The following is a 63,754-nucleotide window of genomic DNA, read 5'->3' as shown; positions in this document are numbered from 1 at the left end:
TCCTGCCCTTCTGAGATGGGGCTCCACTCAGAGTGGGGAAGAGGGGCGAGCCGTGTGTGTGTCCCCAGAGGCACGGCAGGAAAAAGGCAGCCTTGTCCTCCTCACCAGGAGCAGAGAAGGTCTTACGGATGTCCGGAGTGCAACTGCTCGAAGTGTCATGCCGTGACCAGGGGTGGATCCAGATTATGGGGCTTCAGTGTGGGCATTCAAAAGGCCAATCCGCGTATACCTAAGGCACATGTGGCCTGTCGGTGGCTTGACTTTAGGGGGATTATATGTGTGAGAGTGTATTCATTTTGGCTGAGGCATGACCTGTAAGATCGCCTCTGTCAGCTAATGTATTTCTGAAGATGAGGCTCAGTGACCCAGAGGATTCGCTGGTTATATAAGAAACAGAGATTCCTGGTTCACGGGCCGATTTGGGGACTCTGGAGTAGACAGCTCCTGCCACCCATTCACCACAGCCTGTGGGCTGCAGCTCGGGCATACTGGAAGGTCGGAACTGTGGCTGGTTACCTTCCTATGGGTGCAGGGCTTCCCAGCATCTCTCGGGAGACCTGTCACTCTTAACACTTTCTGGGGTCTGAGCTGCTTCCACAGGTACCATCGGCTCTAGTGAGCCTTGCCACCCTTCTCTCCCTGGGCTATTTGTGTTTGTAAGTTTATCATCTTCAGCTGAGACCAAATTAATCCTTGATGCACAAAATGAGCTTAAAACGTGCCGTTATTTAACAAGCTACCCCGTCCGGGATGTGACGCTTGTAGTCAGGATCTGATTTGCCTCTCCTTTTCAGAATCATCTTTTAGCATTATTAGGACTGTCAGTGGGGTCATGCTGGCATTTATGATCATGTCTCTCATGAGCTACGTTGGTTTTGGGTAGAATCATGTAATTTATTGTCCAAACTGAGACTTTTCAGAGTGAAAGCAGGTCCTGTTAATAATCATGCCAGATCAACAGGTGTAAGCTGGAACGGTCTCAGGCGAACCAGCATGAATGGTTACCCTGGTGATGGGTAACCTGAATGGAGGTGGTTTGTAATTGTGCAGACTGACTGCATATATGTTTCCATGTGTCTGTGTGTGGGTGCTTGTTAAGTGGGGCTCATATTACTGGATAAGAGGCCCAAGGGAAGTGTGGCTTGCTCGTCTGTTACGTTAACATGCTTTTCTAAAACTGCTTCACCTGTTAATTCATTTACTCCTTCATACATTGACTGTTTTTGTTCCTTTCCATTCACTTTGTACTCTTTTTTTTTTCCCCATTAAATTTTGCATTTATTTTGAGTTTTTGTGGTGTCTTTTTTGGGCAGTAGCTTTTCTGATTTAACATGTTTTCTAGCCTATTAATCTGCTACGACTGTGGTAAAACACAGCTTGTCTTTTCTGTGAACTTTGTGGGGTTGGCCAGCTTCTATAGGAGTTGTGTTTCAATAGTGACTCCTGCTGTGGGCATCTGTGAAAAGCTCTGGAATGGGTGTGGGATGGAGGAAAGAGTCATAGTTAGGAGAGAGCCTATGGTCCATCAATCTTCAGCATGCGTGAATGGGTGCAGGCCACCAGAGAAGGGAAGGGCTGCCTTTTAAGAGTTTACATCCTTGTGGAAGAGGCTTGACATGGGACAACTAACATCTGAGTTCTTATGGTGTGTCAGGCATTGTTCTGAATTGCATTACGTGCATTAATTCCTCTAATATTCATAATAATTCCAAGATCAGGTACTATTTCTCCCCCCCCCCATTTTATAGGTAAGACAGAGAGGTAAAGTAATTACCCAGAGTCACACAGCTAGTAACTGGTGGAGTTGAGATTTGATTATTGGTAGCCTGTACCCTTGATTCCTGAGCTACAGTTGCTACTTGGCAACCCAGTGGGATGATGGACTTATAGTGAAAATGTAGCCACAATTGAAGTGTGCAGTTTGACACACAAAAGTGTGGGTTGGTGGACCTGAGATGGTTTGGTAGAGGTGGGATGCCCTGGTAGGTGGATATTTGGCTGAGAAAGGGCAGACCAGTGCTGGAGGGAAGCGATGACAAGCTTGTGGATTCATTTGCAGAGGAGCTTTCTCTACTGGGCACTAGGTTCATCACTGGGAAGACTAAAACAAGGAGAGGGGGACTCAGGTCAGAGAGGTGACAGCACACCGGGGAGACTTGTGTGCAGACACCCCTAATGAACGTTCAGCTCAGCTCTCCCTGTGGGGAGTCAGCTAGCAGGGAAGCAAAGTCTTCACTGAGCTTTGAAGGGCAAAGACCCTCCAGGAAACCAGAGGAGACAAAGGTGACATTGGTAGAGGGAACAGCATTGTACAGCTCGCTCACCCATCTGGGGGAAGTAATATTTGGACAAGTATTAAAAAGGCCCAGGATGCTCCCCTACTCTGTTCTCAGCCCATCTGCCCGTGTCTTCTCTCCTCTCCATTTTCTGCAGCTACAGTCCTTCACCAATCCCTCCCCTTCTGTAGACAGGGACAAAAGCAAGACAAATCGTGTCCATACTTCTCCCACCACAACAATCCCAATCTCTGATCTGAGGTGGGATAGGAGTTGCTTAAAAAGAGAGGGGGAGGGAGAGGGAGAGGGAGAGAGAGAGAGAGAGGAAGATGGGACCTGGAATCCCAAGGTGAGCCTCAACAGCCTAAAAACTTTTCTCAAACTCCCAAGTGGTACTTGGCAACGCAGAAGTTTGCTTTCTCAAAGAGCAATACTGTTTACTAAAGCAGGGCTGTCCCTTTTCTCAGTACAGGGTTCACACACAGGTCCACCTTCTCCTTTCTCTGAGAGATTAGCGTTGAGGACCCAGCTTCCACTCAGAGCTCCCTAGTTAAGAGGTCAAGACTTCCCTGCAGTTCTCCAAAGTCAGAGAGAGCCAGAGCTGGGGTGGGTGCTCAGCATGAACCCGTACTCCCTGCTCCCCCTGCCCCCAGTCCTCACTCCCAGCGCAAGGAAGGGGGCAGGGGGCAGCTGTGGCCCTGGGAGGGGTTGCCGTGAGCAGCAGGCTGTGCTTCAGCCTCTCCATTGGTGCTGGACTACAGACAGCTGTTGCTGGGACCCAGGAGGTGGTATTCTAAGTGTATGTGACTATCAAGTCTAAATGCTGGATATCCAATACATTTAAAATAAGATTCTGATGAGGTTGAAAGGAGTTAAACTTTATTTTTACAGAAGCTCCACCAGGCAAATTTGTGTGGACAATAGGTAGAGATTCATACGCGCACTGTTATAGTCTACCTGGTCTGTGACCTCTCTGCATCTAGCAGCAGGTCGTATTCCTCACAGCTTAGCCTGTTTACAAAAAACTGCTCAGGGTGGCAAGACTTCAGAAATCACTGTGAAGTGTGTGGTTCTGTCATTCGTATTCCCGACGCTGCTTACACAGCTCCAGGGGGCAGCTCTGCCTGCTGGACTCTCCTGCCCAGACAATGGCTCTGTAGTGTCCTGCTGTCCGAGAGACATCTGGCTTCTCCCTCACGGCTGTGCCAGTCATCTCCTTCTAGCAGTGCCATGTTGGGAGCAGCCTCAGCCTCAGAACCTGCTCATCTCGACCTAAAGCTCTCAGAGCTGTGTTTCCTCATCAGGGGTCAGCTGCTGAGATCATTCGTAAACATAAAATTCCTCTAAGGTAGTAAACTACTTTGCTTAAGAGTAACAAAGGACAAACATGTGTGAAGCTTGACCAAGTTACTGTACATTGAACAAAGCATACTTTATGATCCAGGTCTTATGAAGAGAAGACCTAAGTCATGGCCAAGTCAGGGGACATTCATTTGGAGAAATGGTCCCATTTTTTGCCATGATGGGCAAGGTCATTGGCACTTGAAGTGCTACACTTCCCAGAAGTCTGGGAAGCTGACAGAACCTGGCCAGCTCTGTAGGTGGAGCAGCACAAGCTGGTCAGTCAGAACCAGCCCGGCCCTTCGGTCCTGAGCAAGGCCCACTGCTGGCCTGACTCCAGTTCCCTTACGGGCCACTACCAGTCCATGCTGAAGGAGAAGGGAAAACCAAGGTGCAGTATGACCATTCATTCATTCATGCTGGTCTCGGACCCATGGGAGAGAAGAGAGCAGGGTCTTGATCTGTCAGACCACCCTTCCCAAAAGGGACCCCCGACCTGCCTTTTTTCTCCTTACTGCCTTCTCAAGACTCGGGAGCTTTTTCTCAGTTGCCTTCCAGTGCCTTCTTCCTTTATTGTTACAGGATCCATAAAGCCTAGAATTTAGAGGCGTCCCAGCAAGAAGGGGTTGCCATGAAGCTCTAAAGAGTACTAGGGTAGGGGCACAGAGGCTGGGAAGTGAAACAAAGTTGTCTGAGCAGGAAAAGGACTACAAACTTCTCAGGTGCTGCTTTACAAGTTCCTTGCAGTGGCTCAACTGCTCACTACTGACCTGTAATTAAAATAGAGTCATCCTTGAAACAGAACCATTTTACATTCCAAATAAAATAGTGAGCGCTTAAATGTTAGCACAGAGTAATTTCAGGAAGGTCCAACTGTTTGGCTCAAGAGCATTAACCCCACCATCTCAGGGACATCCACCTCCAACCTCAGTAAAACTGTCATTCATCTAACTATGCATTTCCATCTTACCCTGTCCGTACTCAGAGATTCCGATCCTTCAGTGCCTCCCTCATGGTACCCCAGTACCCGGTACCATACAGTCAGATAAAAGGTGAGGGGTCTGAGATTTACACGCTGCAATATTAAGCTCAGGGGTGCTTCCTCCTGAGCCGGGCACATGCCCCGGACTTCACCCCATCCTCTTGACAACAAGGGCTGCCACTGAGATAAAGCTCTTTTCACTGTCAAGAAACCCACCCAATTGGTCCAGTGAAGGGAACATGTACCCCATACTCATCCAGAGGGTATGCCAAGTGTACAAAGCCTAGGCCTTAGGTAGACTCTTCACAGAGTCATTGTGGCCAGAACATCTGGAGCCCACAGGGGCCAAGAAGGGCGATGCGTACCATTTTGGGGGCAGAGTGCATCAGCTCAAGGGGCAAAACTGAGACCCTGGTCCGGGGCAAAGTTGATGTCTACCTGTGCTTTCTTTAGCAGATCAGATATAGGAGTACACCAGTCGGGCATGAGCCTCTCCAACTCTAAGGTGATGATGACCAAGGCCAGTGTGGAGCCCTTGAACTGCAGCAGCTGGTGGCCCGCCATACAGTGCTGCAGCTGCCTGGTCAGGGACGCGACGTGGAGGGAAGGATTCCTCTGAGGCAGCAGCTCCACCACGTGGGGCCAGCCCAGGACCACCAGGGCATGGAACTAGAGACCGTGGTTTTTAATGTTAGAACAGAAAACCCCATACCTTTCATATATCAATGACCAAAAGTGCAAACAAGTTAAATTTCCATCAGGGAGCATCCGATGTTGCCCAACCCCTTCCATTCCCATCCATGGCCCCATAAGGGACTTGAAGCTTAATACTCATTCTGTGGCCAAGCTGAGCTTCAACCTTGGAGAGAAAAGACAATCTGCTTCCTGGGATGGTCATTAAGAGCTCAAAGTACCTAGATGACAATGTTTCAGTTCTGAAAAACAGAAGCATACTATTCAAGATTAAGATAGCAGAAAAGTTACTTGTATCTGTATACTGCAACTTGGCAACAATGGCCAGTTTTCAGAATGAAACAGCCCTTAGTGATTTAATCTTCATGCTTCCTAACCGACCAAAACCCCATACATTTCCCATTGCATAATTTTGCCTTACTAACGGAATCATTCCTTAAGAATGACCATCATTCCCCAACTCAAAAAATACCAACTAATACAATATTTTTTAAGTGCCAGATCAATATGGTCTAAAGCCTCAATAAGGATCGTGTGTAGGTGAATAAAGACAGCTAAGTGAATGTGTGTAAAGTGTAGCACAGGCAGACAGCTTTTTATGTACAGTATTCATAGAATGGAAAGTTAAATATTTTTGCAGTGTGTATTTAAAGAGAAACTCACCACAACAGTGCCGTCAAAAAAATCTTTATAATCTATTGTCTTTTAGAAGCGGGGGTCTGGTGGAACTGTGTTGGATTTAAGATCTCCATTTTCCCTCTTACGTGTGTCATGAGCCCTGTGGGTCACCTCACTGTGGTATGTATAAGGACGTGTGCACGCCTGTGCTTTGCCATCCTATGTTGTGAACAGCTGTTCCAAAGGCGCACACGAGTCTAGGGCAGACTCTGCAAACTCCTCATATTTACTATGGTCAAGAAGTCCAGCGGTATCCCAATATAGAGGTCCCAGTGCAGTCTGTCCAAAATAGCCAGCTCCACCCTCAGCAGCTCGCCCGGGGTACAGCCAGAGCCGTAGTGCTTTATGAAGTCTTTTATGCGTGGAATTAACTGTAAAAAGAAAATAAAGAGGCCAAAGCCCTGTATCATGTCATGGTAACTTGTTTTCTTATCCATGGGAACTGGGCATCCGTGACCCTAGGAGAGTTGTCTTCTCGTGACATGCCACAGAAAATGCTTCTGACAGAAACACCAAGTCAAATTTTGGCCATGTGTCAAGTCCCAGGTAGTTATGACAACATGTAGTGAATGGCACATGGTCACCCTCTGCAAACAAGTTTTTGTTTTAACTGCAGTGTAGTTAACATACGGTGTGAGGTCAATTTTAGGTGTACAATATGGTGTTTCAGTGCAAACAGGCCTCAATCCACAAACGCACTCCAGCTCATGCCCAAAGGTGCTTTGGAGGGTGGGGCTGTGCCGCATCTCCCCCATTCAGCTGCAAGAACTCACCCACGGTTTTTATCCTTATCATTCCTGTTCCCGGCCCCCACGGTGATTACTTGTCATAGAGAGCAAAAGTAGGTCTTTGAACTTCCCGGTCTGCACTAGACAGGCTCACTCACAAAATCTCCCGTGGTTTTGGCAACACCATAGCTGCAACCACGTTTCCTTCAGCCTTGATTTAAGGCAGTTCAGTTCTGGAAAAACAAGGACTTTTTCCCAGAGGGACTTATAAGACTTATTCAAGTACCAGGTGCTGCACAGACCAGTCTACTTTTTTAGGTAAGCCAACTACTATTATAACCTCCACAAACACTTATTTTAAGGGTCATTTACTTGATTTTTAGTTGAAAAAAAAAAGCAACTTTGTTGGAGGGGAGCACACATTATATTGTAATGGACAGGAGTTAAAAGCATTTTTACTGAATGTTTGGAACTGGACACACAAGCGATATTTTCTGACCCTTCAGACCCTGAACTGAGCCAAGGGGAACCCTGTGGCAATGACAGGCTTTACTATCCCTAAAGGGGGAAAGTTTGTGGAGATGGAAGGAGGGGGGTCTGGAAAGGATATTGGGAGAGAATCTTCTGAACAGAAACTACAGTGAAACTGCCAAGTTCAAGCAAGCCTGAAGCACTTGTGGGGGCATCTCCTCGACCCCTGGCACATGGCCCTCCTGCCTCTCAAGAGAAGGGTCCCAAAGTCCCTGAAGAGCAGCTTCAGTGACACAGACAAGTCCTTAAGTCTCAACAGATTTCTAGGGGGGGACATTACGGCACATGGTTTGGGGAGGCCTTTTTCCTAGCTCAACAGCCAATGTTTCTGTTCAGTGGGAGGTGGCATCAGACATCGACCAATAAAGATATATCTGCCAGGAGATCAGGCCTCTGGGTTTGCTGGACCAGGAGAATTCAGCTGTTCTGAGTGCCCATTATGGGGTCGTGAGGTCCAACAAGGCTAAAGGCAGCACAGCAGAGATCCTGGGGAGTTAATGAATTTTCTAAAAAGCCCACCATTCCTAAGGACACACCTTTCTGGGAGTCTGAATGTTCCAGTATAACACTCCTATACTTCAAAAGCAGCCCAGAGTGGACTCCCAGGGATGCCTACCTCCTCTTCTTCGTTAAATGTGGCAGCAAGTCTCAAGCAAGTAATCATGACACAATGGAGTAATCTCTCTCTTATCTGAAGTATGGAACAAACACATTTGACCAGAATATGAATGCCAGGAACAAATAGTCAAGCACCGGTGGGTTTCTTTGGGAAATTAAGTTTTTTCCTTTCTTCAAAAAGAGATGTATCGTATTCCTCCACCAGTTAGTGCCATGTTTTACATTTGACCCGTGATTATGCCCCTGATTTCAGAAGCACCAGTGGCTAGTCAGTAGTCCTTGTTAGGGGGATGAACGAGGGTGGGAAATACAGCACCATTTCGGGGAACACATCATGACCACAGGCTGCAATGGCGAGATCCAGACAAACACACCCCACATGATCACACAGTAAGTCCTTTCCCAGCTAGGTCCCTTCAGAGGGACAGCCACACAACATTGAGCCAGACAGGCTGGGTAGTGGGATGTAACCCTTAGTTTATGAGCCTCTAAGCAGCTGGGATAGTGCACCTCTCAGGCAGCAAAGACAGAGGTCAGTTTCTTCTCCCACCCTCTATTACCACCCCCAGAGCCCCTACCTTTACTGAAACCAGTAGGTGGCTGAAGGTAGTGAGAGCCAGGTTAAAAGTAATTTGGGAGAAGTTAAAAATGTTCTTAAGCCCCAGGAGCGACAACACGATTTCCTGGACCTTGTGGCACATCTCAACCTGTTGGAAAGAAGGGGTAGGGGAGGGCAGGGAAGGTCGTTGGTGGCCAGTGTAGGTTCGCTTGTGTGGACACAAGCCTGCTGAAGGTCACCATAGGGGATGTGAGACGTCCCTGCACCTTAACCGCGATGGGACTGAGTGTTGCCCAGCGGTTCACGGATTGAGATGGTCCTCGCGCCCGTTTTGGTCCTAAGCAGAGTTTCCCAACTCAAGACCTCTTCCGAAGCACCTACCAGAAAGGCGTCCTCTCTGCGAGAGGGGCTAGCGACCGCCGCCTCGTACCTCGTGCATGGCACGCACCTGGTGAAGGTCCCCGCCTCCAGGGTGCTGCTCACCTGGGCGCGGGCGCAGGTGGAACCCGGCCGCGTCCCGTGGGCGCAAGGGGAAGGGGGTGAGCGTGCTCCCGGAAGGCTCCGGCCGCGGCGCCCGCTATCTCGGGTTGACCGCCACGCCACGGGCGCGCCTCGCGGCCCAGGGCCAGTTGCGGGTGGGCGGCCAGTCGGCGCTCATCCAGAGGGCGTCCCCATTCGCACGGCACCCGCGGGGTTGAGGCCTGGAGGGGTGGCCGCGGGAGCTGCGGACCTGGCGCGGCACCGAGAGCGGGACAGGCAGCTCGGGGTCCTCTCGGTGACGGCGCGGAGAGCTACGGGTTCCACCAAGGCCGCGGGAGAAGAATGCCGCGGGCCGCTTCGCCCAAATGCGGCTCTGATCTTCCCCCTGGGGCCGAAGGTTGCGAGGGGAGCCGCCTGCCGGAGGCCATGGCGAGCGCCGGCTACTGGGTCTGGGTCCCGCCATAGCCGGCCTTTTATAACCCGGCGCGGGGGACTTGCAGCTGGGGCCGCGCCAGGGCGGGGAGGGTTTGGCGGGCTCACCCCCAGCCCGGGCGCGCAGCAGCTCCTGGAACTCCCAACCCGCCGGGCTTTGACACTTGCTCACGGCTTGTGGCGCGTGGAGTGCTTGCGGGTGGGTGAAGGATTCCGTCTTCTTTCACTCCCCGCCCCCACCTCCCGCTGAGCGCTTCTTCCCCACCCGACGCCCGAAGCCCCAGGACCAGAGTCCCGAACCCGGAATGCGTCACCTGGTGAGCACTTCGGCCCTGGAGAAGTTCACCGGGCCGCAGACCCTGCGTCTTATTTCACAGTAGGGCTTTGCGGCACACAAGACCAGGTAGAGAAGCGTCCAGAGCGCTCCTCAGTCAGACACCCTTGAGATGGAATTCTGACTCTGTGTGATCTCGTTTATGGGACTTGAGCTCTCAGTCCTGTTTACTTCAACTCTTAAAAAAAGGCAAAATCTGCCTCACAAAGTAGTTCCTTCATGCATATATTTTTCCGATCAGCAGTTAATCAGTGAAGGCCTACAATGTTAGGACATAACAGTGAATAACACAGACATGGAGTTTACATTCTAGCCAGGAGAGACAGATAATAAACATGAACAGAATATATAGAAATCCCAGCGATTTCACTTTTAAGTATATGCTCAACGGAAATTCATATATGTGCATCAAAAAGACACCTACGCAATGTTGTCATAGCCCCAAATGTCCGTCAGCAATTGAATGCAATAAACAAATTTTTGTATGTTCGCACTATGGAATACTACACCACATTGAAAAAGAATGGACTAATGCTCCACCCAACAAGAAAAAAATCTCACAAACATAATACTGAATGTTGAGGGACAGAGACAAAAGACGTCATACTGTATAATTCCATTAACATAAAGTATAAGAACAAGAAAAACGAAATCTGTAACGTTAAGAGTTAAGATAGTGGTTACCGTTAGAGGGCCGTGGATAGTGACTGGGAAGGAACACAAGGAGCTTCCAGGGCTGGAAATGTTCTGTTTCTTGATTTGGATGCTGATTACACACGTGTTCGCCTTGCGAAAACTGATCAAGCGGTGCATTTTTGATTTGTGCACTTTTATTTACGTGAGATATATTTCATTAAGATTTACATTACATTAAATTTACATTAAAATATATGCGAATGTCAGAAGGAGAAGAAAGAAAAGGGAATAGAAGAAATATTTGGAGTGATGATGACTGAGAATTTCCTCAGGTAATATGAGACACCAAACCACAGAACGAGGAATCTCAAAGAACACCAGGTGGGATAAATGCCCCCCAAGTATACCTAGGCATATCATTCAAACTACAGAGAATCAAAGATAAAGTTTTGAAAGAAGCTGGAGGTGGGGAGGGGAAGAAACTTCCCTATAGAAGAGCAAAGATAAGAATTACATTTCAGTTCTCTTCAGAGATCATGCAAGCAAGATGTGGGCCGAGATATTTAAAGTGTTGAGAGAAAAACGCTACCAACCTCGAATTGTGTATCTAATGAAATTATCTTTCAGATGAAGAAATAAAGATCTTGTATATAGAAGATCCTAAGGAATCTGCTAAAAAACTATTAGAAGTAATAAGTTCATGGAAGTTCAGAGTACAAGGTCAATATACTAGAAAAAAATCAATTTTTTATACACTATCAATGAGCAATCTGAAAATGAAATTAAGAAAATAATTCCAGGGATGCCTGGGTGGCTCAGTCGGTTAAGCATCCAACTCTTGATTTTGGCTCAGGACTTGATCTCATGGTTGGTGGGATCGAGCCCCACAGTGGGCTCTGTGCTGACAGTGTGGAGCCTGCTTGAGATTCTCCCTCTTTCTCTACCCCTCCCCTGCTCACACTCTCTGTCACTCTCAAAATAAATAAACTTAAAAAAAAGAAAGAAAATAATTCCATTTTCAATAGCATACAAAAGACTAAAATCTTCAAGAATACAACCAAAAACTGCATTATTTATATATTGAAAATGACAAAACATCACTGAGAGAAATTAAAGAAGACATAAATAAATGGAAAGGCATTCCATGTTCATAGATTAAAAGACTTGCATTGTTAAAATGGCAATACTTACCAAATTGATCTATAGATTCAATGTAATCCCTGTTAAGTTTCCAGATGGCTTTTTGCAGAAATTTACAAGGTGTTTCTAAAGTTTCCATGGAAATGCAAAGGATTCACAATAGCCAAAACAATCTTGAAAAAAGAGAACAAAGATGGAGGTCTCATAATATATGACTTCAAAACCTACTACAAACCTATAGCAATCAAGGTGTACTGGCATTTGGTTAGCCATTTAGATCAATGGAATTGAATTGAGAGTTTGGAAATCAACAGTCACATTCATGATCAACTGATTTTTGGCAAGGGTGCTACAAGTGGTTCAGTGGAGGGAATAGTTTTTTCAGCAAATGGTGATAGGACAGCTGGATATTCATATGCAAACAATGAGGCTGGATCCCTGTACCACACCATTATGTAAACATAATTCAAAATACATCATAGATCTAAATGTATGAGCTAAAACTATAAAATTCTTAGAAGAATAAGTCTGCATGACCTTGGGTTAGGAAATGGTTTGTTAGATATGTACCAAAAGCACAACGAAAGAAACAGCAAAAGAAAAAATATATATAAATTGTATTTGATCTAAATCAAAAAACTTTTGCGCTTCAAAGAATGCTCTCCAGAAATTAAAAACACAACCCACAGAGAAAAATGTATGCATACTGTGTATCCCGAAAGGGACTTGTATTTAGCATACAGAAGGAACTCTTACAACTTAATAATGAAAAGACAAATAAAATGGGCAACGGATTTGCACAGATGCTTCTCTAAAGAAGACGTCCAAATGGCCAATAAGCAGGTGAAAGCAAATGCATCATTAGTTATCAAGAAATTGTAAATCAAAACTGTAATAGGATCCTATTTTACACCAGTAGTATGACTATAAAAACAAAACACGAAACAAAACAAGAAAGTAGCAAGTGTTGCTGAGGATGTGGTGGAATTGTAAACCTCATAACGTTGCTGGTGAGAATGAAAAATTGCTGGTGGTGTGGCCATTGTAGAGAAAAGTTCAGTAGTTCCTCAAAATGTTAAACATTACAGTTACTGAATGACTCAGCAATTCCACTTGTAGGCATATTAGATGTAAGAGAAATGAAACATGTTCACACAGAAACTTGTAGTGGCAATATTCATAATGGCCAAAAAGTAGAAATAACCCAAATGTCCATCAAGTGACAAATGTATAAAAATGTGGTATATCCACATAACGGAATATTACTCCGCCTTATAAGTACAGAATTACTGATATATTCCACAACAGGGCTGAAGCTTGAAAACATTACTCTAAGTGATCGAAGTCATTCACAAAAGGCCACATATTATATAATTCAATTTATATGAAATGTTCCAAATAGGCAAATCTATGAGACATAAAGTAGATTGGTGATTGCCTAGGGCTAGGATGTTGGCGAGGAGCGGGTGGGATGAGTGGGAGTCACTATAATGAATATAGAGTCCCTTTTTGGGGTGATGAAAATGTTTAAAATTGATTGTGGTTATAGTCTGTGTATATAATAAAAGCCATTTATGTTTACAATTTAAATTGGTGACTTGTATGATGTCTGATTATATCTCAAGAAAGCTATGTATATGTGTTTACATAATATATATATACAGTATATTAGATGGTGATAAATACTATGGAGAAATATAAAATAGGGAGAAGATATAAGAAGATGGGTGATGAAAGCTGAAATTTTAAGTGGAGAGGTCATGGTAGGACTCATTGAGAAGGTGATGTGTGAACAAAGACATTCTGAAAGAGGTGGGGGAGTCATCGGGATATTTAGAGGGAGAGCTTTCCAGGGCTTAAGTTTGGATCTGAGCTTTGTCACTGCCCCTGTGTCTGACCTTGGACGGTTACTTAATGGCTCTGTATGTGAGTTTGTTTATCTGTAAAATACTTGTTCTTATTTTCTAGTAAAATGACTAACAGTACCTATTTCAAAAGGTTTTTATATGGATTAAATAATAAAAAAAGAAAGTAAAGCACTTAGAATAGTACACTGGCACTAAGTAAAATGCTTTATAGATGTTTTTATTATTTCCTACTGCAAGTGCAAAAGCTCTTTCGTTCTAAGATGGAACCATGCCCGGAAGGTCCGTTGAAGGAGGCCAAGTGGGGCTGGTGCAAAATAATGAGCAAGAGGGAAGATTGTAGGAAGTGGGGAAAGGGCCTGTGACTTTCAGTTTGTGAGATAGGAAATCATCGGCAGGTTTTGAATAGAGAAAAGACACTATCTGATTCATGTTTAAACACCATCTTTCTGGCTCCTGTGTTGAAAACATCTAAAAGAGGACAAGGGTGCACTCAAGGAAACCAATTTTGAGCTGTTGTAGTAATACAGATAACAGGTGATTGTGGTAGTGAGAAAGGGTTAGATTCTGGTTCTAGTTTGAAGATAGAAACAACAAGCTCTGCTTAAAGATTGATTATTGGGTATGAGAAAAAGAGACTGGTTTGACCTGAGCAATGGTCAGGATTCAGCTTAGATTTATTATGCTGAGGCAAGTCTGAGAGGGCACCTTTTTTTTTTTTTTTTTTAACGTTTCGCCAGGGGTTTGGGGTGGGGATGGGCAGTAGTAGTGTGTGTGTGGGCGGGGGCGGGAATCAACCTTTCAATTTTTGACAAGGATGATCTTGAAAAGCCTATTGCACATCCAAGCCCAGTAGTTGGTGTTCAGAGCGAGCTTCAGACAGGAAAGAAGATGGATCAAGATCATTCGTTCTTTCACAAATATTTATTGAAAACCTACTCTGTGCTAGGTCCTATTTTAAGTCCTATTTTAGGCTCTGGAGATACTTGTGAAAACACCTACAAAGCTCCGTATGACCTTATCTGTAAGAGAGGTCATAAACAAGTCAGCAATCAGGCTGAGTCTTTAACTCTCCGCATGGACGCAGTGTACAACTGCTTTTTAAATTTTTTCCTATGGGTTTTTTTTTTTTTTTTAACGTTTACTCATTTTCGAGAGAAGAGAGAGAGCATGAGCGGGGAAGGGGCAGAGAGAGGGAGACAAAGAATCTGAAACAGGCTCCAGGCTCTGAGCTGTCAGCACAGAGCCCGACGCGGGGCTCAAAGTCACGGACTATGAGATCATGACCTGAGTTTAAGTCGGACGCTCAAGCGACTGAGCCACCCAGGTGCCCCCCTATGGTTGTTTTTTATACTGGGAATATTGCCAGAGCCAGAAAGGTAGTCGCGGGATTTAGGAGCGCCTCCCCCTGCCTACCGGTGGCAGCCAGGTATCCCCGCCCCAATGCGGGCCAGAGTTCTAGCGCAGTCAAATGGCAGCATTGCGCAGGCGCAGCCTTAGTCTGGCGTCCTAGGAGACGGACTCGGAAAGCTTCCGCGCAGGCGTAATTCAGAAGGCCGAGAGAGCCTGAGGCCTGGGGACGGGGCGGGGCGAGCTCGCAGTGCGCTTGCGCACAGCCTGCTCTCGCCCGAGGAGCCGCAGTCTCGAGAGCGCCAAGGCGGTATTTCGGTAATCTCTGACAAACCTCTCCTGCGAACCCGGCGCCGTTGGACTGCGCCCAGGGCGGGGACGTCAGCGGGGCACAGGAGGGAGCCACGATGCCGGTGAGGAGAGTCGCTCAGCTGCTGGGATTCCTCATCCCAGCGGCCTGGCTCGGGGGCGCGGCTGTTGCCATGGAGGCGCGGAACAGGCAGGCGTCTGGGGTGGGGCGGGGCAGGGTCAGCTCTGCTGGCCCCAGCGGTTGGGGAGCCCGGCGGGTGGGCTCGAGCCCGCGAGGATCCTGCCGGTCCTGGGAGGGGCCCCGGGCAGGCCCTGCTGTCTTCGCCGGTGCTGCATCCCGCAGGGCCTGTGCTGCTTGACATAAAGGCACAGCGCCTGAGGATGCGCTCTCGCTCCCAGCCCTGCTAGCTGAGTGGGGCGCCTGGGAGCGGCCGCGGGGGGTCGGCTTTGGATGCTCCGCACCTGGTGGGGTCTGTACGCCAAGGAGCCCAGCTCCGGAAAGGAGCGAAACGAGAGCTGCCTGTTCTTTCTCCAGCCCTGGACTCGAGCTGTCATTCCTTTCGTGGTGCTTTCGCTTACAGTGCAGAATGTAACCCGTAGGTGTCTTTGTGTGTGAGGCCGGGGGTTGGGTGGTATGTTTGTCTTGTAGGATTTCACAGGACATTATCGTACAGTTAATAGGGGGCGTCCTAAGTCCATTATAGGGTCATGGAGAACACATAGGGCTTTGGTTGTTTTTCTTCTGGTCCGAGGCCTCGGACAATTATTTAATCTTTCTGGGTCTTTAATTCCCACGTAATTAAACTTTTCCTCATGGGGTTTTATCAGGATGAAATAAGGTAACGCACAACGGAATTGAAGGACAGTACTTGACATTTAGCATTAAATGCCAGTATTCCGTGATCTTGCTTTCAAGTTATTTATCAGTTCACTCAGCAAATACTGGGAATCAATCACAAGTTAGGCACTGGAGGTAAAATATTGAGCAAAACCAGACAGGTTCTTGAACTTGGGAAGATAGAAGCTTGCCTTAATGGGCAGAGGTGAAAATCATGTTGGTAGAGACAAGACCCTTAACATTAACGAAGTGAATGGGTGGCATATAATAGAAAGTAGCTTCTGGTGAGTTGTAAGGTGTTTCTATGTAGGAACGCTGGCTTATACATGTCAGATCATCTTTTTTTTCTTAAAAAATTTTTTTTAATGTTTATTTTTGAGAGAGAGAGAGGGAGACACAGAATCTGAAGCAGGCTCCATGCTCTGAGCTGTCAGCACAGAGCTGGTCATGGGGCTCAAACCCATGAACCACGAGATGGTGACCTGAGCCAAAGTCAGACACTTAACCAACTGAGCCACCCAAATCATCGTTTTTTTCCAAGAGAATCTAGAAATTGTTATTTTTATGAAATTTCTCCATTTTTGAATTTTAGCAACTAATTAAAAAATATTTTTAAATTCTATGAGCCAAACAAAAAGTATTTGCGGGCTGAATTCAGTCCCTTGAATACCAGTTCGCAACCTCTAGTGTAGACAGATAGGACAGACCATCAAATAAGAAGCAAAGTAGAATTGAAACCGTTGTAGAGGAAGGAGAGAGTAGGGTGCTCTCAGGGCCTATACCAGGATTTGACCTAGTTAGGGAAGTCTTTCCAAGTGAAGTGGCTGTTTTGGTGAGATCTGAGACTAAGTGAAGGTGAGAGTGAGGAATGTTCTAGGCAGAAGGAACAGCACATGGAGAGGCTTGTGGTAAGAAGGAGCATGGTGAACAGAAAAGGCTTAAAAAAAACCAAACAAACCCGTGTGGCTGTGGCTAAGAAAGCCAAGCAGGGAAACTTGTGAAATAAGGCTAGACAAGTAGACATGGGCCAGAGCCAGGTCTTAAAGGCCGCCTTAAGGACTGTGATTTTCATACACAGTCCTTATGTCAGTGATGTCAGCGGGAAGCCTTTGCGGAGTTGTAACTAAGGGAGCGTCATGATTAAATTTGTGTTGAAGCTGACTGCTATGTAGGGAACAGACTGTAGGAGAACCTAACTAGATGCAGGTGTCCCATTAAGGAGCCTTACAATGCAGGGTGGGAGAATGGGGACTAGACTAACGTGGTGAAAGTAGAGAAGGGGAGAGGTATCTTGTGTTGGTACTGTTCAACTAAACGATTGACCTTTACTTCAGTAACCGGATTGAATTTTTCTAATTGAAGTATAATTGACCTATAATAATTTCACCTGTACCACGTGATTTAGTATTTGTATTCCTCGTGAAATAATCCCCACAGTAAGTCTAGTTACCATCCATTGCCAGAGTTAATTTTTTTTTTCTTATGAGAAATTTCAATATACAGTCTTTCAGCAACTTCCAAATATGTATTTTCAAATATGTATTATTGACTGTAGCCACCATGCCATATATTATTTATACATGACTCATGTATTTTATAACTGGAAATTTGTACATTTTGATCCCTTTCACCCATTTTGTCTACCTCCATACCCAGCTCCCCTCTGGCAACCACTAATCTGTTCTTTGTATCTACAAGTTTTGTTTTGTTTGTTCATTTGTTTTTTTTAGATTCCACGTATAAGTGAAATTGTACAGTATTTGTCTTTGTTAAGGATTATATTTTAACATAGAGTCTTAATCATAAAATTTCAAAAATTGAAACTTTACATGTATAGATGTTCATAAGGTTAGAGGCATACTAAAACATTTATGTCTGCTATTGGGCTTTCTTTTCTGTGTTTTATTTAATGTTGTCTTTTATAGAGAAGATAGACTACATACAGTTACGTGATTAAAAAAACATTTGACTAATGCATTGTAGAAAATAAAAGTCTCGGGAACACAGAACCTACTACTATATTCTTGATTAAAGTTGTTAACCATGTTCACGTGTGTTTTCCTATAGGCAGGAAACACAGAGGAAGTCAGGGACTTTTATGCAGAAAGGCAGTCTATAATATACTGGTTCATTTTCTGCTTGAATAGCACTTATTTACTATAAATGTAAATTAGATTTTCTCTCCCCTCATTTGTATTATAAAAAAAAACTATTTGCCTTTTCATATCTTTTAATAAGCCTTTTCTATATATCTGTAAGATCTTTAATTGCATGTAACAAATATTCATGGAGTATTTAATATGTGCAAGGTACTAGGATGGCAAAGTAGCCTTTTTCAAATTTGAAATTTAATTTGCTGAAGGTAAAAGTAAATATTCTTTTCATTATTTGTGAATATTTTCTCCACCAGATCAATAAATCAGAGAAGCCTGAAAGCTGTGATAATGTGAAGGTGGTTGTTAGGTGCCGGCCCCTCAACGAGAGAGAGAAATCAATGTGCTATAAACAAGCTGTCAGTGTGGATGAGATGAGGGGAACTATTACTGTACATAAGACTGATTCTTCCAATGAACCTCCAAAGACATTTACTTTTGATACTGTGTTTGGACCAGAGAGTAAACAACTTGATGTTTATAACTTAACTGCAAGACCTATTATTGATTCTGTTCTTGAAGGCTACAATGGTGAGTATAAAGTCCACTTTTAAAAAAAATAACTTTATTGAGGTATTAATACCCTATAATTTCACCCATTGTAATCATACAGTTTGATGAGTTACAGTAAATACATATAGTTTTGAAACTATCACCACAATCCAGTTTTATGACCCCTGAAATTTCTTTATGTGCCTTTGCATTCCCATCTCCAGGCTGCCGTTGACTGCTTTTGTCTATAGTTCTGTCTTTCCTTGAAATTCCATGTAAACCAAAGCATACTCTATCTCATCTTTATTATCTGTTTTCTTTCACTTGTATAATGTTGTTGAGGGTCACCCATGTTGTTGTGTATATCAGTTCTTTGTTCCTTTTTAATGCTGAATTCCATTTTATGAATATACCTCCTTTAGTGATCTTTGATGGAAATTTGGATTGTTCCAGTTTTTTGCCTATTATAAATAGTCCTGCTGTGAACATTCTTTTATAAGTCTTTATGCAACTAAATTTTAAAATTTCTCTTGGGTAGATACCTAGAAGTGGAATTTCTGGGTCATATGGTTAAGGTATATTTGTTTTTGAAGAAATTGCCAAACTGCTTTTGAGAGTGGTGACTATTAATTTGTTTTCCTCATGAGCATGGTATGAGGGTTCTAGTTTCCTCACATTCTCACCAACATTTAGATTATCAGTCTTTTTAATTATAGCTGTTGTAGAGGCTCTGTGGTGGTATTTCATTGTTTTAACTTGTATTTCTCTGTAACTAGTAATGTTGAGCAGCTATTCATATACTTATTTTCTAAATGTTTGTTTATTTTTGAGGTGGGGGAGCAGAGAGAGAGGGAGAGAGGGAATCCCAAGCAGGCTCCACACCATCAGTGCAGGGCTGGATCTTGTGAATCGTGAGATCATGACCTGAGCTGAAATCAAGAGTCAGATGCTTAACTGACTGAGCCACCAGGGAACCCTGTGGGAAGGTTTTTAACTAAAGATTCAATTTCTTTAATAATATAGCGATGTTCAAGTTACCTATTTTTCTTTTAGTAAGCTCCGGTAGTTTATCTTTCATGGAATTTGTCGAATTTATTGGCAACAAGTTGTTTATGTCAGTCCTCTATCATTCTTATGTTAGAATGTGGTGTGATCTTTTTCAGTAAGATATTGGTACGTGATACATGATAGGTCGTAATTTGTGTCTTCTCTTTTTCTTGTGATTAGTCTGGCAGGAGGTTTAACAATTTTACTGATTTTGTCAAAAAACTGGCTTTTGGTTTTAATAATTTTCCTTTATTATTTTTTACATTTTCTATTTTGTGAATTTCTGCTTTGATCTTTATTTTTCCCTCCTACTTTATTCCTCTTTTTCTTTGTTATGGTGGAAGCTGAGGTCATTGTTTTGAGACCTATATTCCTTTCTAATATAGAGGTTTAATGCTATGAATTAACCCCTAACTACTGCGTTAGTAGCATTGTATGGATTTTGACACACTGTGTTTTCATTTTCATGCAGTGCAAGAACTTTCTTCCTTCCCTTTTGATTTCTTCTTTGATCCTTGGGTTATTTAGAAATGTGTTAAGGGGTGCCTGGGTGGCTCAGTCAGTTAAGTGTCTGACTTTGGCTCAGGTCATGATCTCACAGTTAGTGGATTCAAGCCCCGTGTGGGCCTCTGTGCTGTCAGCTCGGAGCCTGGAGCCTTCTTCAAATCCTGTGTCTCCCTCTTTCTCTTCCTGTACCCTGCTCGTGCTATGTTGCGTGTGCTCTCTCTCTCAAAAATAAATAAGTATTAAAAAAATACTTTAAAAAAATAAAAAAGTGTTCATTTCCAGATATTTTGGGATTTTCCAGAGATCTGTTACTGATGTCTAGTTTAATTCCATTTTAGTCAGAGAAATACTATGTAAAACTTGAATCTTTTGAAATTAGAGATGTGTTGTATAATCTAGAATGAAGTTTATTATTAAATGTTTGTATATTCTTTAAAAAAAATTTTTTTTAATGTTTGTTTATTTTTTGAGAGAGAGAGAGAGTGAGACAGAGTGTGAGTGGGGGAGGGCTAGAGAGAGGGAGACAGAATCAGAAGCAGGCTCCAGGCTCTGAGCTGTCAGCACAGAGCCTGACGCAGGGCTCAAACCCATGAACCGTGAGATCATGACCTGAGCTGAAGTCGGACACCCAACCGACTGAGCCACCCAGGCTCCCCTAAATGTTTGTATATTCTTTTTTTTTTTTTTTTTTTTTAATTTTTTTTTTTTCAACGTTTATTTATTTTTGGGACAGAGAGAGACAGAGCATGAACAGGGGAGGGGCAGAGAGAGAGGGAGACACAGAATCGGAAACAGGCTCCAGGCTCTGAGCCATCAGCCCAGAGCCCGACGCGGGGCTCGAACTCACGGACCGCAAGATCGTGACCTGGCTGAAGTCGGACGCTTAACCGACTGCGCCACCCAGGCGCCCCAATGTTTGTATATTCTTGAAAAGAATGTGTATTTTGCTGTTGTTGGGTGGAGTGTTCTATAAATGTTCATTTCATTACATCAATTTGTTCAATAGTGTCGTTCAGATTTTCTTTATACTTAATTATTTTCTACTTGGTGTGTCAATTACTGAGAGAGGGGTTTCGAATTCTCTGACTTCGTTTTTGTATTTGCTTTTTCCTTTCAGTTCTATCACTTTTTACTTAATGAATTTTGAAACCCTCTGAGTAGGTGCATAAATGCTTAGGCGTTTTAAATCCTTGTGGTGAGTTAATCTCTTTTTCATGATGAAATTACTCTCTTTATCCCTGGTAATATTCCTTACTCTGAAACCTACTTTGTCTGATATTGATATAGACATTCTAATTTTCTTTTGATGCTATGTTAACATAGTATATCTTCTTTCATCCTTCTACTTTGAACCTACTTGTGTTTTTATATTGAAAGTGCATTTCTAGTAGGTAGCTATACTGGAAGTCACTAAGATTACCACATTTGCAGATTGCTAGGAGAAGTCAAGGGAGTCAGTCTGTAGTTGTACTTACAGCTTTGGCTTATTAGAGCAAAAAAGACACACATGCATAGCCAAAAGAAAGAAGGAAAGGAAGGAAGAAAGAAAAGAAATGAAAAAAGGAAGAAAGAAAACAAAAAACAGCAAAGGGTAAAGGTGCCTGGGGTGAAGTGTGGAGGAAACCAGGTACAGACTTCCAAGAGTCCTCTCCTACTAGTAGGCACACAAGATGTGCTTAATTGTTCTACCATTGACTATGATAGTACTTGTTAAATGTTGTTTGTCAGAGAAGCTCTGTAAGAGACCCAGTGTCCAAACTTTTTATTGGAGCCTGCTCATATGGGCACCCTCAGCCTAACACTTGCCAAGATCCCAGGCTCTCAGGAGAAGGAAAGCAGGTGTTTAGCACAAACCACCTTGTTTATATAAACAAGTTAGGCATAGTGAGCTACTCTTACCAGTTAGGGAGTGATGAGAACCCTTCTTAAATCCAAATTCCCAGGTGCTAGTCAAAAGCCACCTTTGAAAGCAGGCCTCTCAAAGAATAGCAGTCCCAGATCTGTTGTTAGCTCTTTTTGGCACAGCACTGTATAGTTGGTAGTATTTTGAGTGTGTGTGTGTGTGTTTTTTTAAACTCAGTCTTGCTAACTCTGCTTCTTCACTGCGGGTATTGAGACAATTTATGTCTTGCTTTTTGTTTTCTCTTTGTACTCTTTTCCTCTTTTTATGCCTTCTTTTGTATTATTTTTATTATTCCATTCTTCTCTGTTGGCATATATAGCAATACATCTTTGTTTTATTTTAGTGGTTGCATTAAAGTTTATAGTATAAATCTTTAATGTATCCCACTTTACCTTCAGGTGATACTATGCTACTTAAAAAAATTTTGTAGTGCTGTACTTCCAGTGGTTGTCTCCTCAGTATTGTGCTGTTGTTTACTTCTACATGTTATGTACTCCAAACCACATTGTTAATATTTTTGTTTAAACCATCAGTTATCTTTTTTTTTTTTTTTAAACATTTTTTATTTATTTTTGGGACAGAGCGAGACAGAGCATGAACGGGGGAGGGGCAGAGAGAGAGGGAGACACAGAATCGGAAACAGGCTCCAGGCTCTGGGCCATCAGCCCAGAGCCCGACGCGGGGCTCGAACCCATGGACCGTGAGATCGTGACCTGGCTGAAGTCGGACGCCCAACCGACTGCGCCACCCAGGCGCCCCATCAGTTATCTTTTAAAGAGATTTAAATAAAAGGAAAAAACATATTACTTATAACTACTTATGTAGTTAACATTTTTGGTACTCTCTATTCCTTTATGTAGATCTATATTTCCATCTAGTAACATTCCTTCTGGTTTGAAAAACTTCCTTAAATATTTCTCAAGTGCAAGTCTACTGGTGATGAATTCTTTCAGAGTTTGTAGTCTAAAAAGTATTTATTTTGCCTTTGTTTTTGAAAGAAATTTTCACTAGGTATGGGATTCTAGGTTGATAGCTTTTTTTAATACTTGAAGAATATACCTCTCCTGTCTTCTCATTTGCATTTTTTCCTCCTGGAATTCTGCTTTTCTTCTTATCTTGGTTCTTCTTTCTTTGGGTGCTTTTAAGACATATCTTTCTTTGGGTGCTTTTAAGATCTTCTCTGTCACTGGTTTTGAGCAATTTGATTATGATGTGCCACGTATTTTTCTTTATGTTTCTGTGCTTACTATTCATTAAGCTTTTTGGATCTGTGAGTTTGTAGTTTTCATCAGATTTGGAAAAATTTCAGGCATTGTCTCTTCAAATATTTTTCCTGTCCCCACCCTTTTTTTGGGGGTCTGCAGTAACATGTATATCAGGCTGCTTGAAATTGTCCCACAGCTCATTGATGCTGTTTTTCTTTTTTCTGTTTTTTTCCTCTGTTACATTTTTTACTGTTTCTACTGATATATATTCAAGTTGACTGATCTTCTATTCTGCAGTGTTGAATCTGCCATTTACCTTAGCTATTGTATTTTTCATCCCACATGTAATTTTTATCTTTAGAAGTTTGATTTGGGTCTTTGTTGTATCTTCTGTCCAAGTTCTTTCAAATACCCATCCAAAGTTTCCACCTAACTTTTTAACATGTAGAATATAGTTTTTATAACTGTTTTAATGTCCCTATCTGCTAATTCTAACATTTGTGTCCATTCTGAATTGGTTTTGACTGATTGATGGATTTTTTCATTAAGAGTCATATCTTTTTTGCAAGTTTGGCAAATTTTGGTTGGGTGCCAGGACACTGTGAGTTTCACCTTGGCTCTTGAATTTTTTTATTTCTATAAATATTGATGAACTTTGTTCTGAGTTGCAGTTACTTGAAAATGGTTTGATTCTTTTAGATCTTTTAAGATCTTTAGTTAGGAGTGGAACAGTGTTCAGTCTGAGGTTATTTCCCTAAGAATGAGGCAAGACCTTTTTGTACCTAATGTCCTGTGAATCATGAGGTTTTCCAGTCTGACTGGTATAAATAGATACTGTTTCTGGCCTGTTTGAGTGCCGGGGACTCTTCCTTCCAAACGATTCCCGCCCCCACCCCACCCCCCCCCCCCCATTTAGATAGTTTCCTCACACTCTTGAGATGCTTAGTACTCAGCTGAGTACTTGAGGAAGACCATCTGTAGATGTCTGGAATCTGGAGTTTTGTGTGCACTGTTGTCCTCTCTACTGCTGTGCCCTACAGCATATAGCTGCGTTGGGCTCTCTGGACTGTGGCTCCTTCTTGACTCAGGGAATCCACCCAGCACTCCTTGGGTTCCCCATCCTGGTCCGTGGCTCTGATTATCTCACAAGCCAGGAAGCTGGGCTGTCATAGGGCCTACCTCACCTATTTGCCAGTTTTCAGGGGTCACGGCCTTTTGTTGACTGGAGTCCATGGTCTTGAAAACTGTTGCTTCGTATTTGTTTCAGTCAGGAGGGTGAATCTGGTCCTTGTTACTCTATCTTTGTTGGAAGCTGAAGTGTCACAAGTTTAATTTTGAAATAATAGAACTGTGTATTTTAAAAAATGTTGTATGAATTAGTATGTAAATGTCAAGGGACTTTTCACCTATTTTGCACCTATTATGCTGAAAATTGTTGATAGTAACATAGAAAAACATTTGGAAAAAGCACCAAAATCAGGACTGCTGTAACATAGAATGTTACATTATTTAAATGTATTATTCAAATGTGGAAAGACAAATACATAATCCTTCTACCATTTAAAACTTTTTAAAAAAGTTAGTGAACTTCGTTTTTTAGAACAGTTTTAGTTTAAAGCAAAATTGAAAAAAGTACAGAGAGGGGCGCCTGGGTGACTCAGTCGGTTGAGTGTCCGACTTCAGCTCAGGTCATGATCTTGCAGTTCGTGAGTTTGAGTCCTGCGTCAGGCTCTGTGCTGACAGCTCAAAGCCTGGAGTCTGCTTCAGATTCTGTGTCTCCTTCTCTCTTTGCCCCTACCCCACCTGTACTCTGTCTCTCTCTCAAAGATAAGCAAACATTAAAAAATATTAAAAAAAGAAAGAAAAAAGCACAGAGATTTCCCATATATCCTTTGTCCCCAAACGTATACAAAGTTCCCCACTCTCAACATCCTCCACTACAGTGGTATATTTGTTACAACTGATGAACATACACTGACATGTCATTTTCATCCAAAGTCCATAGTTCACATTAGGGTTCACTCTTGTACATTCTGTGGGCTTTGACAAAAAATATAATGACATGTGTCTACTGTTGTAATATCATAAATAATAGTTTCATTCTGTGCACTGCTTGTTTATCTTTCCTTCCCCTACTAAGCCTGGCAACCACTAATGCTTTTACTGTCTCCATAGTTTCACCTTTTCTAGAATATCATATAGTATGTAAACTTTCAGTTTGGCTTCTTCCACTTAGTTAATAGGCCCTGAAGTTTTCCCCGTGTCTTTTCATGGCTTGATAGCTTATATCTTGATTTATGCTGATAATGGATAATACTCTATTATTTGGCTGTACCACAGTTTATTTATTCACCTACCTACTGAGGGACATCTTGGTTGCATCCAAGTTTTGGCAGTTAGAATTATGCACTGAAATAAAAATCCACGTGCAGATTTTTTGTAGGCCTTCCACCATTTTAAAGATGTAGTTAGGAAATAGGGAGATGTGGTAAGATTTCAGGTCGTTTTTAGTTTTTAAAAAGTAGAGTTTTAAGAGAAGTTCATATGAAGGAAATTCTGGCATTAGATTTGTTAAACTGGACGTAAAAAACTAGGAATTTGGAATTTCCTCTCTGAAAATGAGATGAGATTCTTTTGTTTTCAGGCATTCCTGATCCTTCTTTCTCAGCTCTAAAATTAGAGATTAATAACCTTTTTAAATTAGTAATCTTCATGTATTTAATGCATTCATAGAAGTTGCATTAGGAATTAATTTTGAATTCAAAAAATTTCTGGCCGTTACATACTTTTTAAAAGTATGAGCTCTGGACCCAAATGGACTGTGTGCAGACCTTCTTTCTACCACTTAACTATGACATTGAACAAGTAATCCAACCTCTGTAAGCCTTCGATTCCTCAACTAAAGCATGGAAATATAAATAGTGCCCAGCTTTTAGGATTGGGGTGAAAATTCAGTAAGGATGCATGTAAAGTACATGCCTAGCTCATAGCAGATGATCTGTAAATGATAGCTGTTGTGTCAGTTATAAAGTGCAGTCTGTGAGTTCATAATATTTTTAGCTCTTTTGAATGCAATAATGCATTTTTTTATGGCAGAGTTTGCCATATTCAGTGAGTTAGAAAAAAATTAAGACTTTTTTATTCCCATGTGTAAAAAATGGCTTCTGTTGTGATTAATTATTGTGCCTATTGTCACAGAAAGTCTAGAAATGATGATGACATAAGAGGTTAACTGCATAGAGTGATAGTTGAAAAGCCTTTGTCATTTGGGCTGTCACTTCCTGTGCTGTGTTCTTAAACTGAGCTGTGTCCCGTGGAAATCACATGCACTCGTAGGGCTTCACTGAGCAAATACATTTCATCCCTCCACCTGCCTGCTTGATGCATGTATTTATTTGGTTGTGTCACGGGCACTTAAAGCTCAGTGTGCCCTGCACTGAATTCATGGTCTTTCTTTTCAAACTGTCATTTTTTCTAGTGGTGTTCACCATCTCAGTATACAGCAGTATACAGCATAGCCATACATCCCTTTGTTCAAGCCGGAAATTTGAAAGTCGTCCTGGATTCCTCCCCTGGCTAGTTATTTCCAGGTGCTGTTGATTCTGTTACATGTCTCTGAAATCCTTCCACCTTTCTCACTCCCTTCTGTTGTCAGCTCCAGCTCTTTGACTGGTTTCTTCACAAATCTCCCTTTGCTTTCTTCCAATTCTATGTACACAGTATAGCTGTAGCGATTCTGATTCACTCCTAACTGCAGAATCATTCTTTGGCTTCGCTTTGCTTTTATGATACCTTCTTAAAACCTTAGTATGGTCTTCGTGGCCCTGTGTGATTAGGCTCCTGCTGGTGTCTTTAGCTCTGTCTACATCCATCTTCATTTTCCATCTCTGTTTCCTTCATTCTGATCTCATTTCATTTCCTCAAAATCTCTCTTTTTTCTCTCTTGCCTCTTGCTGTCCACTCTGTTACTATCTCTTACTCATATTTCAGATTGCATCTTAAATTTTAGCTTTTCTGGAATGCCTTTCCTGATCCCCCCCCCACCCCCGTATTTCCTCTTGCATCAGTTCTCCTGCCTACACTATGTCCCTTTATTGTCATCTAGAATTCTGTTTCTCAGTCCCAGGACTCATCCTCCTATAAATATTTGACCAATACCTCCTTTCCAAGATTACACACACTGTAAGATTAAGGACTATGTTTGTCTTGTTTGTCACTGTGTCCCCTGCTGCCTAGCACAATACCATACTCAGGTGTGTGGTGAGTAGTTGTTGAATGAATGAATTTAGTTGTTTAGAAAGTTTAAATTCTATCTGTAATTACCTGTAATGATTGTATTGTCACCTTTTTTGACTCCCCTATTCCTTACTGCTTTTACTTCAAAAATACGTATTTTTTAAGTAATGAATTTATTTTAGGATAAAGAAGAAAGAAAATACCATTTACTTTTACTCTACCAGGCATCATGATGGTCGCTTGGATTAAATTGTTTCATTTGGTTCTTACTATTAATGTCGGGTACTTATTCTTATCCTTGTTTTACCACTGAGGAGACAGTCTCTGGGTAGATTCTTGTGTCAGGTCATATGGCTCACCACTGGCAGATAGGTCACACTGAGGTCTTTCCATTCTAGAACTTGTCTTCTTTTGCTCCTGCAATTGTACTACCTTCTCCAACGTAATGTTTACACTAAGTAATTAGCATACACATTATAATGAATTTCTTATGCTTAGCCATGGTGTAAGACTTTACATTTACGGTTTGGGATACTTTTTATTAATAATTAGGAATATATCATTGATTTTAGGGCTTTAACAGTGCTTGGCTTACCTGGCACAGAGTACATGTTGTAATTGTTGATAATAGAAGTGAAATTTGTACTTGAGTAAGTTTTAAATCCAAGGAAGAAGTTGCATCACAGTGTCAAAGGAATTATTTTTAAGAGCTGTTATCCTGTAGCATTGGACTCTAAAAGTGATTGAATCTCTTCATCATTTTCAGGGACTATTTTTGCATATGGACAAACTGGAACAGGCAAAACTTTTACCATGGAAGGCGTTCGAGCTGTTCCTGAACTTAGAGGAATCATTCCAAATTCATTTGCTCACATATTTGGTCATATTGCAAAAGCAGAGGGAGATACAAGGTAAAAGAGAATTCTTTTATTTTCTACTCTTGAGAAGTACAAACACAAGAAAGGCATATAGGCACATATCTTCTCAATACATATTAAAACTGTTCTTGTAAGTATTTCTCTGTTTTTTTAAATGATGTTTTATTTACAGATTTTTGGTTCGAGTGTCTTACTTGGAAATATATAATGAAGAAGTTCGTGACCTTTTGGGCAAGGATCAGACACAGAGGTTAGAGGTAAGGATAACTGGAATTGAAGTGCTTTCCAAAGCAGTAAAATGTTAACTAAATTAAAGTTCCTTTTGTACAAAAGGTACTTTTAATAGTTTACTTATTTTTTTTACCTGTTTATATGGTCCCGATTCAAAATTTTAAATATTGTGAAAATTTATGCATTGAAAAGTTGTTGCTACTCCATTTTCTCCCCACCCTAAGATAACCACTGTCAGTATTCCTTCAGTGTTCCTTTATGTAAATACAAACAAATAGAATTTTACTTCTGCTCTGTAAGTAGCTCTATATGTATATTGATCTGCACTTTTTTTTTAATTAAAATTCTTCTTCAGGTAAGTGTAGAGTTATGTGCAGCTGTTAAGAAGGAATATGGAGAGATTACCCTTTACATAGAAGTTCTTTTTACACAGTTTTCCCCAGTAGTCATATTTTATACATACAGAGCTTTAGTACTGTATCACAACCATGATATTGACATTGCTACAGTCTATAGATTTTACTTAAGTGCCCAGTTTTTCTTGTACTCATTTGTACTTTGTACTATTTTGTCACATGTTTATGTGATCTGTCCACTACCACGTCAAGGTACTAAGCAGTTGTATCACAAAGATGCCTCATGTTGCCCTTTTATGACCACATCCACCTCTCTCCTGACTATGTTCCTCTGTCCCCTTCCCTAACCCATGACAGTCCCTAATCTTCTTTCCAATTCTAAAATTTTGTTGTTTCAAAAATGTTATATAAATAGAGCCTTACAATATATAACTTTTGTGATCGGCCTTTTTCACCTGGCATAACTCCTCTGAGGTTTATCCAAGTTGTTGCATGTATTGATAGTTTATTACTTTTTATGGTGAGTAGTAATGTATGGTGTATATATGTAAAGTTTAACCATTCACCTGGTAAGTAGTAATGTATGGTGTATATATGTAAAGTTTAACCATTCACCTGTTGAAGGACATCAAGGCAGTTTATAGTTTCTGGCTGTTATGAATAAAGCATCTATGAACATTTGTACACAGATTTTTTTTACACAGATTTTTGTACACAGATTTATTTATTTTGAGAACAGAGAGTGTGTGTGTGAGCAGGGGAGGAGCAGAGAAAGGGAGAGAGAATCCTAAGCAGGCTCCACGCTGTCAGCCTGGAGCCTGATGTGGGGTTCAAATCCACATACTGTGAGATCATGACCTGAGCCTAAACCAAGAGTTGGATGCTTAACTGACTGAGCCACCCAGGTGCCCCTTCACACAGATTTTTATGTGAATGTAAGGTTCCATTTTCTGGTATGGATGCCAAGAGTACTTTACAATTTATTCTAAGTCAGAAATTTTTAATGTGTCAAAAAAGAAGAAAAAGAAGGGTCACTTGGGTGGCTCAGTTGATTTGAATGTCCGACTCTTGATTTCAGCTCAGGTCATGATCTCACAGTTTGTGAGATCAAGCCCTCTGTCCGGCTATGTGCTGAGAACATGGAGACTGTTTGAGATTCTCTGTCTCCCTCTCTCTCTGTCTGTCTCTCTCTGTCTCTCTCAAAATAAATAATCTAAAAAAAAAAAAACCTAAAAAAAAAAGGTCAACACTAATGTGACTTAAAAAAAGGAAAAAGAAAAAAAAGAGGGGAGGGGGAAAAATGAAATTTTTTAAGTGTCAAAAATAATGGTATTAATTATAGACATAATAAAAAATAGTAGTTTTCAATGTTTCTTTTACCTAAAGGAAAAACTATAATTTCTGATTAAGAAATTCTAGTTTTTACACATTGGAATAATAGATTGTCATGAAAGACTGTTGTCATGATGAATTCCCAAAAAGGGAAATACGAAATTACATGCATAAAATTTGTGAATAGGTACATAAGGTTGTTAACTGATAAGTTTAGCTGATTGCTATTCACTGATTTTTATTGAAAATCCTATTTTTATCCCTCATTGCATTTTGTATTTTTCACTGAACCAATGGATTGTGACAATCTTTGCATATCAGTACAGAAAAGCCTCCTCATTCTTCTTTTTTTTCTTTTGTCCTTTTTAAAAGCTGCATACTGTTTTTGGGGGGCATCATGTATTCAGCCAGCCCTCTCTTGATGAACACTTGGGTTGTTGCTGATCTGTTATAAACAATTCTGTAGTAAATAGTGTTGTACATATATGAATTCATACATCTTCAGGCATATCTGAGGATAAATTCCTGAAGCTCGACTACTGGGTCAGGTGGTAAATAATTGGTAAATATTGCCTAACATTTTAATATTTTAAGATATGAGACAGACATAAAAAAGATTAGCCTTTAAAATATTAATATTGGAATTTTGATTGGAATTTCATTGTTAGTAAAATGATTAAAGAATAAGGTGTATATGGTAGTTGAATATGGAACAACAATAGGTACTGTTGTAGAATTGCGTAGAATACATGTAGAGTAACAGTGGCTACTATTAAGTTCTTACAGTGTGGTAGTAGGCATTCAATGCAATAAACTGTGGTAGTAGTACACACTTTATTTCATTTTATCTTCCTAGCAGTTCAGTTTTGTTGATGTGAAAACCGAAACCTAGAGAGGTTTCCTGACTCAATCACAGTCGCGTAGGTGAATGGTGGTGTAATCCAGAATTCCACATCTTTATCCATTAATCTGCTGATGAATGCCCAACTGTAATATAAATGAGAATAAAAGTACTGAAAATATAAAATGGTAGTATTTCATTATATAAATGCTTAGATATGACCGTACTCAGTGACATAATGAAATAGGCATATGTAAACATCATGAACGCAACAGCTACAAATGCAGACTGTTATAAGTATGTTGTATCGGTGATCTGAATACCTTGACTGGGGGGGCCTGGGTGGCTCATTAAGTTGAGTGTCCAACTCTTAATCTCAGCTCACATCTTGATTTCAGGGTTGCGAGTTCAGGCCCTTTGTCAGGCCCTGCGTTGGGCTCCCACTGGGTGAGAAGCCTTCTTTTAAAAAAAAAACAAAAACCCAAAAAACAGGTACTGATTGTGTAGTTCATGGGTTTGAGCCCCGCATTGGGCTCTGCGCTGACAGTGTGAAGGCTGCTTGGGATTCTCTTTTTCTGTCTCTCTCCCTTTCCCTCCCTCTCTCTCTCTCTCTCTCTCTCTCAAATAAATAAACTTAAAAAAATTTTTTTAACTCCCCCTCCAAAAAACAAAAACAAAGAAGCACCTTGCTTCGTGTTCCTGTCAATGGCATGGTCTTTTAAAATAGTAACTACCTCTTGGTATTCTGAACAAAATAAAGTAGTAGTTCTTTCCTCAGTTTTGTACATTGCTCTATTATTACCATGGAAAAGCACTTTGTCTTTATATATAAAATAGAGTTTGGGTCTAGACTCAGGTAATCATAAATAATTTTTTTCATTCATATGAATATATACTAGGACATCAAAATTGTACGGGACAATTCTTCAGTGATAGACCATCCCATTCGTTTCAGGATATTTAGTATCCATGGCTCCTGCCTATGAATACCAATCATGTTCTCAAATGAACCAGAAACTCCATCTACAAATTTCTAAAATATTCTAGGCTGGGGAGTAACTGCTCCTTTGAGATCGATTGTTTGAGTGTTATAAACTGTATTTGTTATAGAAGCTAAATTTCTTTCTTTTTATGACAAAAATTATTTGATATCATTACCCAATACAAACTTTCATAAATTTAGAGTCATATTTCAGTTCTTCATCTTCATATCTAATCAGTTTATCTACTGCACTTACTAAATGAATTTTAAATTAATGTCACATTGTGATTGGAAATGACCTTAGATTTTGCAGACTAAAGCAAGTTAGAAGTGTGTTTCTGCTCTATAATGACATGACTGCAGAAAATGAGAGTAAATGCTTAAAAGTTTTGACATTGCCATGACATCAGCTGCATGATTTTTGTATTTCTCAGAGATATCAGTTTGCTGGAATAGAAATATACACAGTGTTCTTTACCATAGATTTCCTGAGAAGGAAAATTTATCATCTGTAAATGATATAGACCAGTAATTTTCAAACATTTAAAAGACTTAAAACAATTAAATACATTCATCGTACCAGACCTCGTATGGAAGCACAATGTGCAAAACACATGAAAGTGAAGCTCTCTTTAGAATTTGTCTGGGCTTGAGAACCCCTAAACTCCTACAGTGGCCCCCTCAGGGCCACCATGGACTCTCTAGGGCTCTCAGAGCATCTTGACACCCCTGGTTTATAGAGACCACCATTACTCCTTTACTACTAAATAAAATAAGGGCATATTTATACCTCATGACAAGGTAAAGAGTAATTTTTCCTAATGTATAAATATATCTGATAAATTTTTACAAAAAATACCAAAAAACTCCCAAACAGCCAAGTAGATCTCGAATCACCTAGAATTTGGAGTGTCTGCCCTTGTGATTTTTGTCTCTGGGGTTGTTTTTTAATTTTTTTTTAAACTTTATTTAATTAGGGAGAGAGCCCGAGGAGGAGGGGCAGAGAAGAGAGAGGATCCCAAGCAGGCTCAGTGCTGTCATTGCAGAGCCCGATGTGGGGCTCCATCTCACACACCGTGAGATCATGACCTTAGCTGATATCAACAGTTGGACGTTTAACCAACTGAGCCGCCCAGGTGCCCATGGGGTTGATTTTTTTTTTAATTTTGTTTGTCATCTTTGTCTTTGGGATCTTACTGCCTGTGGAATGGTTCTCCCTACTGGCAGCCACAGACCTCAGCCTCCCATTTCACTTTACAGGCGTACTTCGTTTTATGATGCTTTGCTTTATTGCGCTTTCCAGATAATGTGGTTCTCCCTGTGTCGTGCAATCCATTGGCACCATTTTTCAAACAGCATTTGCCCATTTCATGTCTCTGTGTCACATTTTGGTAATTACTACAATATTCCAAAGTTTTTAATTAGTATCATATTTGTTATGATAATCTCTGATCAGTGATTTTTGATGTTACTATTAGAATTGTTTTGGTGTGTCACGAACTACGCCCACATAAAACAGCAAACTTAATAAATTCGTGTGCTCTGACTACTCTGCAGGCTGGCTGTTCCCCATCTCCCTTCCTCTCCTGGTGGCCTCTATTCTCTGACACACAGCAGTATTGAAATTAGGCTAATTAACTGTATAGCAGCCTTTTAAGTGTTGAGGTGAAAGGAAGAGTCACACATCTCTTTAAATCAAAAGCTAGAAATGATTAAGCTTAGTGAGGAAAATCTGTCGAAAGCCAAGATAGGTGGAAAGTCAGGCTTCCTGCACCAAACAGCAAATTTTGTCTGTAAAATAAAAGTTCCTGAAGGAAATTAAAAGTGCTAGACTGGTGAACACACAAATGATAAGAAAGCAAACAGCCTAATTGCTGATGTAGAGAAAGTTTTAGTGGTTTGGATACAAGATATTAGCCACAACATTCTCTTAAGCCAAAGCCTAATCCGGGGAAAAGCCCCAAGTTTCTTTAATTCTGTGAAGGCTGAGAGAGGTGAGGAGGCTGTAGAAGAAAAGTCTGAAGGTAGCAGAAGTTGGTTTGTGAGGTTTAAGGAAGGAAGCCGTTTCCATAACATGACAGTGCAAGCTGAAGTAGCAGGTGCTGATGTAGAAGCTGTAGCAAGTTATCCAGGAGATCTAGGTAAGATAATTCATGAAGGTGGCTATGGTAAACAACAGATTTTCAGTGTAGATGACAACTTTCTATTGGAAGAAGATGCCATCTAGGACTTTCATAGATAGGTGAAGTTGGTGCCTGGCATCAAAGCTTCACAGGACACCCTGACTCTCCTGTTAGGGGCTAATGCAACTGATGACTCTTAAGTTGAAGCCAGTGCTCATTTAACACTCTGAAAACTCCTAGGGCCCTTAAGAATTATGCTAAATACACTCTATCTTTCCTCTATAAATGGAACAACAAGGCCTGGATAACAGCACATCTGTCAACAACATGGTTTACTGAATATATCTTTTTTAAATGTTCATTTATTTTGAGAGAGGGGGAGCATGAGTGGGAGTGGGGCAGATGGGGGCAGGGAGAGAGAGAAAAAGAGAGAGAGAGAGAGAGAGAATCCCAAGTAGGCTCCGTGCTGTCTGTGTAAAGCCTGACACAGGGCTTGATCTCACAAACTTTTAAGATCATGACCTGAGCCGAAATGTAGAGTCGGACGCTCAAGTGACTGAGCTACCCAGTTGCCCCAGTTTACTGAATATTTTAAGTCCACTGTTGAGACATGCTGAGAAACAAAGATCTCTTTCAAAATATTACTGCTCGTTGACAATGCTCCTGATCACCTAAGGGTGCCGATGAAGTTGTATAATGAAATGAATGTTGTTTTCGTGTCTGCTAACACGACATCCATTCTGCAGCCTGTCCATCAACTCTTGTTATTGAAGAAATACATTTCCTAAGGCTGTAGCTGCCTAGAGAGTTATTTCTCTGATGGATCTGGGCAGAGTAAATTGAAAATCTTCCAGAAAGGATTCACCTTTCTAGGTGCCATTAAGAACATCCATGATTCATGGGAAGAGATCAAAATATCAAGATTGACAGGTGTTTGGAAGGGGTTGATTCCAACCCTCGTGGATGACTGTGAGGGTTTCCAGACTTCAGTGGAGGAAGTCAGTGCAGATGTGGTGGAAACACCAGGAGAACTAGGATTAGAAATGGAGCCTGAAGCTGTGACTGGCTTGCTGCAGTCTCATGATAAACCTTTAATGGATAAGGAGTTGCTTCCTTTTTTTAAAAATGTTTATTTGTTTTTGAAAGAGAGAGAGGGACAGAGTGCTAGTGGGGGAGGGGCAGAGAGAGAGGGAGACACAGAATCCAAAGCTGGCTCCAGGCTCCGAGCTGTCAGCACAGAACCTGATGCGGGGCTCGAACCCATGAACTGTGAGATCATGACCTGAGCGGAAGTCAGACACTTAACCCACTGAGCTACCCAGGCGCCCCGATAAGGAGTTGATTCTAATGGATTGAACAAAGAAAGTGGTTTCTTGAGATGGAATCTACTCCTGGTGAAGATGCTGTGAAGATTGTTAAAATGACAAAGGATTTAGAATATTTCATAAACTTGTAGATAAAGCAGTGGCAAGGTTTGAGAGGATTAACTCCAATTTTGAAAGAAGTTCTGTGGGTAGAATGCTATCAAACAAACAGCATCATGTTCTATGGAGAAATCATTCTTGAAAGGAAGAATCCATCACTGCAGCAGACTTTGTTGTCTTATTTTAGGTAATTGCCACAACCACCCTAGCCTTCAGCTACTACCACTCTGATCAGTCAGGCAAGACCCTCTACCAGCAAAAAGATGATGACTGGCTGAAAGGTTAGATGATGGTTAGCATTTTAAGCAATAAGATATTAAAAAAATTTTTTTTGTTTATCCATTTTGAGAGAGAGAGAGAGAGAGAGAGAGAAAATCCCAAGCAGGCTCTGCACCGCAGAGCCTGATGCAGGGCTGGAATCCAGGAACCTCAAGATCATGACCTCACCTGAGAGTTGGACTAACTAATGTTCAACCAACTGAGCCACCCAGGCGCCCCATACAATATTTCTTATTTAAGATTTGTATACACTGTTTTTTAGACATAATGTTATTGCACACTTAATAGATTACAGTATAGTATAAATATAATTTTATATATACTGAGAAACCAAAAAATTCATTTAACTTGGTTTATTTCAGTTATTTCAGCTTCATTGTCATTTGCAGCCCAACCCGCAATAGCCCTGAGGTATGCCTATATTTTGTTGACTCGTGGAGGTCACTAATAGGGCCTTACAAAGTGAGTGTCAGCTTTCTAACACTGTATTTTAGGTAAACCTATCCTAAATATGTCCTTGAAATTTGATGAAAGTTCTCGTAAGGTTACTCGTAGAAAGGTAATGTTTTTACATAGATGTTGTAGATCTGATTATTTTACTCCGTTGTTTGAAATCCTCCAGTGGCTTCAAGTTGCTGTTAACATAAAGACCAATAATTGTGCTTCGTCTTATCTCTGCCTACCTCTGTAGCCAGGTATCCCGCCTGTTTGTCCCAGGCTTCCTACTCTTTCCAGCTGATCTGGCTTTTTATTTATTTATTTATTTTTAACTTTTTTGAGTGCTTAGTTTTTTTCCCATTTCAGGATCCCATAACATACTCTTTTCTTGCTACCCCAGCCTGAATTGGCTACCTCTTATTTTATCAAGTTTTAGCTTAAACATCATGTTGGGGAAACTATATGTCTTAGTCTTGCTATAATGCATTCTCATACTATCCTGTACTTTTTGCTTCATGATATACCAATTGAAATTAAATAGTGTGTATTATTTTTCATTTGTATGTTCTTGCCATGGATTGTCACCTGCACAAATGTAGAGACTATGACTACCTTGTCCATCACTGTATCATCACTGTTTAGCAGAGTGTCCAATACATAATAGATGTTTGATAATTAACTGTGGAAGAATTACTGATATGTGTATAAAATCTTATGGTCATTTTCTTCTTTTTTTTTTTTAGGTTAAAGAAAGACCTGATGTGGGAGTTTATATCAAAGATTTATCAGCTTATGTGGTAAATAATGCTGACGATATGGATAGAATTATGACTCTAGGCCACAAAAATCGTAAGTGGTAGTGCATAATTGTGATTGAACATTTATGTGTTGAGTAGGCTTTTATTTATAAAAATGATTTTTAAAAATCCTCACAGTGGACTATGAAGGTACTAAATTCCTATTTTATGATTGAGGAAACTGAATCTTAGTTTAAGTAACTTGTCCAAGGTTGTATACTACTTAGTAAGTGGCATAGTCTTTGAGTGTAGACTGTTAGTCATCATTAACCAAGCTCTTTACTGCTTCCCTTTTGTTGGGGAGAAAAGCAAACCAAAATTAAATGAAATGCTTTTTAAGAATTATTCGAAGTTTTGTGTAAAGAGTAAGAAACTTCAGCACTGTTGAAACGCAAGCTGCCTCGGGCTAGTACTAGTGGTGCTGCCAGCAGCAATTAGAGATCAGAGGTAAAAAATTAAGAACGTAGGAAGTAAACGTCTTTTTAAGAGTTTTTTTTTGACTAGACTGTAAATCTAGCAAGCTCAAAGAAATTAAAGAAAAATTTAAAAATCAATTGTATTCTTATAAACCAAGTAATAGACCATATGATAACAGGAAAATGAGCAAAAGATATATATGAATATGTTACTCACAGAAGAACTATACACAGCAACCAGCGTATGAAGGTATGTTCAACAGGACAATTAATCAGGAAACAGCAGTGGGGAACAGCAGTGGGAGATATTTCACCCATTGTTTTCGACGAAGGGATATCCAGGTTCATGAAGCTCTGACGAAACGGGCACTGGTGATGGGAGTGTAATGCGCTACAGCCTTTCTGAAGTGTAGTGTAATGGTATCTGTTGACATTTTTTAGAATGCATGCCTTTTACACTTGCTCTTAGCCAAAAGGCCGAGAAGCGATAGAGAGTGCATGCCTTTTGACCCAGTGTTTCTAATTCTAACACGTATCTATCTACCTACCTACCTATATTGATATATATGTAGAAAAATATTTTCTTAATATTTAAGTAATCTCTACACCCAGTGTGAGGCTCAAACTGACAAACCTGGGATCGAGTTGTATGCTCTTCCAAATGAGCCAGCCAGGCACCTCTAGAAAAATATTTTTAGACATAAACAAACAAAATGCCTTATTGCAACATTATTTGTAATAGTAAAAGTTTGATGTAGTCTAAATAGCTATCAGTCAAACATTGTCTATACAGATTATGGTACAGAAATACTATGGAACATAATGAAGTTATAAAAAAAAGAAAGAGTAAATCTACATGTAGAGACCTGAAAGATTTTCAGGGTACAGCATTAAATGAAAAGAAAGCAAATCACAAAATAGTATGTACTGCATCATCTCATTTATGTATGTAAAAAAGCCAAATTATTAAACAACTCTGTATTTGGGCTGTGTGTGTGTGTGTGTGTGTGTGTGTGTGTAGACTTGTGTGTATGTTAAATACAAAAGAAAAGAACATTTAATAGTGGTTACCTTTAGGGAAGGGGAAGTAAGTTTGGGCAAAAGGGATATATGGAGCCTTTACTTTATGTTTTCAGATGTCTCTATTTTCAAATTTTTTTATACCAGGAATATGATCATGTATTGCTTATTCTATAAAAAGTTTTTTTTGACTTAAGAGTCCATTCACAGTAGTGATCAAAACTTTCCATTAAGAACTGAGAATTGGGGCACCTGGGTGGCTCAGTTGGTTAAACATCTGACTCTTCATTTTGGCTCCGGTCATGATCTTGCATTTTGTGAGTTCAGGCCCCACGTTGGGCTCTGTACTGATGATGCAGAGCCTACTTGGGATTCTCTGTCTCCCTCTCTTTCTGCCCCTCCCCTGCTCACACATTCTCCCTCTCTCTCTCTCTCAAAAATAAACGTTTAAATAACAGAAACAAACAAAACAAAAAAAGAAAAAAAAGAATTAATTTGGTATGTGAGATTGATTCAAGGAAAACTATAATTCTAATGAGAGAAATAAGAGAAATAAGAAGAAATAAAAAAAGAGAAATGAAGCCAAAGACATTTTAAGACGTAAGATAGAAGAGAGAAAAATACTCTTAATTAATAGATTGAATCCAAGAATTAGACATTTAGTACAAATACCAAATAGAAAAGTTCTAACATAAAAATAGTAATTTTATCATATGGAAATAGAGTAAAGTAACTATCCAGAGGACAGTAGCAGAGCAAGGAAATGTGACAGTAAAAGCTGTTATTCTAAACAGATGAAAAATTGATACAAATATAAAATTAGTTCCCATTTTGTGCAGGAGGTCATAGTATAGAACTAGTTAATTTTACACTTAAGAAAATAAGTCTTTAGGGGTACCTGGGTGGCTCTGTCAGTTAAGCGTTTGACTTCAGCTCAGGTCATGATCTCACGGTTCGTGGGTTTGAGCCCCACGTCTGGCTCTTTGCTGACAGCTTAAAGCCTGGAGCCTGCTTTGGATTCTGTTCTCCCTCTCTGCGTCCCTCCCCCACTCATGCTTTGTCTCTCTCTGTCTCTCAAAAATAAATGTTAAAAAACATTAAAAAAAGAAGTCTTTCATTTCATGAATATGTGATGTGCTTGGCAACTAAAATGCAAATTTAAGATAGTCAATTATATTTGCATTGCGGGCACTATTGTGAATTTGCTAATATTTCTTTAGACCAGTGTTTTTCAGCCGTTAAACAATAATCATTTTGGGGCGCCTGGGTGGCTCAGCTGGTTAAGCGTCCGACTTCGGCTCAGGTCATGATCTCACGGTTCGTGGGTTTGAGCCCCACGTTGGGCTCTGTGGAGACATGCTCAATGTCTGGTGCCTGCTTCCCATTCTGTGTCTTCCTCTTTCTCTGCCGTCCCTTGCTCACGCTCTGTCTCTCTCAAAAATAAAATAAAACATTAAAAAAAATTTTTTTTAAATTATCATTTTCTTTGAAAATTTTTATTTTTGAATAGATCATCCATACACATGTTCTAAAATTCAAAAGGCACAAAAGTAAACATTGAAAAACAAGTCTTTCTTTTACCCTTGGGTGTCACTCACCTAGTTCCCGCCCCAGTGGCAACCTCCATTAATTTCCCACGTACCCTTCCTGATACAGTCCATGAATGCCCAAGTGCAGTTTTACAGAGAGTGCTTGTCCTTTTTTCAGGAGCCAAATAATAGTAGTATTTATTCACTTAAGGGTGTTGTTATAGAAATCATTTCACATCAACACATGGTAGACCTTTTAAAAATAGCTATATAGTATTTCACTGGATTTATCTACATAACGTATTTACCCAATATTTTATTCATGGACTTTTGTGTTGTTTTCACTCTCGCTGTTATTAGTAATATTGTAGTAAATATTCTTACATATGTGAGCTTATACACATGCAATCATATTTATAGCATAAGTTCTCCTTACCATCTTGAAAAACATAAATATTTAATTTTTTTCTTTTTTTTTTTAAAGTTTGTTAATTTATTTTGAGAGAGACAAAGACAGCATGAGTTGGTCGGAGGGGGGGGGCGGTGCACAGAGAAAGAGGGAGAGAAGGAGAGAATTCCAAGCAGACTCCATACTGCCAGCTGAGAGCCCACATGGGGCTTGAAGTCATGAAATTGTGAGATCATGACCTGAGCTGAAACCAAGAGTTGCACGCTTAACCGACTGAACCAACCAAGCGCCCTAATTTTTTTCTTAATCCAAAATAAAAATTTTGACACAAATTAAAGCTGTGGAATTTTGTTTTATTTCCATATGTGATATTTCAGTAGGTTGGAGTATTGAGTCAACTTGACTGCTGCAAGCAGTTTTCTCCTTAGGGATTATAACATTCAGTATAGCTTGTCTGTTGCATTGCTTTGTTTTCATAACTGGAAATAAAGAAAAATCACAGTCATAAATCCCATGCTGTACTTATGTTGGAAAAATAATAGGTACTAAAATATTTAATACCAGTTTTTTACATTACATATTTTCTCCCACCCCAGATTAAAAATCACATAGTTGTAAAACTCTTCCAACCCTTTGATCCACTAGTGCCAGTTTGAAAAATACATTCCATAGACATAGTCCTTAAGAGAAAGAGAGGTATCTGCTCAAAGATGCTTGTATTGTTGTTCCTTATGAGGACCTAAAATGGTAAACAATCCAAGTATCAGGGAATAGCAAAATCAGTTTTAGTAAGATTTGCAAGTTGTTTTTGCATGGAAATATAGGAGATAATGTTAGGTGGAAAAAAACAGAAGGTAAAATAATACTCTGTGGAAACATGTATGTGTAGTACTACTTACCGGATGTTATAAAGTGGTGTCGGATCAGATTTTTAAAGATTAAAAAAAAATTTTAATTGTGGCATTACTTTTTTTTAATGTTTTATTTATTTTGAGAGAGAGAGAACAGGGGACGGGCAGAGAGAGGGAGAGAGAGAGAGAGAGAGAGAGAGAGAGAGAGAGAGAATCCCAAACAGGCTCCGTGAGATCATGACCCGCGCTGAATTCCAGAGCCAGACGTTTAACTGACTGAGCCACCCCGGGGCCCCTGGATATTTGGTTATTTTTAAAGATGCTCCCTGGTGTTACACTTTCTAAGAACTTCCTTCCTTTCTTCAAGGTTCTGTTGGCGCAACTAATATGAATGAACACAGTTCCCGTTCCCATGCCATCTTTACAATTACTATAGAATGCAGTGAAAAAGGCGTTGATGGTAACATGCATGTCAGAATGGGGAAGCTCCATCTTGTAGACCTTGCTGTAAGTAACAGGATACTACTGAAGGAATAACCTTTGTTGTTTTTTACCTTTTATTAATGGATAAAAATTCAAGTGAAAATGTGTAATTTACATACAGTTTTTAAGTTGTTTACTTATGTACGTGTTTAACTTATTTATCATAGAATATTTCTAATGTATACAAAAGTAGTTAGAATAGTAGAATGATCTCCCATATACCCGTGACCCAACTTCAGCGATTACCAGTTCATGGCCAGTCCTGATTCATTTTTGCCTTTAGCCACTTTTTCCCTTCCTGTATTATTTTGAAGCAAATTCCAGATATCCTGTCAGATTTTTCAGCATCAAAGTCTGTTTTAAACTGTCAGAGGCATATTCTGTATTTTTTATTTGAGCTTTCTTTGTCTGTTGCTAGGGTTCAGAAAGACAAGCAAAAACTGGAGCTACTGGACAGCGCCTGAAGGAAGCCACAAAAATCAATCTTTCCCTTTCCACCCTTGGTAATGTAATTTCTGCCTTGGTTGATGGAAAAAGCACTCATGTTCCTTATCGCAACTCTAAATTGACTCGTCTTCTTCAAGATTCCTTAGGAGGAAATTCAAAAACCATGATGGTAAGACTTAATTGTGGAATAGTTAGCATCAGGCAAATTTCAGATTCCTGTTTATGTATTGCCATGACTTTTTAAAAACCATTGATATTTCACTTTTTTTGATTTTGTGATGATTCTTTTGGAAGAACATCATGTGTGCTAACCCATATAATGGTGTTTAGAAATCTGTGTGGTGGTTGCTTTCTTGTTCCAGAAGGCCAGAGAGGAACCATCTATGCTTAAGAAATTCTTTTTGATATATTTGTAATGGTAGTATTAATTTTGACTGCATCAAGGGTAAAATGTTTTGTATTCCTGATTCAACAGTGTGCAAATATTGGGCCAGCAGATTACAATTATGATGAAACTATTAGTACATTACGGTATGCTAACCGTGCTAAGAATATTAAAAATAAAGCTAGAATCAATGAAGATCCAAAGGATGCTTTGCTTCGTCAGTTTCAGAAAGAAATAGAAGAACTGAAAAAAAAGCTTGAAGAAGGTAACTTTTTCTCAAAATACTAATGTTAATATTGGCTAAAAATATATTGTTTAACCACTAAGTATTCTAATAAAAATCACTTATTTAAATTCTTTGAGCATCTAACTTTGATATTTTAAGGAATATTTCTACAAGGTAACGATACATACTTTACCATTTTCATATTAAGTTTAATTATGTAATATTTGTGTATGTAATTTTTAAAAATTGATTTAATTTAAACCTCCATCTCAATCCCTATGACCTTTTATAGATTTCATTTGACCACTTATTCAATAATGAATTTTTTTGTCTCCATATAAGAGTGAGTTTTACCATATATGTATTTAGGTGAAAATGACCTAGAGTATCAGTCACTGTTGTTCAAAATAAAGAAAGCTATCAGAGAGTCATGGGTAAACCACATTTACTCTAAGTCAAAATTCATTGTGTGGCTTTGAAAATAATGCTTTCGTTTTTAAATTTGAACATGAGATTGAATTTGAGGAATCCTTTTCTCATAAGGTGTTAGAAGGTTAGAAAGTTTGAAGACCTTGTTCATGAGGGTAAGAAATTTACCAGCTGTCATTAAGTGCTCAATGACTCTCTCCACTTCATGCTAAGAACTGATTGGCATAAGGGGTGCTTTGCATAGCAGATAAACAGAGGGCTTAAAATAGCTTTTTTACAGTTTATGGGGAAACTGGATACGTCAGATGTGAATTCCAACATCACAAATGTTTGGAGATAGTACTGATTGAATAAATTTGAGTAAGATTATTGAGGAAAAGCAGTATAATTGAGTTGCCTCTTAGGTAATGAAATTTGGTATTTTAAATATGACCACTAGGTGGTATTTATAGTCAGTATGTTTTAAAGGTTTAAATTTCTTAGATTTGTTAATGTTCATTTCATCCTTTATTTTGCTGCCTTAATTTTTTTACATTTTTTAATTGTGGCAAAATGCACATCACGTAAAATTTACCATTTTAACTACTTTTATTCGTTTATTCATTAAGTATGTTAACCTTGTTCTGCAACCATTACCACTGTCCATCCCTAAAACTTTTTAATCATCCCCAAATGAAACTCTGTACCCATTAAACATTTACTCTCCATCCCCCTCTCTGCCTCAACCCATGGTAACCTCTGTTCTATCTCTGAATTTGACTATTCTAGATAAGTCCTATAAGTAGAATCATATAATATGTGTGCTTTTATGTCTGGCTTATTTTACTTAGCATAAAGTCCTCACAGTTCATCGATGTCATAGCATGTGTCAGAATTTCCTTCCTTTTAAAGGCTGAATGATACTCATTCTTTGTATACACCGCATTTTGTTTATCCTTGCATCTGTTGATGGGCACTTGGGTTGCTTCTGCCTTTTGACCACTGTGAATAATCGTGCTATGAATGTGGGGATACAGATACATGTTTGAGTTCTTGCCTTCACTTGTTTTGGGTATATACCCAGAAGTGGAATTGTTGGATCATGTGGTAATACTGACTTTATATTTAAAACATTTCATTTCATTTCATTTCATTTATTTCATTTCATTTCATTGATGCTTATGACATTTGTTTTTATAATCCAGGTAAGAGTGTTATGGTTAATACAGTTGGTCACAAATAATAAAAAGGTAGGGGAAAACATTAAAAGAATGATTTTTTAAACACTTTTTATAGACTTATCGAAAATTTGGAAGTATAGTGAGTTTCTATATAGCTATTATACAGCTTCCCTTAATGTTAACATCTTTTATGTTTGTTGGAACCAGGAAACTTACAATGATACAGACTTATTAACTAATCTGTAGATCTTATTCAGATGTTGAGTTTTTTCTCAAAAAAATGCCCTTTATCTTCACTTTAAAATGTAGTCTAGGCTCACACATTGCAGTTAGTTGTCAGGACCTTTTAGTCTCCTCCTGTCTCCAGTTCCTCATCTTCCTTTGTCTTTCATGGTCTTCACACTGTAAAGGTCATATATTTGTAGAATGTTCTTCAGTTTGGGTTGTCTGTAGTTCTCTCATAATTATTCTGCAAGGATTCTTCACTATAAATTCTATCATTTTTTTCTTTGGTCTTAAGGTATGTCTCATGAGAAGATACTCTGAAAAATTATGAAAAGATCCTGTTTCTCATCATTCTTTTCTGCCCTAATTTTAGCACCCAACAGGGGTTCTTGCCTGTAGCAATAAATCTGTGGCATTTGCTCAGTGGTGACTTTCTCTTCTCACCATTCCTTCTAATATTTAATGTGTGGCATTCTCTTGTGAGGGGGAATAGTCCCTTATCCCCCACTGGTTTATTTATTCAATTATTTATTTATGTCAATGCACTGTGTTGTGCAGTGTAATGCAACAATATCGTTATTTGTTTTATTGCTCAAATTACTTGGACTTTAGCCATAGGCACCCCTTCAGGGTAGTTGGTTGCTACATCCTTTGAGATGCTCCCATCACTTTTTTGGCTTGTGGTTTTGAGCACTTACTTATTTCTGGCACCACATGTGTTTTAGGCTCATTTTATATTTTCCCTGCTCTGGTTTTAAAACCATCTGTTTCTCCCTGGTCCCTCTCAATGGAGAATGGTATTTAGAAATCGAGATTTGGACATTATGTGCACTCACTGCTACAAGGGTGTCATTGTCACTAGGCCTAAAGAAAATGTTTTTAATGATTTTTTCTCCCAATATGCCGATCTCTTCCCATCCATTATTTACTGTTCAGATATTATCATTTGTGATGAGTGTATATTTTTCCCCCCAAGTTACCTTTGTTTTTTTTAGACATTTCTTACATTGACGGTATTATTTTTAAATAACTATTTTGGAGGTAATATAGTACTGCTTTGAATTAATATTAGTTTAATTACTCCCTTTTATTTTATTTTTTGTTTTTCATTGTAAGTCATACTTGGGGTGCCTGGCTGGCTCATTTGGAAGAGTGACTCTCGATCGCAGGGTTGTGAGTTAAGAGGCCCACGTTGGGTGTAGAGATTACTTAAAAAATCCAGTCTTTGGGCGCCTGGGTGGCTCAGTTAAGTGTCTGACTTCGGCTCAGGTCATGATCTCACAGTTAGTGAGTTCGAGCCCCCAATCAGGCTCCGTGCTCACAGCCTGTAGCCTGCTTCAGATTCTGTGTCTCCCTCTCTCTCTACTCCTCCCCTGCTTGCACTCTCTCTCTCGCAAAAATAAACATTAAAAAAAAATTTTTTTTTAATGCAGTCTTAAGGAAAAGTTATACTCTTTGTACAAATAACCCCTTCTTTTGAAACATTTCTTATGATATAGTTCTAAAAGTGGAATCACTATGTTAGATGACAATTTTATGGTTCTTAAAAAAATATGCTGGTTGAATGAATTATTTAACATCTTAAACAGAAAACCCATGAGAAAATGGTCTCCCAAAGTGATCTCTTTTTCAAAAATCCAAAATAACAACTTTAACATGAAATTTTTATGTGTATTTAGAACTGTTTGTAAACTAATCATTTGAAATTTTAAGTAGATCAGTTTAACTTCTCTTTAGGAACTTTAAAGCCTCTACGTACATCATATCTATTCCTGAGGTTAGCATATCTGATATACTGTTTAGGAATATTAAAATATGGTTTGTTTCAGGCAAAAAAAACTTAATGAAGAAAATTAATAGAGGTCATGACCTACCTGGTATAGAATATAAATCGTTTTGTAAAATTTCTGTTCAGGGGAAGAAATATCAGGCTCTGATATCAGTGGGTCAGAGGAAGAGGATGATGAAGAGGGTGAGGTTGGAGAAGATGGAGAGAAGAGGAAAAAAAGAAGGGGTAAGTTCTTTTTAATGTTCTAGAAATTAACTGGGATTGCTACCTACATATGATTTCACATTCCTAATGCAGTTGAGTGCATGCCTTTTCTTTTGCCATTTTTAGTTATGGTAGCAGTTCAAACAAGAAATATGCCATATACATGGTTAACTTTGCCTTATTTTTTTCTCTAGTGCTGATCTTCTATTTACAGCTGAATCAGAATACCTTATCTTCTGTCTTTTTACAATTTAGAAATGTAAAAATCTGTGATAGTGGTTATACCATGTTAAGATTTCATTCAGGGTTTTAATTTTATGTGGGAACTTTGATCTTTGTTAGGAACCTAAATTTTTTGTTTTGTTTTGTTTTGTTTTAGGAAGTCAGGATAATGTGGAGTTTTTCTCAAGCATGGGTAGGCTTTAGTAGCCACTGAATTTTTTAAATAACTTTGTATGAGGATTTTATGTTTCAATACTTTGTAAAATGCACTTTCATTCTTACTCTTTTATGGGGCGTTTGTTGCCAAGGGTGAAGTAAGGTTGTGTTTATTGTGATAAAGATAAAAGTAACAGGTGAAAGAGACATTATAATGGCCCGCTTTTCAAGCCTTTGTGCTCTGAGTGTTTGTTTATTTCAGAACTCTCTTCCATTAATGTGGATCATTAATGTGTGGATCATTGTTTTCAAGCTGGTGCATATTTTGCTTGTCTTATTAAAATGATCTTGTTGAAGATAAACCCAGAAGTCCCCAATTTTAAAATGAAAGGTCCTATAACTTAAAAAGACAGGTAGAATATGATTTAGAGCAAGAGTTGGTCAATGATAAGTCTACTGGCCAAATCTGCCCTGCCACCTGTTTTTGTAAATAAAATTTTATTTAAACAGCCATGCTCATTTGTTTACATATGGTGTATGGCTGCTTTCACATGATTCTGGATAGCCCAGAATAAATGCCTAAGGCATTTATTATCTGTCCGTTAACAGAATATGTTTGTCCACCCCTGATTTACATAAATGGTTTTGTGTTCATACCTATTTTTTTCAGACTTGTCATAGCTAAAGCAGATAATAGATCTGTTAAAAATAAAATTTTAAGTAGAAAAAAATGCCATTGCTTAATATGTTAAAATATTTAATAGTAAGATATTTTATTACCTTGTAAGATAGGCTTACAAATTTTAAATTTTTCAGTGAGCCTTTCACAGTTTTGCCATGAAACCTTAAACATACATAATTACATCCAATTGCTTGATGTTTTGGTGGAGAAGGAGTGAAATTGGAGACAAAGCAAGCTGTCTATAATGAAGGGTAATTTATCATTTCTATAGTTTTAATTGTGCATAACTTTAAATTTGGAGTTTTAAAACTCACTTCCTGTAACTTATCAACTAAATAGTTTAGAGAGACTTAAATGTCACCAACTGACTTACTTTTTTATTCATGTCATTCCAACCTCTGAATTGCTGCTGTTTTAAGTAGATATTGGGATTTACCCATAGTACATACTTAAAGGAATACAGTTTCTAATTGCCCTGTCTGACTTTGTAATTAGAGAATATTGGGTAATATACCAGGACTGGTTTTAAGGGAAAATAAGTTTTGGTTCTTTAGTACAAAGCTTGATTGTTCTTTAAAATTCTGTTTCTGGAACTGAATTTTCCTCTGTGTATGTGTTCATTTTCTTGTTTCCTCTTTCTTTGGTTCCCGTTGGGTTCATTTCTTTGTCTTCCAGGCAGTAGCAGCAGCAGTAGTTCAGACTCCACATGTTCTGTCATAGAGAAACCTCTGGATAAGTCCTTGCCTAGTGAGTGGTAGCTCTTAAATTACGTCACAGAGCTTTGGCTTTTCCATAACCTGTGGGCTTCATTTGAGAAATGCTGCACTGCTCCCTGTCATTATTTAAAGAATACGTGTTGGACTTCTCAGTAGAACAAAGCATGTGATGATTTCTCCCCTTCTTCATTGCTTCCAATTACCCATAATTGTTAAAACATGTGCTTAAGCTTATGTTTGAGACAATGGAAGAGAGATTCATGCTTTTGCAATTGAGATAATGTAAAGAGAGCTAGTAAGCTGTATAAAAGAATAATTAAGAGTTTCCTTTTTAGGTTTCATCATAAATTTCTAATCCTAGTCAGTATCAGGGACATGCAGTAACAAATCCTGAATTTCTAAAAGTACAAATTATATTTGGCAATGCACCAGTGCCCATTATAACATGTTTTATTTACGGTTATAAAGATCTTCTGCTTTGGTGTCCTATTCTTAGGGGTAGCTTAAGATGGAAAGCTCCCAAATAAACTGTAAAGTTTGAAGTAAGTAAAGATACATTGGGTAGTATTTCAAATGGCCACTTTTCTCTATTTCTAAACTACCTGATTGATTTTAAGAAATGTTCTAAGGTATGATTAGAGACTTCAGATCCATAAGAAATTGTTTCTGCAGGATCTGTCTAGACTTATTTCAGTCGTAAAGGCTTTTTCTTAAATCTTAATTTCATTAAGTTGAAAAGTATTGTTAATTTTATTTATATTTTTAGAAGAAAGGGGAATTGATGTTTTCTTGTACTAGATTGCAGCTTACTGCCTTTTAAAGCATTATCCATGTACTCACCTTTCCAAAACTAATAACAAAAACCTTCGGTTGTTCTTAGACATTTAGCTTTCTAGAGGAAGAATTCCAAGAATATTAAGAATTGTTTTCTCTCTTGACAACTCTTACATTTTAGCAAAACAATTAATTTCATAGGATAATTTATAAAATACAAGAAATTGCTTTAGAAACCATATAGAGGTATTATTTCTTATTATAAACTGTCAGGTCTGAGAAAATATCTGAGTGGAACATTATAATTTAATTTTCTTTTTTAAAATTTACCTTAATCTTTAAAGAGTAGTTATATGAAATGAGTTGTACTTTGTTCAGTTCATGCAGTTTTAGTTAATACTTGTGTACCTAGCATACAACGTTTTTTGTTGTGATGTGGGTGTGTTGGTGCATTGGAAAAATGGTTTTCCCAGCATGTGGTTGCTGTGTGTAACTTGTATGTACCTTTCCTTTTAAAAATATGAATGGCCTTTTTTAAGGTGCTCTTTGCTTGAATCATCAATTGATCATTTACTTCTATGAAATCATAATTGCCTTTAACAATCTACTAATAGATTGAATGCAAGTTTGTTATTATACAGGTGTACTTCACTTTATGCAGTTAATGTGTTTTTTTTTTTTTTTTTTTCTGAAAAATTTGCTTATAAACCAAATTGGAGAATCACATCCATTGGGAGAACTTGCTGTCCTTAACATTTCTTCGTTAAATCCTTTTGTTAATCAAGTTATTGCTACAAATTACTATAATCCAATTCATCTCTTTAGTTGATTGAGGATTTTGTGTTGGATTTTCTTAAAGGGAGGCACACCTGTATTGGATCTTTATATTAGAACATTGAATTGGGAAATTTTATAAACAGACAATGCAAATTTTGCTACTTTCAGCTAATTTTTTAAATTTGGCATCGTTTTTTGTTTTGTCCTTACAGACTACTTCCTAGATCTTAGCAGGTTCCCAATTCCATGTGTATCGTTGGTGTAATCACATGGTGCTGAACTCTTATATTTTCAGGAGTGTGGGAGTCATTGTGTGAGCTTTTGAGATTGATTTGAAGTGTAATCTTAATCTTATTTGCTTAAATTACATCTCTGATTGTGTTGAATATCCTTTCTTTTTACGTAAAGCTGCTCTCTTTCAGTGTTGATGATTTGATTTATTTCTGTATTTATACTGTAAGTAAATGCTATTATACATTTTTCTTTGTTTTACAAAGGAAATAATGTTTTTCTTTTTTTCCTCTTCATCTCTGTGCATATGCTTCCTGTCTACGATTTGCTTACTACTTCTTACTGAAAGATCAAGCAGGTTGGTGTGATTGATTTGCACTCCACATGGTATAATTATTTAAACTATAAAGAATTTTGTTATTTAATTACATTTTTAAAATTTAATACTATTTTTTTACAAGGTAAGTATCTGTCTTTTGTATTAAAAAAAATCTTTTGACTTTAGTTTTCAACCTTTAGTTTTTTTAAAAAACCTCACTTTTTCCTAAATTAAAAAAAAATGTTTCAATTTTTATTTAAAATTTTTTTTTTTTAATTTTTTTTTTTTTTTCAACGTGTATATATTTTTGGGACAGAGAGAGACAGAGCATGAACAGGGGAGGGGCAGAGAGAGAGGGAGACACAGTATCAGAAACAGGCTCCAGGCTCTGAGCCATCAGCCCAGAGCCCGACGCGGGGCTCGAACTCACAGACCGCGAGATTGTGACCTGGCTGAAGTCGGACGCTTAACCGACTGCGCCACCCAGGCGCCCCTCAATTTTTATTTTAAAAAATCAACTTTAGTTTTCAACTTTTAGTTTTTTTTTTAAAAACTTTTTCCTAAATTAAAAAAAAATTACCTCCATTTTTATTCAGGAAGATATTAGCAACAGTCTTGTTTCCAAATGATCTTTTTAGAGGAACAGTTCACAAGTGTTAGATCAACATTCACACACACTGGATTCTCTAGACCTCATCAACACAATAGACAAAAGTCAATATAACACCAGAACCAGATGACAGAATATTTTTTCCTAAATTTTTAAGGACCCATTAGGCCAAATTTCAGTAATGCAAATATAAATGATTTTCATATTCAAGCATTTTTTTAAAGCAAGGAATCCAAAAAAAAAAAAACCAAACTTAAAGTTTTTTTTTCTTAAATAAAAAAAGGAATCACACACCTGGGTACTTATGCCCAACAATGCTCATGTAATGAGAATGAAATTAATTCAGTTAACTCTTCCTGAAATTCTTCCCTTTAATTTCATCTTGGCAATTTTGGTTGGAATGCATGGCAAAGGGCAATTAAAAATACTATTATTCCTGTTTGGCTTAATTATATACTATATGACATGACCAACTTTTAAGATGTATTTACCTGAAATTTTGTGCTGAAATCTATCATGCAGTATTAGAAGAAGGGTTTTTGGTTGGTTTAGTTAAGATTTTTTTAAATTCTTAAAAAAAAAATCAACGTAAGAGTGACTTTAGTGATGTCACAATTTTAAGTGACTGGTTAGGAGAGTTGGAACATATTCACATTTAGCCTGAAATATTATTTGCAGAGAAACACATTGATTTATCTGAATAATACTGGCTGGAATATTATTTAACTTAAATATTAGACTTTTGAAACTGAACCGAACCCTGTATGCATGGTCATCTTTATGAGAATATTGTAAGAGCACAGTAAGATTTTTGCTGCTAAAGCGTCAGTTTGAAAATCCTACCTGAATGGTTTTGAATAACTAATGCAATTCAGGCCTGCTAGTAATTCATCAACAGGTTGTGCTTTTGTATTTCTATATATAATATCTTTTTTACTGCCTCTTAATGGGGTTAGAAACTAGATATTTTTAAGTGTTAACCAAACAACTAGAACCCTGAAGCCTAAAAATTAATGTGCATATGTTTATCAGATTATTTCCGCTATGCTGTTAATATCCACATCTTTACAGAGAGGTTTTTTTGTTTTGTTTTTTGTCTTAACATATTGGCCATTTTTTCTTTAAATATTTGTAATGCTGAGGTGGAAAATAAGTTACAATTTTTTAATGCATGCCCTCGTTTTATTTTTTTAAAGATTTTATTTTTAATCTCTACACCCGATGTGGGGCTTGAACTCATAACCCCAAGATCAAGAGTTGTATGTGTTACCCACTGAGCCAGGCACCCTCTGTATGCAATTCCTTTATACCTGAACTTCAACTTTTCCCCCTCAAATTTCTAAGAAATAGTACTGCTGATTAATCCTGTCTAGGAGTTCACTGGGAGTAGGAATTAGATTGCTTTTTAAAATCATTTTTTTAACAGCATAATTCAGAATATTCAATACAGGTGGCTGTGCCAAAGAAGCCAACATACTCAGGTCTACATCCTGACTTTTGGAATGCAATGAATCACACCACACCAAAGCATGAATTTGGATCAGTGCTTTCATTTACTCTTTTATTTAACTTACTTGTTTTGTGGCTTAAGTTTGCTTTGGACTTTTATTTCTATAGAAATGGAGGGTAATATATTTTAAACCCTTGGGTTTTTAATATAATTTTATCCTAAAGATTTAAATCTCTGAATGCTTCTTCATCTCATGTTTCCTGAAAATGTATATTCAGATAAATATCTGCATCATCATTATCTTTCAGTTCTCTTTCCTTGTTAGCAGGAGGGGTTAGCTTTTGGGTGGAGACATTAACAATTTATAAACTCTTCTGGTTTACACTCTTCTGTGGTCCTTTGGGAAGGAAGTTAAGAATGACAGAAAGCTTTCAGGAGAGCCACACACCAATTCTACGAAAAGTTTGATCGTTTTTCTAAAGGAAAGTATGTTTCAAAGAAATTGTATTACCAGAAATGAATTTATTTGATTCAGTTTCATAACCAGTTTGATAACCTGGTTTTTTATTTGCTCTTTTTGATTTCTCATTTTAGTTTCATGATTTTGAAATTCATTCAATAAACTTACATTGGATACCTATTATATATATATGAAACACTAGTTGGCATTATAGTCAAAATAATCAACTGGAAACTGCATTTCCAGCTTTATTATTTGATAGTATTTCTATTTATATTTGATACTTGACATATTTAAAGTGGCTTATTGAGATTTAGGCTCCTGAGTTTGACATAATAATGAGCTATTTTAATTGCTCATTTAAGACACGATGATAGATCATGGTAGCTCAACAACTGTAAAATACCTGGTTAATTGTAATGTAACCATTAAATAATTAGTATAGAATTTCTTCCTTTAATAAAGGTATAATATGAAATGAAACACTTTCAAGTAATTTTATTAAACATAAATTTTACAAAAATTCTGAAGATACATGTTAGAAACTTCTTGCTATAAATTTTGCCTGATACTTTCATCTGTGCATTTTATGACTATATGTTCCTTTTATTTATTCATTTATTTTAATAAACTCTGGGGGGTATTTTTGGAAGCCACTGTATTTTGTACCTCGTTATCAGAAAAAAGTAAACAATCATACTGCTTTTTTGAACATACTGCGTATTTGAAGATACATAGATCTTTGGTTTTTTTATTTATTAGGCTTTCCTGTTAATCTTTCTCTTTTTTTTTTTTTCCTACTTACCTGTTTTGCTTCTCTTTCACATACTTTTGTTTTTAGTTATCATCGCATAATTACACAGCAGTTTGTTTAGCAATTAGTTAAAAAGTTATTCTAGGAACATATTAAATAGAAATAAAATATATTATTTGATTTGCTCAAAATTGTATTTGATTTTGTATTATTGAGGAAGGTATCTTTTGTAATTGAAGAGAATTTATACAAGCCTGAAAAATTGGCCCTAAAGTGATTGTTGCAAATAAATGACTCATATAGGTAAAAAGAAAGTGTCCCCAGATAAGATGGTTGAAATGCAAGCAAAAATTGATGAGGAGAGAAAAGCACTTGAAACAAAGCTTGACATGGAAGAAGAAGAAAGAAACAAGGCTAGAGCTGAATTAGAGAAACGGGAAAAAGATCTACTTAAGGCTCAGTGAGTATTACTGAATTGAGATAGATTCGTGATTTAAAAATCTTGTATTTTTCATAGCATGTATAAGCAAGAAAATTAAATAGTAATTAAAAGCTTGATTTTTGTCTCCAGAATAGCTTTTTGGGATCGAAGGTTTTGTTGTATTTCCAGAAATTACATCTGTTTTTGTTATTTCATCTCTGTGTAGAAGGAACAATTATCAGTGAAGTTGGGTGTTAGAGATTAAATCATAAGTTAATTAATACTACACTGTGATATAATTTGATAGAGGCGTTACATAATTATATCCCTATTTTTAAATTTTGCATCCAAATACCTGGTAAATTTTGGGAAATGATATTGATAGAATAGAAGATAATCGATGGATATTAACTATTCTCCTTTTTAATCAACAGACAAGAACATCAATCTTTGCTAGAGAAATTATCTGCTCTGGAGAAGAAGGTAATTGTTGGTGGTGTTGATTTGTTGGCAAAAGCTGAGGAACAAGAGAAACTTCTTGAAGAATCTAACATGGAGCTGGAAGAACGGAGGAAAAGAGCAGAGCAACTTCGCAGAGAACTTGAGGAAAAAGAGGTAATGTGACTTTTTGTTTCTGGTTGACACTTAGCCTCGGGTATTTAACTCTTCTAGTGAAAAGCTCTATATCCATAATCTTTAATTAAGTATAGTAGACACACAATGTTATACTAGTTTCAGATGTACAACATAGTGATTCAGTTTTTCTATATGTTAATCTGTACTCCCGGCAAATGTTGCTGCCGTTTGTTAACATATAATCCCTGTTACGGTACTCTTGACTATATTCCCTGTGCAGCACCTTTCATCTCTGTGACTTACTCATTCCATAACTGAAGGCCTGTACCTCCCACTCCCTCCTTCATCCATTTTGCCTCTCTCCCCCTGAAACCCAACCAGCAGTTGTTCTCTGTAGTGATAGGTCTGTTTCTGCTTTTTGTTTATCTCTTTGTTCATTTGTTTTGTTTTTTAGATTACACATATAAGTGAAATCATGTGGTATTCGTCTTATATCTATAATCTTAATAAAATTTTAAAGCAGATCTGTGAATTGCTTTGAAAGATAATAGTTGCTAAACATTTTTATCATTTGTTAAATAATGAAATTTTGACTTAACGAATAAATGATTCTGGCTGAAGTTTATCAATTTTTGTCATAGCAAGAACGCTTGGATATTGAAGAAAAATACACCAGCTTGCAAGAGGAAGCACAGGGAAAAACCAAGAAATTAAAGAAAGTGTGGACTATGCTGATGGCTGCCAAATCAGAGGTTGGTTTCCTAGAGATTACCTACAAATGTAGCTCTGAATTAAAAAAAAAGTTGTTTGAGTATGATTAAAAATCCTAAAGAGGTTATAATGTATGCTTACAGTTTTAAAGAAATAACATTTTCTCCTTTGTGTGCAATTTCACATTTTAGCTCTTAAGCTATATTGTGTATTTCCAACCTTGATAATGTGAAAATAGGGACACCTGGTGACTCATTTGGTTAATAAGTATCGGACTTTGGCTCAGGTCATGATCTCGCTGTTAACCTAGCTTGAGCCCTGCGTCGGGCTCTGTGCTGACAGCTCAGAGCCTGGAGCCTGCTTCAGATTCTGTGTCTCCTTCGCTCTCTGTGCCCCTCCTGCACTCACACTCTACTCTGTCTTTCTTTCTCTCTCTCTTAAAAATAAACAAACATTAAAAAAGAAAAAAAATAATGTGGAAATAGATAGTGAAGGGGTAGTATCATTTTGTGCATTGTTTTTGTGAAAAAACTGAGTAAGTTTTACAAGGTTTCTTAGGCCAGTGCTTAAATCAGATAAAACTGTTCTGTATTTAAAATCTTGTTTGCCCTTCATATTTTTATTGATTCTTCTGGTAGATGGCTGATCTCCAACAGGAGCATCAGAGGGAAATTGAAGGCCTCCTGGAGAATATTCGACAACTTAGCCGGGAGCTTCGACTTCAGATGCTTATTATTGATAACTTTATACCTCAAGATTATCAGGTAAGAGGGAAGTTCTCTGACCTAGATGTTACATCACTTGGCTGGGGTGAAGAAATGGGAATATAATTTTTAATTTAATTGATGGTACGTATTTACATTTCAGTTGTTGACAGTAAAATTTACTTGAACTAATGCCATCACATTTCACTTCAACTGTTATCTTTTCTCAATACATAATTCTCTGAGTATGTAAGTATCTAACTAAGAATTTCTCAGCCCTTTGGAGGAACCCAGATTTAGGTAATTGCATTCCTCTTTATTCATTCAATATACTTGATCCTAGAAATAGAATAAATGAAACTCCTTTGCTAATTTTTCTCCCTGCTTATGGATACTAATTGTGTGTATGTGCGTGTGTGTGTGTGTGTGTGTGTGCGTGTGTGTGTATCATAGTGTAGTGTATATGGTAAAATACACATAACATGAAATTTACCTTTTTAGACTATTTTGAGGAATATAGTTCGGTGACATTAAGTATGTTTATGGTGTTTTGCACTCATCACTGCCATCCATCTCCAGGTGGATGTTGATTTTTAATTCTAGTATAACTTTAAAATATCAGCCTCTCTGTACCCCAAATTGCCACTTTTCTGGTACATTTTAGTGTACCTTAACGTACTAATTTTTCAAAAATTTATTTCGAGTCTCTGTATAGCTCAAAGAACTTTTTCTGAAAATAAGCCTTAATATTTTTTTCCTTTGGACCTCAGGTTGACGAAATTTTTGTTTCATGGTACATTCTCCTTACTGGTCCTTGGGTGACCTGCTTTTATTTAGTTAGTTAGTTGTGTTTGTTTTGGCCTTTTTTTGTTATTTACTTTGTAGTGACCTTGTCATGCATAACAAAAGCTGCTATCAGGACATAACCTATTTCTAACCAAATGGTTTCCCTCTCCCCTCTGCCATCCCGTTGCCTCTTCCAACTCATGGTCGCCATCATCCTGAATCCCATGTTCTTCATTTTATTGCTTTTTATTTTTATATGGTTTAATTGCATTTATGTATATTCCTTCAAAGTATGTATTTTTAAATTTATCAGAAAGTTATAATGCAGTATACAATGTTTTGAGGCAACTTTTTTTACTTAATATGTTAAAATTTTAGTTTTGAGAGCGTTTTCAGTATTTCAAATGTTATTAAATATTAAAAGTAGACCATCTTTGACTCTTAAAAGGAAATGATTGAAAACTACGTCCACTGGAATGAAGACATAGGAGAATGGCAGCTGGTGAGTATTACCTTCATCCTCTCATGAAGTACTTAATGGAGTGCATCTTGTGGCCTGGGGACTGTGCTGGCTCTGAGGAGACTAAGATGGTCCAGGGAATGAATCAGATGAGAGTCCACTAGAGTGGATAAGATATTTTTCTCATTAACCGTGTTATATCACACAGACTATTCAGGGGAAGTGGTGTCGTTTGGGGCTGCACAGGACTGTCGGAGTTCTAGATTCCTTTCTTTTCCAGTATTCAAATTACGTTTTACGATTGTAACATCAGTATACCTCATAGTAATTTGCCTTATTCTCAGTATTAATTGCTAATTAAGATAATTTTCCTCCCTCCCCTTTTTTTTCCTTTTTTGAGAAATGTGTTGCCTATACAGGAAATAACATGAGGAAGCAGACTCCAGCTCCTGATAAAAAAGAGAAAGATGTAAGAGTGCTTTTTTGTTGTTGTAACTCCAGTTTCTTTATAGGATGTGGGTCACTCATCTGTGTTATCAATATGATTTAAATTAATCAGCTCAGCTGAAAAATAGGCCTATCTTTTGGGAAGAGAAGCCCTGGGAGGGGGGTAGAGGACGTTTCTGCTCCCCTCAGTCATGAAGGTAGGCTTTCCCTTTGCACCACACAGGTGGCATGGTGGCTTCTTCAGAGCCTCTTCACCTCTCCAGGCCATGGCGGGGGGATAGTTAGAGACCAGAGTGGGTCTGTCTCCTTCTCAGAGCTGGTCCTGGACCTAGGTCAGCAAGAGGAAGTAGCAGCTATAGGGGAAACAATAGTGGTTTTCCTTTCCTCTGAAGATATTGATAGGGTGTCAGGGCTCCTTACTTACCGCCCATGGTGAATACGTTTGACATGAGTGGCATTAGAAAAAGATACCCTTAGACATTTATTTGGTCTTCTGCAGTTTTTCTCTAGGAGTATATTCAGTATTTTTAATCTTCTCCTCACATCTGGTTTAAATCCTTCCTATAAGAGTGTCTTGTGTTTGCTCCCTTTACTTAGCCCTTTGAAGTGGACCTTTCCCACGTGTATCTTGCCTATACTGAGGAGAGCCTCCGGCAGTCCCTGATGAAGTTAGAGAGGCCACGGACGTCAAAGGGGAAAGCAAGGCCAAAGACGGGGCGAAGGTAAAGACTTCTCTTTCAGTCCTGTGAGATAAAGGCACTGAGATATCCTATGTAGATACATTTAGAGGAAATTTACTTAACATAATAAATGTTTTAGCTGTATTAAAGAGCTGCATTTTAGTTGTATTTAAATAAATATCCGAGTCCTTATGTAGTAATGATTTGAGTAAGTAAAAACTAAAGAATTAAATTAAGGCTTCCAACTTCTTTAGCCTCCCTGAGTACTAGAGTTTATTTTTAATATACTTTGTTCTATCCAAATGTATTAGAAGTCATCTCTTATCTATCTATCTTAATCCCTTAATTTCTTACAGTAATTCTTCTAGTGAGATGCTAATGAATTTGCCTGGTTCAACTCCAAGGTCTTATATTTGCTGGCTTGCTTTTCTGTTATAAACATTGCTCCAAGAACCTTTAACCTTTAACCTTGCTAGTTAAAGAAAGCTTTTCTGACCATTTTTCCCTTTCCTTTGAGTGCTGGTTTTGACTGTTGAGTAGTCTATATGTATCATAACATGAGATCAGGGCTGGGGCGTGTTTCTTCTCTCCCTTCCCTATGTAAGTACTGTTCAGCTTATTTAAACTGATTTTAACACTTGGAGCTCCTGAAATGATAGGAAATATTAAGCTTATTTTCCCCCCTACTTTGAGTATGTAGACTTTTGAGCTATAAGTCAGATGAAGTTGTAAGGTTTTAATATTTTATGTTACGTAACATCATAGACATAACCTAACATCTGTAAATTTGGTTTATGTGACTGAAGGTCAGTAGCATTGTAAAGATGTACAAATTTTTACATTTCTTGGCATTCAAGTGCCACTTGTTAAAAACTTTTCACATGTCAACAGAACCCATTTGTGTAATATTAGTGAATGAAGAAGTCAAACACAAATCCTGCTGGATCTTTCATTTTTCCATTTTTAATAGAGATATTTTTCTCTTACCTCTACAGTCAATAAGAAAAATTACAACACAAGAGTGATGATAAATGATTTAACGTAAAAAAATTTCATTTGAGCCAACATTGGATGAGCCAAACCTATCATTCTCTGTGTACCAGAATTAGCCTTCTGTATTATAAAAACAGTAGATGCCCCTGAACGTAAACATACACAATAAATGGTTTGTTGATAATGTATCACATTACCTGATAAGGTCCAATGTGATGTTCCTGTAAATTAGAAATGCATAGTTCAGTGCGCTAAGCAAAATTCCATTGAACACCGTACATTAATGTAGTATTTCCATCGGTCCCTGCACATGCTTCTGCAGGTGTTGCTTCAGAGGATTTGTGTCTCTTTTTTTCACTGAATGAACCTGTACCTTCAGCATGCCCCAGAACAGATAATCCAGGGGCTCAGGCCTGGCAAACATACAGTCCACTTGGCCCTGGCCTGTCTAGTCCTATTTTAGAAGTTTTCATTGACTCAATCCCTTACATTCCGTTGGTAGGGTAAAGTGTCAGGCTCTTGCAGCTACTTCAGGTGACCTTCCTCTGGCCTAAAAAGGTGGGCATTGATCTCTTAACATGTCAAACGTGGCAAACCTTGGCTTGTTTCTAGACCTTATGGCCACTCTGTGGCCATACCTGCTACATAATGTAAAGTGTTTGCATTCAGTCTTTTAGGAAAGCATTCATATTTTCTTTTTCTCTTCTCCAAACAGAAAGCGTTCTGCAAAGCCTGAAACTGTGATTGACTCTTTACTTCAGTAAACATTACAGACTTAAAGTCACAATAAAAATTAATGATATTCTCATGCCTAGACAAAATCTTTAATTAAAACACTGAAGACTGTTGTGTAATTTCAGATTATGGAAGCTGTAAATCATGGAGTAAGACTGGAACTAATATTTTGCCTAATAAGTCTTAGTCAGTATATATATTAATGTCATATTAAAATTGTACAACTGGTAATTGTTCAGATTGTCATATTACACTCTATACTGTGCAGGGAACTTGGGGGAGCAGCTTACTATACTGAGAGAGTTGCAGTTTAATGTATACATAAATCTGCTAGTGATTTATTCAACTACTGTATAATTAGGTAACTGGATAGGCAAAATAGAAAAAAATATATATGTCCTGTTTTGCACACAGAAAGTAGCAGATCTCATCATTCTATGTTGTGCTGTCATATGTGACTGTATGGGCTGCATATCTAAGAAATTATTTGATCTTAACACCCACCTGGCCTATTTAAAAATGTTCTAATTTTTATACTAACATTCATTGCATTTTAAGTATGAGACAACTTACGTTATTGATCTTTGGAAAATTTTATAATTCAGCAGCCAAACTTTAGAAGTATACATGTTTAAAATGCAAAAGTTGGAAACACGTTTCTTTAGGACCTCTCTTGACCTTTTTCTGCCACTTGGACTTCAAGTGAAATACACTTTTTTGGTTCTGGTTTCATGTTCTCTCGAAGCATTGAGTTTGTACATAGATATAAAAGTCACAGTTGCAGAAAATTAAGAAGCTAAATACTGGTCACTAACCTTTGCCCATATGTGTATATTTTCTAAAATTCACTTTGAGTGTGACTAATGGATGCTTTTCTGCATCTCAGTTCTAAATTGTGATAGGAATTGCTCTGTATCTCCCAATTGAGAAAGGTCTCCATTTTCCACAAAATGCAATCAAAGCAAGAAATATGTGTATCTTTTAATTCTTAGACTTTAAAACATTTGTTTTGCTTTTATTCATATTTTATAAAAAGAAAACATTCTTCCCTGAATTTCTTTTATTGACAAATCCCAGTTACACCATATTCCTTTAAAAATAAAAAAAAATCATTTTTATAGTAAAATAAGTTGTAATAGTTAGAATTGTTCTCATGGTGATTGCTTACAAAATTTTAATTTTTTCATAAGTTATGCTACTCCTAAGCCACTTAATATATCTTTTATGAATTTTAAAATTATATGATCAGCCCTAAAGTCCATTGGTTGCAAGTTTGAGACTTCATAAATTAGTATTTATTAAGTGAACAGTATTTTAGTAAGTTTGGTTAAATATTGGTTTGTAGTTACCAAGCTGCCTATAGACTGGGGGTGAGTGTAGGTGGCATGATTGTGAGGTGATGGTAAAAATGCGTCTCTAAGTTTAAAGTTCATTCCAAAGGTGGTGTACCAGATGTCCTGTGTATGGTGAATATTTTCTAGGTAATAAGAATTGCATTTACCTGGCAGCATTTTCCTTGTAATGTGTAAGATAGTTAGAAGTTTTGACTTTACACTCTGTGGGGCATTATTCAGGTACTGTGAAGACTAGAGGTGAATTTGTGTCTTGTAAAAGCTTTGTCTGTGCAGAATGTCTTGGCAGTTGTAGATGTGCATTTAATGGTTAGCAAATGCTCCAGAGAAATCTTAATTTTGCCAGTAGAATAAAAAAGATGCATACTTCTTTCTAAAAATCCACACTTCTAGCCTTTAACCATCCAGTGAATAGGAAAGGAATAACTTCATTTTTTATTGTTTTTGAGTAGAGTTGACACACAGTGTTACATTAGTTTCAGGTGTGCAAAATAGTGATTCCGCTGCTGAGTTACACTGTGCTCATGGCAAGCGTAGCTCCCATCTTTCACCATAAGACGCTATTACAGGCTATTACAGTATCGTTCACTATATTCCCTTTGCTGTGGGGAAGGAACAACTTGTGCATTAAGCTTTAAAACAGAAAATTTAAGCCAGTGTGTTAGATTTATTTTTCTATTCCACTTCTGCTACAATAGCAAAAATCTGTAAAAAGTCAAAACATTGAGGAATTTACAAAACAGGCCATGTGAGCAGTTTTTTTTTTTTTAACATTTACATCAGAAATTGATTATACCAGATGTACCTTAGATATTCATTTTATGAAATACCAAAATAAGATATTCGAGCCAGGCTTGAATATCCATATGAAAACATGGGATACTGACTTTAGAGCTGTTCATTTAGCTCTGATCATAGCAATTCTGTGGTTTCTTCACATGTACTGTGTCTTTGTCCATAAAATGAAATATTTTTAACTTCAGTGTTAATTTCATGAAAGGATATGGATGAAGATACTTGCTCATTATTTGAAATACAGTTTTAAGATGAGTGTCTCATATAAATAGGTTATTGAAAGGGTATTTTCTCTTTAATTTAAAAAAGTAATATTTATTTATTAAAAGGAGCCTTGGTAGAATGTTAATTGTTTGTGATACATTCTTTAATAAACCCTGTTTTAAAACCTCAATTATATATACTTATAATTAGGATATTAAAATATAATAGTACACCCCCTTTTTGTTTAGATTCTTGTAAAATATAAGATTAATCAAGGTATATGGGGGTGGCCTGCATCTGTGTTTTTATCTGGCAAGTAGAATCCATTTGACAAGGTATCTCATCTTTCTGGGAAAAGGGGACCTTTTTTTGCAGCAAGAAATTTAAGATTATTTTGGGGGAGGGAGGTGATTCTACTTGATCTGTAACATATTTTTAAAATTATGATTATGGTTTTTGGGTTGTAGCTGTCATTTTTAGTCTTCTAAAAATATCTTTCCCCTTAACTCTTCTATAAAGGGAGGTCCCTCTCTTTCTTACAGGGCTGTGAATTAAGGAATGGGTAGAGTTTACATTTAAGCATGCCAGTGTCTGCCCAGTTTCTTAATGTATACATTTGTTTTCCTTTTTAGTTATTTTTTGTTTTTAAAATGCTAGAAGAAAACCTAGATCTTCCTAGTGCCTTTGAACTTATACTGTAGTTTGATTAATTTTAAATCATTAATAACTTCAGTAGCATTACTACAATACTGTATACTGGCCAAAATTGCAAATCTTCCAATGAGTTTGTTGCATTAATTTCAAAAGCCACACTTTCATTGTATTTTATGTATAAATTGTATTTGTTCAAGTTGTATATATTGATATTGTATGTATACATGCAGCATGGTTAAGTTAGAAATAAAAATCTTTACCTAACACTGATAGTGGCGGTCTGCTTTTTCCCCTGAACTCTCTTTGTGGGTCTTTATGCTTGGCATCTCAATTTTATATGGTTTAGAGAGGCCTGTGTCATTTCACACCCCATTTTTTTTTTAATGTTTGTTTATTTGGAGACAAAGATTTGCGTAAGTGGGGTAGGGGCAGAGAGAGAGAGAGAGAGAGAGAGAGAGAGAGAGCGAGAGAGCAAGAGAGAGAGAATCCCAAGCAGGC

The 63,754-nt window shown here is 38.3% G+C and overlaps 2 protein-coding genes across 4 annotated transcripts; one reads left to right on the top strand and one right to left on the bottom strand.

Annotated features, from left to right (window-relative positions):
• Positions 1 to 3,826: 3,826 nt before the first annotated feature.
• Positions 3,827 to 9,349, bottom strand: CCNI2 (cyclin I family member 2). The gene is given in 8 exon segments (XM_047076061.1): positions 3,827 to 3,985; positions 4,268 to 4,387; positions 5,038 to 5,268; positions 6,201 to 6,341; positions 7,846 to 7,920; positions 8,426 to 8,554; positions 8,985 to 9,107; positions 9,149 to 9,349. Coding segments are annotated over 8 exon segments (1,179 nt in total).
• A 5,589-nt stretch (positions 9,350 to 14,938) lies between these two features.
• KIF3A (kinesin family member 3A) lies at positions 14,939 to 63,520 on the top strand. Of its 3 annotated transcripts, none has more exons than XM_047084487.1 (18): positions 14,939 to 15,056; positions 18,201 to 18,474; positions 28,100 to 28,244; positions 28,384 to 28,468; positions 36,961 to 37,066; positions 41,607 to 41,746; positions 42,141 to 42,338; positions 42,645 to 42,819; positions 46,510 to 46,608; positions 50,495 to 50,503; positions 54,042 to 54,198; positions 54,594 to 54,774; positions 55,377 to 55,487; positions 56,085 to 56,210; positions 57,385 to 57,438; positions 57,797 to 57,865; positions 58,441 to 58,565; positions 60,232 to 63,520. In XM_047084487.1, exons 1-18 carry the CDS (start codon positions 15,051 to 15,053, stop codon positions 60,278 to 60,280), a joined length of 2,109 nt encoding a protein of 702 aa, XP_046940443.1. In that variant the 5' UTR covers positions 14,939 to 15,050; the 3' UTR covers positions 60,281 to 63,520. The 3 variants fall into 3 exon arrangements, with proteins under 3 accessions (XP_046940443.1, XP_046940451.1, XP_046940459.1); XM_047084503.1 differs by lacking the exon at positions 14,939 to 15,056 and adding an exon at positions 15,449 to 15,548; XM_047084495.1 differs by lacking the exon at positions 50,495 to 50,503.
• The last annotated feature ends 234 nt before the right edge of the window (positions 63,521 to 63,754 follow it).

This window comes from Lynx rufus, unplaced genomic scaffold (assembly GCF_022079265.1).
Source record: "Lynx rufus isolate CCGP_SWC_20201006 ecotype Redwood Valley unplaced genomic scaffold, mLynRuf1.p SCAF_1, whole genome shotgun sequence".
NCBI lineage: Eukaryota > Metazoa > Chordata > Mammalia > Carnivora > Felidae > Lynx > Lynx rufus.
Note: the sequence above shows the minus strand (reverse complement) of the source record. Positions and strands in the feature narration are given on the sequence as shown.

Excerpts from the sequence above, each read along its gene's own strand:
- KIF3A (XM_047084487.1), top strand. Across the intron at positions 56,211-57,384 it reads TTATACCTCAAGATTATCAG|GAAATGATTGAAAACTACGT; the intron begins GTAAGAGGGAAG and ends GACTCTTAAAAG. Across the intron at positions 57,439-57,796 it reads ACATAGGAGAATGGCAGCTG|AAATGTGTTGCCTATACAGG; the intron begins GTGAGTATTACC and ends TCCTTTTTTGAG.